Genomic DNA, 72,089 nt, shown 5'->3' with positions numbered 1-72,089 from the left:
CTTACCCTTGGGTGTTGCGCTAAGAGCACAACACCTACAGTAGCGTCTGGGATAGAGGAGAGCCAGGACAGCTGCCACGAGGAACTTCCCGGATTGACATCAGTCTCACCGGTAATGGAACAGTGGAAAAAGTAAAAAGATGTTCCTCAATGAAGGCGCTAGTCCATCGGTGCATATGATAATTTTATTTAGACATATAGGGCAACGCGTTTCGACCCCGGACAGGGGTCTTCATCAGGCATCTGATGAAGACCCCTGTCCGGGGTCGAAACGCGTTGCTCTATATGTCTAAATAAAATTATCATATGCACCGATGGACTAATGCCTTCATTGAGGAACATCTTTTTCCTTTTTTCAATATTATCTCCCCTGTCACATTATTCCCGCCCCCTGTCACATTATCCCCACCCACTGTCAATTATCCCCCCCCCTTGTCACTTCTCTTCCCTATCACATTATCCCCCCCCCGGCACATTATTCACCCTCCTGTCACATCCCCCCCTGTCACATCCCCCCCGTCCTGTCACATTCTCCCCCCTGTAGGTAGCTTTTTGTACTGCAGCATTGCACTGGGTTTCCCGGGCGGTTTTCAAATCTCCCACCGGATCTGGGAAACCGAGTTTGTTTGCAGCCGAAAAAGACCTTTCCCATTAGCCAATCACTGGCTTGACACATGACACAGCTGCGGCCAGTGATTGGCTGAAAAGGGAAAGGTCCTACTACTTGTATAGTAAAGAGGAGACACCGGACAGCACAGAGATGAAAGGCATCTGCAGGGACCAGGAGTATGAGAGCAGAAGTTTTTTTTTTTTTTTTCTCTCTGCGCTCTTTTACTTAGCTCAGTGTTTTTCTATCAGGGTGCTTCCAGCTGTTGTGAAACTACTACTACCAGCATGCCCGGGCAGCCTTTGTTGTAGTTTTGCAACAACTGGAGGCACCCTGGTTGGGAAACACTGACTTTTAGTATTTAAATTTGTTTTTACCTGCTCTGGCCGGCCCCCGCCCATAGCAGCACACGTGAGCCCGCCCGAGCAGATAATGGCAAGTTTTCCTGGGGGGGGCATATCGCTATATCGCAAAAATCGATTGCTTTTGCGATATATCGTACACCCCTAATAGGTACTATCCCATACTGTCCTATATTGTTTATGTGTTTTATGGTATGAAATGCCAGTGGCAATATATTGTTTGCACCACCCTGGTGCTAATACTGTGTGCTAATAGTGTGTAGCCCCTTTACTTTTGAAACATGTATTACTGGAAATATAATTTTTTTCACAGTCAAGCATTACTCACCTTCCCTATCCCCCGGCGCTGCTGTTACAACGTTTCTCCCTTCTGGTCTTCACTTCCTTATCCCATCTTCAGGCTTCATGGAGTAAAGGTTGAGTTCTGTTGAGGTTTATCTCCTGTTATATTCTGCTGCGCCATTCCTCTGCGGGACAGTTATTACCAGACATTATTGCCTTGCAAAGGGTTTACCACCTATTCCTGTTCTGACATGTTACAGCACAACACCTTTATAGGCGTAATGCAGGCCATGTCTTGACTGTTCAGAGCTGTTTGGGTGGCAAAACAGTTTTACAGTCTGACTTTGGTGAAACTAATCGTCCTTGTCTATACAATATATTCACTTACATTAAATGTGTTCCTAAAATGTTATTATTCTGATCAAATATACCGTATATACTCGAGTATAAGCCAACCTGAATTTAAGCCGAGGCCCCTAATTTCACCCCAAAAACCCAGGAAAAGTTATTGACTCGACTATAAGCCTAGGGTGGGAAATACATCATCCCCCCTGTCATCATCCAGACCCCCGTCATTAACACCCTCATCATCATCACCCTGTCATCATCCCCGCCTTCATCATCACTGCCTATCATCATCACCGCCTGTCATCTTCCCCCCCTTCATCATCACCGCCTATCATCCCACTCCCCCTGTCATCATCCCCCCCTTCATCATCACTGCCTGTCATCATCCCCCTGTCATCATCCCACACCCCCCCTTCATCATCACCACCTGTCATCATCCCCCTGTCATCATCCCACACACCCCTTCATCATCACCACCTGTCATCATCCCACCCCACCCCACTTCATCATCACCGCCTGTCAATGTCACAGTGGTCTTCAAACTGCGGACCTCCAGATGTTTCAAAACTACAACTCCCAGCATGCCGGGACAGCCAATGGCTGTCCGGGCATGCTGGGAGTTGTAGTTTTGCAACATCTGGAGGTCCGCAGGTTGAAGACCAATGAACAGGCGGAGAGTTCACTCGAGTATAGGCCGAGGGGGGTGTTTTTCAGCACGAAAAATCGTGCGGAAAAACTCGGCTTATACTCGAGTATATACGGTAGCTCTTGCATGTGTAATTTATATGTAAGAAACACAATAAAGTTTACAAAAGATTCTAATAAGATAAATATGGCTGCTCACTAGTCTGGCTCTGTGTATAGTACGAAACAAGTATCTTAAGATTCTTGAAAATCTTAGAAATGCATTGTTAATGGCAGCCACATGCAATAACAGTCGTGATAAGCAAGCAATATGCATAATAAAAACCTGAAAAAACCGAGAGGTAGAATATTAGTGATGATAAACACTGACAATCTAGTAAAGGTTGGAAGTAATGGCCTCATTCCTTATGCAGAGAATAATCTATGGTGGAGGTAAGGTGATATTTTATGGAAACGAGCATTGTTTTCCTCATTAGAAATGCCGCTCCTATATAATGAGCACTAGTAAGCTGTCATCTTCTGGCTGAAGCTTTATCATCAATGATCTTCTCCTGTCATCTCCAGTGAGACAATCCATTGTAAAAGAAAGTGCTTTGTCTTGTTTAAGTAGATTTAATGAAATGAATAAATTGGTATTCCATGTTTTTTATTTACGGAGGAATATTTGACTATCTGACTGCAGAAATTCAGGTGTGATGCTGACCAGCTGGCCATACAACTCAGAGAAAAGGTGGCTATTTTACATTGCTTCTCTGCCAAAAACCTTTTTCCTATTTGTGATGTTCAATTGAGTTCTATTGAGGCCCCATGCAGCTTGTCTTGTTACTTAGAAGATGAAAGGGGGAAATAGGCAGCTGTCAGATACTGTTTGTGCTGCTGATATTCTGGGGAATTGACTGTTTATTGTCAGTTCACATGGAATGTCAACTCTTCAACATATTTATTATACTTTCTTATATTTATCCCCTTAAAGAGGTACTTCACCCCTAGACATCTTATCCCCTATCCAAAGGATAGGGGATAAGATGTCTGATCGCGGGGGTCCCGCCTCTGGGAACCCCCGCATTCTACCATGCGGCACCCACCTGTAACGGCTACCGGAGCCACTGGAGGCCCTCAGACTAAGACCATCCCTACCACGGGAACGTAAGATCGTGACGTCACAACTCCGCCCCTGTGTGATGTCACACCCCGCCACCTCAATGCAAGTCTATGGGAGGGGGTGTGACAGCTACTGGTACCATTTTTGCATTGATTGGACTTTTTGATAATTTTTTCATTATATAAAAAGTGACCAAAAATAAGCTATTTTGGACTTTGGAATTTTTTGTGTGCGTACGCCATTGATTTAATTAACAATATATTTTTATAGTTCGGACATTTCCGCACATGGCTATGCCACATATGTTTATTTTTTATTTACACATTTTTTTTTTTTATTAGGGGAAAAGGGGGTGATTCTTACTTTTATTATTCAAGAGGTTAAATAGTCTTTATTAACTTTTTTTCACACTTTTTTTGCAGTGTTATAGCCACCTCTAGTGGCTATAGCACTACACATACCGATCTTATACACAGATCAGAGCCCCATGCACTAACATGGAGATGATCAGTGTTATCAGCGGTTGATTGCTCAAGCCTGGATCTCAGGCTTGGAGCAATCAATCACCGATCGGATGCAATGGAGGCAGGTAAGGCACCCTCAGCTCGCGTTCTAGCTGATCGGGACATTGCGATTTCACCGTGATGGTCCCGATCAGCCCAACTGAGTTGCCAGGAAGCGATCAACTTTGAACGCCACGTATAAAGGGTTAATAGCATGTGGCACAACGATCGGTCCCAGCTTTTAGCCACTGGGACTGACCCCCTATGATTCCCGCATTATATAACGGGACCGTACGCAGGGCGTACAGGTTCGCCCTGTATCCTTAAAGGGGTATTCCAGGAAAAACGTTTTTTTTATATATAAACTGGCTCCAACAGATTTGTAAATGAATACAACAAAGAACAAAGAGACTGCACTCACCAGGGGCAACGTAGCTTTAATCAAGCATACCAGGTAACAAGCGGGTGGAAGGAGGGAGGCGGGGAGCGTACACCAGGACAGACTGTTTCCCGCCAGCAACGGCGCTTCTTCAAGCTGGTATACCTGACCATGTCACTACCGACACCTAATAAAAGCGTCATGGGGGCGGGGCCAGGGCAAGGTGTCATAGCATCCTGCACAGTTGATAGGGGAAATAACAAAAACAAATGCACATGGCAAGGGAACTAAGGAGAAAAGCATAAATAAACATCAAAAACCAAGTGTTACATAATCACAGAGCTTAAGATAAGGAAAAAGTACAATTTCATCAATAGAATCATAGAAATGGGGCTACCTCCAGACGATCGTTAAGTCCGAGGACGCCGGTAGCCTCAAGTCGCACAATCCAATAGGCTTCTCTCCGTAAGAGGGCGGCGTGTTTATCACCACCCCCAGGCGGGGTATCGACTCGCTCAATGCCGGCAAACTTGAGTACTCCGGGATCGCTGGCGTTGACTTCTCTTACGTGATCGATGAGTCGAGGGGCCCCTGTACCTGTTCTGATGGATCTTAAATGTGCCTCAAGTCGCACAATCCAATAGGCTTCTCTCCGTAAGAGGGCGGCGTGTTTATCGATGCCCCCAGGCGGGGTATCGACTCGCTCAATGCCGGCAAATTTGAGGACTCCGGGATCGCTGGCGTGGACTTCTCTTACGTGATAGATGAGTCGAGGGGCCCCTGTACCTGTTCTGATGGATCACAAATGTGCCTCAAGTCGCACAATCCAATAGGCTTCTCTCCGTAAGAGGGCGGCGTGTTTATCGATGCCCCCAGGCGGGGTATCGACTCGCTCAATGCCGGCAAACTTGAGGACTCCGGGATCGCTGGCGTGGACTTCTCTTACGTGATAGATGAGTCGAGGGGCCCCTGTACCTGTTCTGATGGAACACAAATGTTCACGAAAACGAACATGGAGGGGCCGGATCGTCTTTCCAACGAAAAAGAAGCCACAGGGGCATAAAACAACGTAGACAACATAAGGGGTACGGCAAGTAATGAAATCAGTAACAAAGTGACGATGACCTCCTAATTGCATAGATTTAGAGGCTAGGTTTTGGGCACAAAAAGAACATGACCTACATGGGAAGCTTGCTAGCCAATTACCATCGGTTCCTGGCGTGTCAAGGTTAATAGTGAAGAGGAGAAATTCAGAGAACAAGCCTCAGAACTTAAAGTTAGACTGAAAGATCGCGGTTATCCCGATAAAATCATAGATGAGGCTTTTGCCAAAGCCTCTTCTATTCCCAGGTCTAACTTACTCTGACCCAAATCCAGACTTGATATTAAACCTAAACGTTTTGTTTTTTCTGTTACCAATAGCAACATGAATCGCCTTGTTGCCAGTACCATCCGAAAACACTGGTATATCCTGGAGTCTGATCCGGATCAGAAGAATGTCACCAGCAATGCCCCCCTAGTTACTTACAGGAAGAATCGACGCTAGGCGACATCCTCAGAAAGCCGACCTCGTTATCCAAAGACACGCCAGGAACGGATGGTAACTGGCTAGCAAGTAGCCTCCCCATTGGGAATTTCCCATGTAGGTCATTTTCTTTTTGTGCCCAAAACCTAGCCTCTAAATCTATGCAATTAGGAGGTCATCGTCACTTTGTTACTGATTTCATTACTTGCCGTACCCCTTATGTTGTCTACGTTGTTTTATGCCCCTGTGGCTTCTTTTTCATTGGAAAGACGATCCGGCCCCTCCATGTTCGTTTTCGTGAACATTTGTGTTCCATCAGAACAGGTACAGGGGCCCCTCGACTCATCTATCACGTAAGAGAAGTCCACGCCAGCGATCCCGGAGTCCTCAAGTTTGCCGGCATTGAGCGAGTCGATACCCCGCCTGGGGGCATCGATAAACACGCCGCCCTCTTACGGAGAGAAGCCTATTGGATTGTGCGACTTGAGGCACATTTGTGATCCATCAGAACAGGTACAGGGGCCCCTCGACTCATCTATCACGTAAGAGAAGTCCACGCCAGCGATCCCGGAGTCCTCAAGTTTGCCGGCATTGAGCGAGTCGATCCCCCGCCTGGGGGCGGCGATAAACACGCCGCCCTCTTACGGAGAGAAACCTATTGGATTGTGCGACTTGAGGCTACCGGCATCCTCGGACTGAACGATCGTCTGGAGGTGGCCCCATTTCTATGATTTTATTGATGAAATTGTACTTTTTCCTTATCTTAAGCTCTGTGATTCTGTAAGACTTGGTTTTTGATGTTTATTGATGCTTTTCTCCTTAGTTCCCTTGCCATGTGCATTTGTTTTTGTTATTTCCCTTATCACCTGTGCAGGATGCTATGACACCTTGCCCTGGCCCGCCCCCCATGACACCTTTATTAGGTGCCGGTAGTGACGTGGCCGGCTATACCAGCATGAAGAAGCGTCGTTGCTGGCGTGAAACAGTCTGTCCTGGTGTACGCCCCCCGCCTCCCTCCTTCCACCCGCTTGTTACCTGGTATGCTGGATTAAAGCTACGTTGCCCCTGGTGAGTGCAGTCTCACACGTGCACTCCACTATAGCTTTGTAATACCGACGCTGTAGCCCTAATCTTGCTGTTGCCGGGCCGTCCTTCCTCTTTTGCTGCAGATTTGTAAATGACTTCTATTAAACAATCTTAATCCTTTCAATAATTATCAGCTGCTGAAGTTGAGTTGTTGTTTTCTGTCTGGCAACAGTGCTCTCTGCTGACATCTCTGCTTGTCTCGGGAACTGCACAGAGTAGAAGAGGTTTGCTATGGGGATTTGCTTCTAAACTGGGCGTTTCCCGAGACATGTGTCATCAGAGAGCACTTAGTCAGAAAAGAACAACTCAACTTCAGCAGCTCATAAGTACTGAGAAGATTAAGATTTTTTTAATAGAAGTCATTTACAAATCGATGAACAGATAGAGCAATGGAAAAGAAAAAGTAAGGGGAGCACTCACGAAGACCCGGTCTCAGTTGCGGTGCAAAGTATTCTATATTCAGGTGCGGGTAAAACCAAGCTGGACGCCAGGGACGCCGGTGTAACAGGTAAGCTTTCACGCCACTGACTGGGCGCTTCTTCAGACCACACCTCTTCCGACACCTGACTCAGGTATATACACCTCTATGATCATGTGACGGGAGAGGGTGTTAACATAGATACCGTATTTATCGGGGTATACCACGCACCGGCCTATAACACGCACCCTCATTTTAAGAAGGATATTTGGGTAAAAAAAGTTTTTTACCCAAATATCCATGGTAAAATTAGGGTGCGTGTGTGCGCATGTATACCCCGATACAGCCCCAGGAAAGGCAGGGGGAGAGAGGCCGTCGCTGCCCGCTTCTCTCCCCCTGCCTTTCCTGGGGTCTAGAGCGCTGCTGTCGGCCCTTCTCACCCCCTGGCTATCGGCGCCGCTGCCCGTTCTGTCCCCCTGGCGCCGATAGCCAGGGGTAGAGAAGCGGCGCCGATAGCCAGGGGGAGAGAAGGGGCAGCGGCACCGATTGCCGGTGCCGCTGCCCCGTTGCCTCCCCCCATCCCCGGTGGCATAATTACCTGTGTCGGGTCCGCGCTGCTGCAGGCCTCTGGCGTGCGTCCCCTGCTTTGTTTCTATGCACGGCGCGGCGCACTGACGTCATGCGCCGCGCCGTTCAGCACATAGCAACGACGCCGGGGACGCACGCCGGAGGGCTGCAGCAGCGCGGACCCGACTCAGGTAATTATGCCACCTGGGATGGGGGGAGGCAACGGGGCAGCGGCGCCGGCAATGGGTGCCGCTGCCCCTTCTCTCCCCCTGGCTGTCGGCGCCATACCGATAGTCAGGGGGACAGAACGGGCAGCGGCGCCGATAGCCAGGGGGTGAGAAGGGCCGACAGGAAGCGGGCAGCGACGGCCTCTCTCCCCCTGCCTTTCCTGGGGGTGTATCGGCGTATAACACGCACACAGACTTTAGGCTAAAAATTTTAGCCTAAAAAGGTGCGTGTTATATGCCGATAAATACGGTAGTTAAAAATAACACCGGTACACAAACATACTAAAAACAATACAAAAACCACTGTACAAAATGTTAAATGAACACGCTCATATCTAGCCTGTCATTTAGACTAAGGCTACCTTGGGCATCGGTCCTTAAAATCCAACGTCCCTCTTTTTGAAGGACGAGCCTCTTGATGTCCGCTCCAGCTGCAGGATAAACTCTTTCAATGCCAAAGAATTTCATGGCCGTGATATCACTGTTGTGGTAATCACGCATATGTGCAATCAGTCGGGGCGATCCTTTGCCCGTCCTGATTGAGTTGGCATGTTCTCTAAAACGTACATTGATTGCGCGAGTAGTGCACCCAATGTAGAATCTATTGCAACAGGGACATTCTACATGCTCCCAGAAATCCACAAATCTGGAAACCCTGGCAGACCAATAATAACAGGTATGGACACACTAACTGAACAGATATCTGGTTTGGTAGAAAAACACACTAAAACCCTTTGTTACACGCACCAGCAACTTCATACAGGACACCAATGACTTTCTTAACAAACTGAGCCAGATTATGAACTTGCCTTCCAACTCCATATTGGTAACAATGGATGTAGAATCTCTGTATAGTAACATCCCACACAGAGATGGAATTGAGGCCTGCTCACTGTTCCTCTCCTCCCAGACCCACAACCAGAAATACAGCCCTCAGATCATCACCAAACTTATAGAATTCATTCTCACACACAACTACTTCAGCTTCAACAGTGAAATATACCTACAGATGATGGGAACTGCTATGGATGGCACCACAATATGCCAATCTGTTCATGGCTGACCTTGAAGAGTGATTCCTGAATACCCAAATTCACAAACCCTACAGATACTACAGATACATTGATGATATTTTCATTGTTTGGACTGAAGGATGAGGATAAACTCAAACAATTTCATGATGCCTTCAACACATTTAATCCATCCATCAAACTCAAAATGGACTTCTCTACAGAAAGTGTAAACTTTCTGGACACCACTGTAACTATAAACAAGGACACAATACAGACATCTGTATACAGAAAACCCACAGACCGATCCAGCTATCTACACAATTCAAGTTCCCATCCGTCCCACACCAAGAAAGGCATCATATACAGCCAAGCCATCAGGTACCACCGCATCTGCTCCAACCCTGATGACAGAGACACACATCTACAAACGCTAGCTGAGAAATGTAAACAAAAAGGTTACAAACCAAGGACCATCCATAAGAAAATCCACTCTGCTCTTCAAACACCACGTGAACACCTGCTGCAATACAGAGAGAAACAAACCTCATCACGCATACCACTGGTAACCACATAATATCCCACCCTTGAGGGAATACGCAAAATCATCAAGGACCTGCAGCCAATACTAGCAGAAGATGAGGTGTTAAAGCAAATCTTTCCTGAATCACCCATCTTGGCCTTCAGACAACCACCCAACTTAAAGGAGTAGTCCAGTGGTGATTCAGTGGTGAGCAACTTATCCCCTATCCTAAGGATAGGGGATAAGTTGCAGATCGCGGGGGGTCCGACCACTGGGGCCCCCCGAGATCTCTTGTATGGAGCCCCGACAGCCGGCGGGAAGGGGGCGTGTCGACCTCCGCACGAGGCGGCGGCCGACACGCCCCCTCAATACAACTCTATGGCAGAGCCGAAGCGCTGCCTTCGGCAATCTCCGGCTCTGCCATAGAGATGTATTGAGGGGGCGTGTCGGCCGCCGCCTCGTGCGGGGGTCGACACCCGCTATCTCGGCGGAGAGCCGGGGCCCCGTACAGAGAGATCGCAGGGGGCCCCAGCGATCGGTTCCCCCGCGATCTCAAACTTATCCCCTATCCTTAGGATAGGGGATAAGTTTTTCACCACTGGACTACCCCTTTAAAACAAAAGCTGGTCAATAGGAAACTACCCACAGACACATCAGATACAGACAATGGGACCAAACCCTGTGCCAAACCGCGCTGTAAACTCTGTCAACACATCTGCACAAATTCTGAGGCCTCCCACAACAACAAGACATACAACATCAAGGGACAATACTCCTGCACCACAGAGAATGTAGTCTACATGATACAATGCACCAAGTGTGACCTGGGATGTTACATTGGTGAGACCGGTCAGCCACTCAATAAAAGGATGAACCTCCACAGATCGTCCATCAGCAACCATAGAGAAAAGAACTATTGCACCCCAGTTGGACACAATTTCACCCAAAACAGGTCACTCCCTACTGGACCTCAAAATCAAGATCCTGAAAGGAAACTTCAAGAACACCCAGGAAAGAAAGTTCTTTATGACTCCAAGAACAGAGGACTTAATGTGGATTTAAGCTTCTTATCCCATTATCAAAATTTCCTATAACCTTTGCTAAACAGTCTTTCCCCCTCCCTGCTATAACACCATTACACCCCTGCTCCCTCTCCCCTGTCTAGTCTTATCTTCAGTCTATGGTTCTGTAGTAAAATTGTCCTTTCTCCTCTGTCCAGCGTAATCACCATTCTCACCTCTGCTCTCCAGCCCCCCCCCCCCTCCTCATCCTTATCTGTAGTCTATCGTCCTATAGCTATACAATTTATGGCTCAACTTAATGTCCATTCTCCAAATATGTTGTTTTAACCCCTGCATATTTTGTGAGATAGAATGTGTGTTTTCCCCTTCTGAGCTCAGAAATGCTTATGACTTGATAAAGGGAGGAATCCCGAAAGCTTGTCTGTACATAATCTTGTTAGTCCAATAAAAAATGGTATTACAAGATACTGCAACTACCGATGATTTTGCTTTATATATATATATATATATATATATATATATATATATATGTATATGAGAACGTTCCCAGAAAGATCAATAATCATTTGCCTGATGTCATTGAACATTTACTGCTAGTTAGAACAACGGTCTGTATGAACTAAAATGCATATGGCAATGAGATGACTGTTCATCAGACTATTATTTGTTCAATGGTTGCGCCTACTATTTATTTAATCTGTATGGCCACCTTAAAGGGGTACTCCGGCCCTAAGACTAGTGTCGCTCGCGAATATTCGCAATGCGAATTATATTTGCGAATATCACATATTCGCGAATATTCGCGAATATAGCACTATATATTCGTAATTACGAATATTATTTATTTTTTTTTGTTTGTTTTTCACAGTACACATCACAGTGATCATCCCTTTCTGCTTCCAGCTTGTGTGGTGTAAAGAAGGCTCTAATACTACTGTGTGAGACCGGTGTGCGAATTTTCACGCATGCGAAAATGTGCATATGCTAATTTTCACATATGCGAATTTTCACTTGTGCGCATTTTCGCTTATGTTAATTTTTTCTTACGTTAATTTTTGTATATGCTAATTTTCGCATATGGTAATTTTCGCATGCGCGAATGTTCGCATATGTGAAAATAAAACGAGAATATTATGAATAGGCGAATATTTGAAGATATGACGAATATTCGTCCATATATTCGCGAATATTCGCGAATTCGAATATGGCCTATGCCGCTCAACACTACCTAAGACCTCTTATCCCCTAAGACATCTTATCCCCTATCCGGAGTATCTTATCCCCTATCTGGAGTATCGTGACGTCACAACTTTGTCCCTGTGTGACATCACACCCCTCCCCCTTAATGCAAGTCTATGGGAGGGAGCTTGATGGCCATCACGCCCCCTCCCATAGACTTGCATTGAGGGGGCGGGACATGACGTCACATGGGGTGGGGTCCGGCCCGTGATTGTAACGCTTCAAACTTGGAGCCTCCAGCGCTGTGTGGAGCTCACACAGGTGGGTGTTGTATGAGAGATTGCGCGGGTCCCCAGTGGTGTGACCCCCCTCAAACAGACATCTTTTCCCCTATCCTTTGGATAGGGGATAAGATGTCTTAGGGCCCGGGTACCCCTTTAAGCTTTTATTGAAGTTTTAAAAGACTATCAAAAAGGTAACAATGCACAATGTAGTTGCAAAGAAAAATAGGACAAGTAAATCTGGAATAAGCTTACACTCTAAATAAAATAAAATTAAAATAAAACCTTGCACTCTCGTATCCCTGCTGTATGCCACCCGTATGTAATTCATTTCAATGAGCCGGCCGGAGTGAAACGCTGACTCCGGTTGGTTCATTTTTGCCCTGTATGTGGTTTTCCCACCGGACCTAAAATCGTAGTCGACCACAGTTTGAGGTGTGGCGGAAATCCACATACGGGGCAAAAATGAGCAGAACGGAGTCAGCGTTTCGCTCCGGCCGGCTCATTGAAATGAATTACACATGGGCAGCATACGGCAGGGATACGGGAGCGCAATGTTTTAGCTCCCGCCAGCCGTATGCAGTCCCGTATTGGTAAAAACGTGATGTGAACCCAGCCTTAGAAAGATTCAAGGGGTACTAGTTTGCATTGTTAGCTGTTTATGTTCTGTAATGTTCCACCAATGTAATGAATATGCTAATATTCTTTGTAATTTTGAAAACCTTTAAGTATACCCCTCATTATAACACACTTCCAAATCTTAAATCTTCATGTGTAAACCTATCATTTTCTTTCTATGCTAATAGAAGTTGCATCTTGGATTATTTTGGATGAATTTATTAGTTTTATGTGGTAATTGCGCGGTGCTAGACTTGTTTACTGACTTTTATCAGACTTAAAAGACCATATTCTGTTAATACAGTCTCCTTGATTATAGCTTTATTGCCTTGTATATAATGATGTCTAATGAATATACAGTGTTGGAGCAAAGCAACTGTGTTTATATGCTCAGTAGCAAAGACTAGAATATAATAGTTAATTCGGCTTTTTGTGAAATGTTTACTCTAATAAGAAAACAAGTCTGCAAAAGTATTTTACTTCAGTAAAGCAACAGATGGCACAACTCACATAAGGGGTCCAGCCAACAAGTTGTGGATGTTGTTTTTATTTGTACTGCCTTCTCCTTCATATAGGCTTCTGAGGGGTTGGCTGGATTGTGCCATTCTTAGACAGTGCTTACACTTCATATGTACCCTACGATTTGTATACATCAGCATACCAGCAGAACAGTATACCAGTGTACACTATGGAATCACAAAAATGTCCCACTAGGCGTGAATCCCACGCTATATCAATACAACAAAACAACATGCACAACAGCGCCCCGGAAGAAGCCAGGTGTTGGCGAAACGTTGGGTAGCAGCGACTCATATCCTCTCTGGTCCACTTGGTAATATTACTTCCTTAATCAGTATAGAATTGGATGTCTCTCATTTAGCCCTTATGGGGGTATCTTTCTTAGGACCGCACTTGCGGCAATACACCTATGTATTGTTTTCCAATATGTTCACTTTCTATCTGTTACAATATATGTGGATATGAGTCTCCATTTACATCATGACAGGGGGGAGACATGCAGGGGGTGTGCTTAAGAACAGAGGCTACGGCTACCATTTCACACTAGTTGTGCTTCATCGGGCCTCTCCAAGGAGAGGCCCGATGTAGTACAACTAGTGTGAAACGGTACCAATAGCCTCCGTTCTTCCACACACCCCTTACATGTCTCCCCCTGTCATGATGTAAATACGACTGACAAATAAAGAAGAAGTCATGAAGATTTGGTGAGGCACCATCTCTTTATTCCTCTAGATTGTTTGATTTAAAAAGGCCTTTAAAACAGTTTCTGAATAAAATTAAAATAACTTTTTTTTGTAGCTCATACATCCCCTTTAATATCCTAATGAAATAGATCATCGATGCAGACAGTCTATTATTCTGCTCCATGATAAAGCACATAGTAAATTCATACCTTTGTTTAGTATGCATAAACTGATGGTTGTAAGAGTTTGGATTCGATATACTTTACTCACCTTCAAAAAAAATATATACGATACAAAAAAGGTGTGAATCATTTCCCGCCACGGTAAAACATCAGTACTCTTTATTGTGTTTTACACAGCTAAACATCTAACAATACATAAATATTCTCCGTCTTATCCTAGAAGGAATTGCCGTTTTAATCTCAGACAGAGGTTCTTACAAGACACAAACTACAGCTGCATTTTCTTTTCAGACATTAGAAATACCATTTAACTTCAACTGTTTCAATTACATATTCCTATCATGTCATATTTCTATTTTACTACAATAAATGGAAAGAAAGGTTTATCTTTAGCAATTTCTTTTCATGGGGACAGGTGCACAACTGTTAAAATCTTCTATGTTCAATGGGTAAAATATACCCATAGACCCACCTGTGCGCCGGCGAAAAGTGCCGAAAATTAACTGCTTGAGACAGGTATTTCTGCCTTGATTTGTGGCTCAGATATGGAAAGGAAGGGATATGGGACACATGCTCTGCACCGCGCTAAGATTTTCTATCTAGTTAAATCATTTATATTATTCTTCCAGGGCAGTTAGAAAATGTATTCCTTCTTTTGCATCTGTCAGTTACGTATGTACCAGATGGCAAAAAGTCTACCTCACACTAATGTGGTGAAACTGTGTGCTATACATGCACATCATCAAAATTGGATTTTTCCAAAGGGCTACATTTTTTTTAAAAGATTATCTTATACCCATGCAACAGGAAAATAATGTAGCATTGCTGTAGCCCTGAAGATGCCCAGGGAATGAAGCATTCCTGTGTGCCTCGCAGAACTGGGATCATTTGCATGTATTCAATAATGCAGTTTTTTTACCCTGAAATGCTTATTTTAACCACAGAAATATTAGCACGACATTAGACTTGGCTGTAAACACTTTCCATGGTCATTTATTCTGGACACGTCAGCACTTTTAAGAGCATTTAAAGGGGTTATGAAACTTTCTTTTATCAAATGAGATAATGAATATGGTATGGAATTGAAACAAAGCAGAAAAGAAAGTTTCATTTCCTATTAGTAAATGTGAAAGAACATTCAGCTACACCATTTTTTTGTAACTTTTTTTTATTAAACATGTCAAAGGTACAAACAGTGCAAAGTCATGCCATATGTCATAATCAAAGCAGAAATAAAGAATTAAATAGCCACATCGTATATATCAATTACACAATTTTGAATTGTATAGTTAATAAATGTAAACTGTCAGTAGAATATTTTTGATTTTGGTTATTTTGATGTATGTTTATAGTTCAGGGGATCAGGTGGCCATCTTTTTACTGTACCTGGGACATATACAGAAGAATCTTTAAGGGATCCTGTCACCGATTTTATGCTTTTTTTATTTTTATTTTTTTTACTTTTTAGAACCAGATACTATAGCCTTTTTATTTTTTTAAATCTATTTGTTATTTTTTATACATTATTATGGACAGCCATGTTGCCTGAGATTCTGCAGGGGTCAGTGTGCAGGGATGGAAAGATGGAGAGCTGTAACTGCTATCTATTGTTCATGGCAAATCCTGTGTCTATATCTTGGTGTGACCTTTTGTGTTTTGATGGGATGGATAACTACCTTTTACTTTAAGAATCTGGAAATGTCAAAGTTTGTGACACCAGAAGTAGGGGTGTGTATGTATATAATAGTGAATGATGTGGGTTGTAGTATCACGGGGCATGAGTGGTGCAACCCTGTGTGCTGATGTCTTACATACACCCCCCAGGAAATGACACAGGGCGTGGATGGAGGTTGTGGGCAGCAGGGGGCATGTGAACTGTGCAAGGTTCCCTTCCATCACTTAAAGGAGAACTCCGGTGACAATTAACTTATCCCCTATCCTGTGGATAGGTGATAAGTAGCGTGGTAGATGGTAGACAGCACAGGCTCCATTCATTTCCATGGGAGCGCCAATGATGCCCGAGTGCTGTACTGTCAGATATAAAACTTTTTATATATTGTACATCTTGGCAAAACAATATTTTTTCTAGTATAATTCTTTAAACAATTTTCACATTTTATTAAAGAAAACTGCCTTTGAAAATATTACCACTAGGGGTCCACATACCTCCTGGGAAACTGATGAATCCAACGACAGCATGAGCATGTCCAAGGGTAACGGACACGAGATGGCTGATTGACAAGGCTGCAGGAGGAACACAGCCTGCAGCAACACTGCTGCAACACAGAGTTTTACCAAACAAGTGCCTCCAGCTGTGGCAAAACTACAACTCCAAGCATTCCTGCACAGTCAAAGGATGCCTGGGCATGCTAGGAGTTGTAATTTTGCCAAAGCTGTAGGCCCACAGCTGAAGGCAACACTGCTGTAAAAAAGAGTTGTCCAAACACTGTACCTCCACCCATTCCAAAAACTACAAGTCCCAGCATTATAGGACTGCCTACAGGATGACACACATGAATGACATAGGAAGATCAAAGTTATACACTCACCAAATTGTCTTAGGTAGAGTACAGGCAATCTCCAACAATCATTGTGTGTGTGTGTGTGTGTGTGTGTGTGTGTGTGTATACAGCATAAATCCAGAGAGGCAAGGGTTACAGAGCAGGGCTGCCAGGCTTGTACATGATCAGAATTATTATACATTTTTTTTTTTTTGGTGGGATCTGACAGATACACTTTAAAAAGAAATACATATTTGTGAGGCCCTGACTATGTGTGCTCTTCCTACAGACCTGACTAAGGGTGCGTTCACACGGAGTAAATGAAGAGTAATTCACGCTGAAAAATTTTCTGGCGGAATTTTTTATTTTTTTTTTGCGCGAAATTCGCTCGCACGTGCAATTGCCCGCGGACATGGGGAGAAAGAGGTGAAGAGTTTTTCAGCCATTTCCGTGCAAATTGCGCGCAAATTGCACGCGAATTGCACGCAAATTCCGCGCAAAAACGATGTCCGGCACAATTTTTTTTTACCATTGACTTTAATTGATTTCTGCTAGCAGATTCCGCTTGAAGAACATGCTCTTCCTTCAGGCGGAACGGAATTCAGCGTCGGAATTCTGCTAGCAGAATTTACGCAGTGTGAACAGGCCAGCAGAAATAACATTAAAGTCAATGGGCAGAGGAGATGTGCATTAATTTGGAGCGAAGGATTCAAGAGGAATTACTCGAGTAAATCCTCTTGAATTACTCTGTGTGAACGCACCCTTAGTCAGTAACAGACTCATGTCTGGGGATATCATTTCTGAATGCGCTTAAAGAAGGTTGTTTCTTAGATAACCCTAGAAAACGTAAAGGAGATCTCCGGCAAAAATGTACTTATCCCCTTCTCTACAGGACAGGGGATTGGACGCTTATTGTGGGGGTTTGACCTCCACCAGTTGATTTGAAAACATTTTTTTTTCCTCCAGGGGACCCATTCAAATTGCAAAAAAAGAAAAAATAAGGAAAAAACTATTAAGTAGGATGTATAAGTAGGATGTATAGATGAAAGGAACTCATTTTTTATTTGTAGTCAGAAAGAAAAGGTGAACATGAATCAATGTTGTAATAGTCCACTACTTTAATGCATTTGCTTCATTTTGTTATGTTGGGGTGATGCATTTGTTACATTTAGATCTCTCAGTGCCATGCATTCATTCTTAACAATAAAACACATTACTCTTAGGGGAAGTGTCCTTGGAAAGCTACAGAAATAGAGAGCAAGTAAGGAATGGCTGTGCTATGAGGCATTATATAGGTTGGTAGCTTGTATATTAGTGTTACATTCATAATCGCTGACATGGGTGTTGCGATGTATTGCAATGTGACTATTTTTTTAAGCTAGGCTACATCTATAAATCCATTTAGAATCTCTCTTAAATCATAGACATTTTCATTGTAATTTCATTTGGACAAATGCAGCAGAACCTAGACTGAAAGAAAACCTCAAGGCTGAAAGCCAAAGGGAAGTCTATTAAGCATTTTGATTTCGCAAGGTTTATTGATGACAATGATCACCACATTGTTATATTTGCATCTACCTCTTATGCCAATACCACATGGTGCCCAATGTGTCTGTAGAATCTACCAACACCCCTATCTAACAACAACAGTTTTTACAGTTGATTTAAAGATTGTGAGAATAAATAGATCACTGAATAAGTATTATTTGCTTAATTGAAAAATACAAATACAGTATACAAAGAAGTAAACCTGTATAAAGGAACATTTTATCTGAGGAGTCCTGCTGGCTGTTTTCCAACACTCAGAATCAAGAGCAGTTTCAGGTCAGGACTAGAGATGAGCGAATTTACAGTAAATTCGATTTGTCACAAACTTCTCGGCTCGGCAGTTGATGGCTTATCCTGCATAAATGAGTTCAGCTTTCAGGTGCTCCAGTGGGCTGGAAAAGGTGGATACAGTCCTAGGAAAGAGTCTCCTACGACTGTATCCACCTTTTCCAGCCAATGGGAGCACCTGAAAGCTGAACTAATTTATGCAGGATAAGTCATCAACTGCCGAGCCGAGAAGTTTGTGACGAATCAAATTTACTGTAAATTCGCTCATCTCTAGTCAGGACACAGAGGGGCAAAGGTTTATGCAGTAATATCAGGAAGTATTACTTTACTGAGAGAGTAGTGGATGCATGGAATAGCCTTCCTGCAGAAGTGGTTGCTGCAAATACAGTGAAGGAGTTTAAACATTCATGGGATAGGCATAAGGTTATCCTTCATAAAAGATAAAGATAGGCATAAGTCTATGCTTCATAAAATATAGGGATTGACATAAGGCTATCCTTCATATAACATATGCAATTTTTACATATCTAAGGATTCTATAACTGTACTATGCACACATGAGTTCAAGCCCTAGTCTGTTTAAGTTATATTTGTAAAATATTTTGCCCCCTTATATCCCTAATGTATGAGATATAAGACTCTAGTAACTCAGTTCCTACAGTGTTGCTTACTGCTGATAACAACCTAGGTCTCATGCCAAAATATCTAAGGTCATGTTCTGAACCATCAAATATAGTGAAATTAAAGTGAATCCAGCACACAGGAACCAAAGGGAAGAACCAAATCCAAAATTAACTATTGCTTACACAGAGGGTCCTTATAAGAAAATGCTCTCATATTAGTGCCATTCTTTTTAAAGGGGTTATCCAGGAATAGAAAAACTGAGCTAATTTCTTTCAAAAACGTTCCCTGACTGTCTCCAGGTTGGGTGTATTATTATAACTTGGCTCCATTCACTTCAATGTAACTGAGCTGCAGAACAACACCCAACTGGAGACAGACATGGAACTGTTTTTGAAATAATATATAAGGAAAAAAAGGGGGGGTACCAAATGCCTCTAGACTAATACCATAAAATGGTACATGATGATGGAATTACAGAAAAAAGAAATAAATCGGACTGTGCTTCACTTTAAATGATGTACAAATTTAATATAAAAAATATTACAAATGAGACATAAAATAAATAATGCAAATCTAATACATAAATGCCTCCTACCACAGGGCCCTTGTGGGGAGGTATGATATTTGAATACAAAGCATATATTAAAAATTTTAAAATATAGCATGTGAATTACGTTCTACCGCTATCCCAATATATTGCAAACCGACATAGTGTACTTTTGTGCGGTACACTCCGTTCTCATGTGATTTAGAACAGTTCACAAAGTGATATAGTTACCAACTCCTAAGGGTAGTTTTGGCTGGACGTCCGAGAGATGGATATGTGAGGGCTGTGTCCAGCGCTAGCGTGCGCATACGGTGACGGGCCCGGATGCCACAGGCCAAAAAAGGTCACCGGTCACGGAGTAATTGCAGGCTCGATGGCAGATGTAGTGGAGGCTGTGTCCAGCGCTGGCATGCACTTGCGGTGACGGGCCCGGTTGCCGCAGGCCGAAGAGAAGTCACCGGTCACGGAGTGGCTCCGGAGGTGGAGATGTACTCGGAGATAGATGGATCTTGCTCCGGAAACAAGGAAAGGAAAGCCTCGTGGAAGATCTCTCGGCGTCTGGTGGAATGGCGGATGAATTACAGCCAGGTGTAAAATCAGCAGATGATGGAGTTGTGTCGGAGGTAAGTGATGGCGGTTTGTGGATTGCGGTGGTCATGCGGTAAATATTTCTTTCTCTAGACGCGTTTCAGGGTACTTTATATATGACCCTTTCCTCAGTAGAGATATCTTTAACAGTGAAGCTCAAAGTCCTTTTATACATGTTACCTGTCTAATTGTTACAGGTGTGTTTCTGTTTAGATCTTCCGCAAATAGCGAAATGGAACGGGAAACATGGGGTTGTTTCATCTTGATAAAGCAGTGTTCACATTTAGAATCAGTATGTATGCGTTCTTATTTAAATATAGTATTATATATATTGTAAACATTGGAATGGTACATATAGCACACAGTAAGATATACAGATAGAGTGTATAATACTGAGATAGAGATATTGACAAAAATAAAAATAAATAAAAATAATAATAATAAATATAAAAATAAAAAATAAATAAATAAATAAATAAAAATATAGTAGAATAATAATAAGGATGATAATAATATAAAAAATAAAATATAGAAGTAGAAATAAATGAAAATGAAAATAGGATTAGAAATAAAATAGAAAAATACAAAAAATAAAAAAGGGGGATAATAAATAAAAGGATGTAAAATAGATATAAAATAGGTGCATAAGTAAAATAAAATGCTATAGATTTACATGAAAATAATTAGTGTACAGGAAGGTTGAAGGATGGCCAGTCACGCAGAACGAAGATAGAGTGGGTCCGACCCCTCCATGGGGGCCCCCAAGTAGAAAAGGGGGGCCTCCATGGGGAGAGCGGGACACACTCTACAGAAATCCAAAAAGTTAAAAATTCGAGTTCAGGCCATTCGGCTCTAGAGAATTAAATTCATAAATCTTCTGACTTTCAGCCTTAGACATTTTAACAATAAAGCTGCCTCCTCTCCAATCTTTCTTAATAGTTTGTAAGCCTGTGTAGAAGAAGGTAGTAATTTCTTTATTATGAAATTTTGCAAAATGGGCTGATAAAGGGTGTTTTAGGTTTCCATTTTTTATGTTTGTTAAGTGTTCAGCAATTCTAGTCTTTAATGGTCTTTTTGTTCTCCCAATGTATTGTTTCATACATCCACACTGTATCAAATATAGTACTCCACTTGTATGGCACGAAATGTGTTCTTTAATGATCCATTTAAAGTCAGTAGTACATGATGAAATTTCTGTCGTTTTTTTAGGGCCCTTCACTTTCATACAGTTGGGGCATATTCCACATCTAAAAAAGCCTTTTGTGTTTAGCCACGTCTCAGACATATTATGAATTTTTATGGGTGGTTTTATACTTGGTGCAATCGTTATCCCCAAATTGGGGGCCTTTTTATATACAATGGGGGCTCGGTCTGGCAGCAATCCTCCTATATCCTTATCTTGTTTAACCATATACCAGTGCTTATTGATGATTTGTTCAATTTTTTTATATTCATAATTATAAGGTAAAATTAATTTAATTGAATGTTCAGTGGATATAGTGTCATTATCTTTTGGTGTAAAAAATGTGGTTCTATCTAGAAGTTTAACATGATTAAGGGACTGGGTTAAAAGTGTGTCCGGATAATTTTTGTCTTTGAAAAGAGAAGTCATATCTTCTGCTTCTTCCAAAAAAGTATTGTTCGATGTACAGTTACGTTTTAAACGGCGAAACTGTCCTTTAGGGATATTTGTAAGCCAACTAGACAGGTGGCAACTTGTATAGTCGATATAACTGTTTTTCGTAGTAGGTTTCTTATAAGTATTGCAATTTAATCTAGTTTTATCCGGACTCACTTTGATCTCTAAGTCAAGAAAGGTGGTAGATTGTGTGCTAATGTGTGAGGTAAAGTTGAGAAAGTGACTATTAGTGTTTAAATTATTAATAAATAATTCTAAATCTGTGATGGACCCATCCCAAATTAAAATAATATCATCGATATAACGTCTCCAGAGCACCAGATTTGCGCCAAGGTGGGGGGTGATGGTATCCTCTTCCCAAGATGCCATAAACAAATTAGCATAACTTGGCGCAAATCTAGTGCCCATCGCGGTACCGATTAACTGTAAAAAATAATCACCATTAAAGTAGAAATAATTGTGCAGAATACAGTGCCCAATTATTAAATATCTGTAAAAAAGCTTTAGAGGAAGATATCCTCAATGATAACGAATATAAATTCATCTTGAGCACTCATGAGAGACTTCCTGTTTTTTACTGTCTACCCAAGACACATAAGAGCTTAATTAGCCCTCCGGGTAGACCTATCATATCTGGGATTGGGTCTATGACTTCAAACCTGTCCCAATATGTAGACAAATTTTTACAAGATATAGTACAAAGTACCAAATCTTATATTAAAGATACCACCCAAATTGTCAAAATTATTGAATCATTTAACTGGTCTGATAATCATATTTTAGCCACTCTGGATGTATCATCTCTCTATACAAATATACGTCACAATTTAGGTCTGGCAGCAACTCAGAAATTTTTACTCAAACACAATCACAAACCCCCACAGATTGAATTTATCCTCACAGCTATTAATTTCATTCTTACTCACAATTATTTCTACTTTAATGGTGATTATTTTTTACAGTTAATCGGTACCGCGATGGGCACTAGATTTGCGCCAAGTTATGCTAATTTGTTTATGGCATCTTGGGAAGAGGATACCATCACCCCCCACCTTGGCGCAAATCTGGTGCTCTGGAGACGTTATATCGATGATATTATTTTAATTTGGGATGGGTCCATCACAGATTTAGAATTATTTATTAATAATTTAAACACTAATAGTCACTTTCTCAACTTTACCTCACACATTAGCACACAATCTACCACCTTTCTTGACTTAGAGATCAAAGTGAGTCCGGATAAAACTAGATTAAATTGCAATACTTATAAGAAACCTACTACGAAAAACAGTTATATCGACTATACAAGTTGCCACCTGTCTAGTTGGCTTACAAATATCCCTAAAGGACAGTTTCGCCGTTTAAAACGTAACTGTACATCGAACAATACTTTTTTGGAAGAAGCAGAAGATATGACTTCTCTTTTCAAAGACAAAAATTATCCGGACACACTTTTAACCCAGTCCCTTAATCATGTTAAACTTCTAGATAGAACCACATTTTTTACACCAAAAGATAATGACACTATATCCACTGAACATTCAATTAAATTAATTTTACCTTATAATTATGAATATAAAAAAATTGAACAAATCATCAATAAGCACTGGTATATGGTTAAACAAGATAAGGATATAGGAGGATTGCTGCCAGACCGAGCCCCCATTGTATATAAAAAGGCCCCCAATTTGGGGATAACGATTGCACCAAGTATAAAACCACCCATAAAAATTCATAATATGTCTGAGACGTGGCTAAACACAAAAGGCTTTTTTAGATGTGGAATATGCCCCAACTGTATGAAAGTGAAGGGCCCTAAAAAAACGACAGAAATTTCATCATGTACTACTGACTTTAAATGGATCATTAAAGAACACATTTCGTGCCATACAAGTGGAGTACTATATTTGATACAGTGTGGATGTATGAAACAATACATTGGGAGAACAAAAAGACCATTAAAGACTAGAATTGCTGAACACTTAACAAACATAAAAAATGGAAACCTAAAACACCCTTTATCAGCCCATTTTGCAAAATTTCATAATAAAGAAATTACTACCTTCTTCTACACAGGCTTACAAACTATTAAGAAAGATTGGAGAGGAGGCAGCTTTATTGTTAAAATGTCTAAGGCTGAAAGTCAGAAGATTTATGAATTTAATTCTCTAGAGCCGAATGGCCTGAACTCGAATTTTTAACTTTTTGGATTTCTGTAGAGTGTGTCCCGCTCTCTCCATGGAGGCCCCCCTTTTCTACTTGGGGGCCCCCATGGAGGGGTCGGACCCACTCTATCTTCGTTCTGCGTGACTGGCCATCCTTCAACCTTCCTGTACACTAATTATTTTCATGTAAATCTATAGCATTTTATTTTACTTATGCACCTATTTTATATCTATTTTACATCCTTTTATTTATTACCCCCCTTTTTTATTTTTTGTATTTTTGTATTTTATTTCTAATCTTATTTTCATTTTCATTTATTTCTACTTCTATATTTTATTTTTTATATTATTATCATCCTTATTATTATTCTATTATATTTTTATTTATTTATTTATTTATTTATTTTTTATTTTTATATTTATTATTATTATTTTTATTTATTTTTATTTTTGTCAATATCTCTATCTCAGTATTATACACTCTATCTGTACATCTTACTGTGTGCTATATGTACCATTCCAATGTTTACAATATATATAATACTATATTTAAATAAGAACGCATACATACTGATTCTAAATGTGAACACTGCTTTATCAAGATGACACAACCCCATGTTTCCCGTTCCATTCCGCTATTTGCGGAAGATCTAAACAGAAACACACCTGTAACAATTAGACAGGTAACATGTATAAAAGGACTTTGAGCTTCACTGTTAAAGATATCTCTACTGAGGAAAGGGTCATATATAAAGTACCCTGAAACGCGTCTAGAGAAAGAAATATTTACCGCATGACCACCGCAATCCACAAACCGCCATCACTTACCTCCGACACAACTCCATCATCTGCTGATTTTACACCTGGCTGTAATTCATCCGCCATTCCACCAGACGCCGAGAGATCTTCCACGAGGCTTTCCTTTCCTTGTTTCCGGAGCAAGATCCATCTATCTCCGAGTACATCTCCACCTCCGGAGCCACTCCGTGACCGGTGACTTCTCTTCGGCCTGCGGCAACCGGGCCCGTCACCGCAAGCGCATGCCAGCGCTGGACACAGCCTCCACTACATCTGCCATCGAGCCTGCAATTACTCCGTGACCGGTGACCTTTTTTGGCCTGTGGCATCCGGGCCCGTCACCGTATGCGCACGCTAGCGCTGGACACAGCCCTCACATATCCATCTCTCGGACGTCCAGCCAAAACTACCCTTAGGAGTTGGTAACTATATCACTTTGTGAACTGTTCTAAATCACATGAGAACGGAGTGTACCGCACAAAAGTACACTATGTCGGTTTGCAATATATTGGGATAGCGGTAGAACGTAATTCACATGCTATATTTTAAAATTTTTAATATATGCTTTGTATTCAAATATCATACCTCCCCACAAGGGCCCTGTGGTAGGAGGCATTTATGTATTAGATTTGCATTATTTATTTTATGTCTCATTTGTAATATTTTTTTATATTAAATTTGTACATCATTTAAAGTGAAGCACAGTCCGATTTATTTCTTTTTTCTGTAATTCCATCATCATGTACCATTTTATGGTATTAGTCTAGAGGCATTTGGTACCCCCCCTTTTTTTCCTTAATTTATATTGTGAGCTGCACATACCCCAATTTTTTTTGTTTTTGAAATAAATTAGCTCTGTTCCTGGATTGCCCCTTTAATACCTCACCACTTTAGACTTTATTAGACATTGTGCAAGGTTTACTTTTTCTTTATCTAAATACCATGGCCAAAGCTTGTTGGCATACACCCTGGCGCCCAGAAACCAGGACACATGTCCCACCAATTTCTCTACACCCACGTGAGGAGCTCTAAGAAACTGTATATTGTACAGGTCATATTCCCAGTAGGATTTTTTGCAGTATGATCATTTAATCATGAGCGATCTAATTCATCTCTTTGTGGCAAACAGCTGTAAAACTGTATCAATCTGTAGTAAATAAAAGACATATTGGAAAAAAGTGGCATTGATGTAGCTGAAGATTGCAAATATAGCATATCTGGATGGTCAAAAGAATTGGACATTTCTACATAAAATGTAAATATCAGGATTTTGGGTAAAAAAAATGTATACCCCTGGCCAGATGACTGATGTAGAAAGAAGAAGGCTAAAGAGTACCTATCATAACCTAAACTTTCCCTAATCCCCCCCCCCCCCCCCAGCTGTCCCTGACACTCTCTGACCCTGTCCCTGTTTTTCTTTATGCTTAAAACAACCTATAAATACAATTTTTTCTCTGAGCTCTGCTGCTCATGATGCCGGCCGTCTGTGAGAAAGAAAGGGGGTGTGACCCGGCAGGCATGACATCACATGAAGCCTGACTGGCCTAGCTTCCACCCTTCCTCCTTCCTCTCGGGAGCACACATAGAGACTCAGCAGATGGCAGCTCTGAATCTCCTCCTATCTGTTATGAAATGCACATGCCATTCAGAGATGAGAAGAACAGAGGACAGAGCTGCCGTGCCCTGCAGCAACAAATCAAGAAACGTAATATATAACGTGACATGTAAACGCGATATGTAAATTAGGTGCGCTCCGCGCGCACAAGCACTGCGCTCGCTCTCTGCCTGTTTCATAGTGGTCCGAACGTGCTATACCCAGTAGGGAGACAACTAGTGGCCAGGATTTCAAAGGTGAATAAATGTGTTATAACTACATTTTTTTTAAAGCAAATATATTAGAAAGATTTTTATTTTTTAGTTAGCTATAAGATATCAAAAGTATACTTTAATGAGAGTGCCCATTTAAAGGAAAGCCTCACTTTTGAACACTTTTTCATTGTATTGCTTCAGAGCATCTCCAATAATAATGTTTTATGTTCTCAGCCCTTATTCAGACCTATGTGTTAGCATCATGGCAGACTACATGTGATTCTGTAGTTACATTGCAATAAATCCAACCCCTGCGAAATTCATATAAGTAAGTAAGTAGTGGCAAGATGGAAGCTTGGAAGACATCATATTCGGACTAAAGAGCGATAGGTACTATTCTGTTACCGTGGAGGCACATAGGTCTGCATGCGATCTACAGTCACAAAATAATATACATAGCTTTAATGGGAAATTTGGAAATACACAGACTGTAGGAGTCAATAATGAGCTATACTCTTTTAAAGTTATATTCATAAAATGAAGCACAAAGATTTCTTAGACTCAAATTAAATTTGCATATGCGTGAATGTAATGATTAGTATTGTAAGTAACCACTTCCATATATTGAGCGAAAAGATAGGTTTATTGGGGCAAACTGTACATTTGAAAGGAGGCTCTAGTAGGGTGCATTCACATCACGATTTTTGTCCTATGGTTCCCGTATACAATTTTGTATATGAACACCGTATGCTGCCATACTGGAATCCATATACATTGACTTTCCATACAAAACCATACATACCAAGATGCATCCGGTTGTGTACAGTTTTGTTCTTGAACTTTTTTTTCCCGGACAGCAAACCGTAGTCTACTACCGTTTTGTGTCCTGTTTCAAAACAGTTTATGCACCGTTTTTGTTAAAGGGGTACTCCAGTGAAAATCTTTTTTCTTTTAAATCAACTGGTGGCAGAAAGTTAAACATATTTGTAAATTACTTCTATTAAAAAATCTTAATCTTTCCTGTACTTATTAGCTGTTGAATACTACAGATGAAATTCTTTTCTTTTTGGAATGCTCTCTGATGACATCACGAGCACAGTTCTCTCTGCTGACATTCTTATAATAATAATAATGCTTTATTTATTGTTGTCCTTAGTGGGATTTGAACCCAAGTCACCAGCACTGCAAGGCAGCAGTGCTAACCACTGAGCCACCATGCTGCCTTTAGCATACATCTGCTATACATCTGCTATACATCTGCTATGCATCTGCTATGCATGGTTGCTAAAATGGACAGAGATGTCAGCAGAGAGCACTGTGCTCGTGATGTCATCAGTGTTCCAAAAAAAAGGAATTTTCTCTGTAGCATTCAGCAGCTAATAAGTACTGGAAGGATTAATATTTTTTAATAGAAGTAATTTACAAATATGTTTAACTTTCTGCCACCAGTTGATTTAAAAGAAAAAAGTAAATGCAAACCGTATGCAAACCGTATGTGTCAGCCGTGGCATAAGTTTTTTCGTATTTGGTTTTGTTTTGCACATGCTCAGTAGAAGTGTTGACCCTTCTGAAAAGTAATAGAACTTGCTACTTCCATTGGAATTTCAACAAAACGATAGAATCTTTATTGAAATTTATTTTTTCATAAAAAAACATATACTTTTTTTTTTACAAAAACTGATGCAACCGGACATCAAAATTCAAACCGCATATGTTTTAAAACCGTATACAGTTTAAATAAAGAGCAAGAGTTTGCATACTGTTTTGTCAATTTTTGAAGCATACGTTTTCCTAAAAAAAAACTGATTTAAAACTGTATGGCAAAATCGTGATGTGAATTCACCCGTACCCCGTTGGACATGGAGACATACAGGTTCCATATGGCATCCTGCTGCACATTAACCTACACATTTTGCAGTGGGGCCTCTGGATCTAACACTCTTTTAGGTTCCTAATGCTGTCCGCCCAAGCAGGATATGTAATGGGCGCCATAACACCAGATTTCCTTCTGCTAGGTGTCTGGAAATGGTCTGGGTGTGTGCCAGGGATGTGTTATGAAGGTATCACTTGTGTTTGCATGGTGGACAATCTAGTGGATAACTGTGTGAGCTGCTCAAGCTTGTAGGTAGAACCAACAAACCTCTCTACTGGGGGGTCTGCCAGGGCAGTAGGGAGCCTGTCTTGCATGTAAGTTCCTTCACATAACCACTTTTCCCAGGACCCCCTGACAGCTTGGTAAGAACAGCTTAGATATGGGCAGTTCAATAAAACAAACATTGTGCATCTCTAAGTTCAGTGATGTGCCCCCTCTCAAAGTCTGTCAACAGGGCATAATGTCTTTAAATGGGTTAAGAGGCATGTCTAGCAGTCAACATACTCTCCCCAAGAGGTATACTACACTACAAAATAACCTCTGAGAGGGCAGCATGTTTATGCTCTCTTGTAGCATAAATCTAATGTCTAAGTCAGAGAATACTTGTAAAAACAATGATCCCTCAACTTACAATGGCCTCAGGTTTCAATATTTTCAGCATATAATGGATCATTGTGACTTGTAACCATATTCATAATACAATGCTACAGACAGTCCAGATCTGTGAAACATGTCAATGGCTGGAAGAACTGACCAATCGGAATGGCATTCACTGGAAAAACACCCATATTACACAAGTGAGTTTTTCTCCATTTTAATTTTTTCTGACACTGTACATACTGTACAGGACCCTGTCCTCTACATAGACAGTAATTTACAGCTTCAAGCAGCTCTTTCTTACTTTTATATGTAAGGACTTGCTTTATGTGTATTCATTGTCTACTTATTTGTTTTTTTAATGCTCACTCTTTTCTATTTGTGGATGACATTTTGGGGGCTTCAGAACCAATTACCAGGTTCCAATAGAGTTATGGTCTAAACATACCATGGCTTTAACATACAATGGTCATCCTGGAACCAAAGAGCAAAAAAAAAAAAAGTGAGGCCACCTCCTCGTGGTGGATGGGGGGACAAGTTTTGATTAAAAAGTACGCTAAGAGCCTCCATTTTTTACCAAGAGTGCTGCTGCAACCATCTTTTTTGTATACTTTATATTTGCCACAGTAGCATGCACCCGTGTATTAGGTAGTTGTGCTGGCTATTTGGCTATTTTTCCTTTTTTTTTCTTCTTCCTTTTCTTTGCAAGTTAGGGTGAGTGGCACTCTCTTTAGCCGTGCACCCCTCCCTGTTCACAGGAAATTTTTTAAATTAATAGTGGATCCAGCATGTCACCCAGTCAGAGGCTGTATGCCCAGCAGAGATATATATCGATGTAAATATATGTATATATCTGCAAAGATTTATAAGGTGAATAACAATATAATACAAAATATTTGTATCCGCTAGACAAGAGTGATATTAATTCTGTTTGTTTTTTGTTGGTATGCTACCTGTTTATTAATTTAAGAATAACACACTTTTTAAGCTTGATTTTAGTGAGGATTTTCTACAGAGTAACAAACATAACATGGAAGAAGGCAGATATGCGGAATACACATCAGCAAATAAACTCTAAATACTAATTGCCAATCCAAATAAGAACAGGAGGTAATACACTTGTTTGCATGTAGTCACCATTAAGTAATGCATTCATGCCTTAGGGTAAATTTACACACAACAGATTTGTTACATATTTTTTAAGAATGAAAATCACTTCTATTAATATGAAAGAGATTTTCTTGTGTATATAAAACAATAAAAATAAAAAAAATAACTAATTTTTGATGAATGGAGCAATTACTAATCTCTCTGTAACAAATATGCTGCATGCTTGTAAGACCTTGTACTTCTTTTTTTTCAAATGGAACATTGACCAACTCCAAAGGGGTATCACAAAGCAGTGTCTAAACTGATGTATTAGCAGATGTCTTAAAATAAAGTATCCTTAACATTAATTTTTTATTGATGCTCTAATTGTAACAAGACCTACTAAGCACATTTTATAGCTATTTACGGGAAAGATGCTAAATCAGAGAATAATCTGTCTGTAATAAGCGGTTAGAGCGATCCAGACAATTAAATCCCATGACTTTAACATGAGCAGCAATATAATATGTCTTCTTTTAGAGACTTACTGACTTGAAGATGCGCCTTAGGAATAAGTACACAACTAAGATACGCTTAGAACAAGGTGTTTGTGTCAAGTATCTTTTAAGTCTGAAAAGTAATTACTCTTCTGTACTTATGAACAACCTCAATTGATTTATTTGTATCCTAAGACAATGGATTTCATGAGACCTTGGCAGTAAAGAGGAATCACAGCTTGAAGCTCTAGCAGGTGAACTCAATGATAAAGATTGTATTTTCTTTTTCAAGCTATAGGCTGCAGGAGTTTAAGAGCTCAACAGAGCCACCTGGTGGTCAGATGTAAGTGTTGCTATGTAAGTTTATAATAAGTTTGCTGTGTATGTTGTATGATTCCTGTGTTGCAGTCCTCTTAGCCTTTTATGTCATAAACATCTGACCTACTGGTAAAGTTAAAGAGCGTTAGGGCCCATTCACACTACAAAATATCCGCTTAGAGAAATTTCAGGCTGAGATTCCATGTCCGGTTCGGACTGATCAGACAAGCGCAATCTCCATTTAAGGCAATACATTTCTGAGTGAATTGCGCCGAAAGAATGAACAAGTTGATTCTTTTGGTGGAGTCGAGAAGTATTAAGTCTATAAGGCTGTATTTGGGCGAGGGGCACCAGGATTTTCTGCCCCCTGCACTTCTAGATGGGGCATTAAGGAGTTGTGGGTAGGGGCGGTGGTATATAACGCCACTGCACTTACTGGCAGGGCGTACATGACGTTTTGTGGATGTGTGCTGTGTTATGTCCATTACTTCCGGGTCTCTAGTTAGTGATTTCTCAATGCTCTATGCTGCTGCTGATCGTGTCTGCGCTCCGTTTGGTCAAGGCGGCGAGGAGGTGGCTGCTCTTAGATAGGTAGCAGTTTTCTTTCTTTCCCCAGTTTGCTGGCCGCTTCTTGTTCGGATCCCAGCCTGCTTACCCGTTTGTCCAGTCCCGGCGCGCGCGGCCCCGCTCCCTAGGGCGCGCGCACGCCGGCTCTCTGCGATTTAAAGGGCCAGTGCGCCGCTGATTGGCGCCTGGTCAAAATTAGTTACTTCACCTGTGCACTGGTCTATATTACCTCACTTCCCCTTCCCTGTATTGCCGGATCTTGTTGCCATTGTGCTAGTGAAAGCGTTCCTTGTATGTCCCAAGCCAGTGTTCCAGACCTCCTGCCGTTGCCCCTGACTATGATCCTTGCTGCCTGCCCTGACCTTCTGCTACGTCCTACCTTGCTCTTGCCTAATCCCTTGTACCGCGCCTATCTCAGCCGTCAGTCGGGGTTGAGACGCTATCGGGTGGAACGACCTGGGGGTTACCTGCCTCAGCAAGTCCATCCCGCTTTACGGCGGGCTCTGGTGAATACCAGTAACCCTTTAGACTCCGTTCCCCTGGTACGGCCCACGTCATCAGCCCACTGACACAGAGGATCCACCACCAGTATCCACTCAGTACCCAGATCCTGACAGTAGATCCGGCCATGGATCCCGCTGAGGTCCCGCTGCCAGTTGTCGCTGACCTTACCACGGTGGTCGCCCAGCAGTCGCAACAGATAGCGCAACAAGGACATCAGCTGTCTCAACTGACCGCCATGCTACAGCAACTTCTGCCACAGCTACAGCAACCATCTTCTCCTGCACTTCCTCCGCAGCGAATGGCCGCTTCCAGCCTCCGCTTGTCCCTGCCGGACAAATTTGATGGGGACTCTAAACAATGCCGTGGTTTTCTCTCGCAATGTTCCCTGCATTTGGAGATGATGTCGGACCAATTTCCCACTGAACGGTCAAAGGTGGCTTTCGTGGTTAGTCTCCTGTCTGGGAAGGCCTTGTCATGGGCCACACCACTCTGGGACCGCAATGATCCTGTCACTGCCACTGTTCAGTCCTTCTTCGCTGAGGTTCGTAGTGTCTTCGACGAACCAGCCCGAGCCTCTTCTGCCGAAACTGCCCTGTTGAACCTTGTCCAAGGAAATTCTTCTGTGGGCGAATACGCCATCCAATTTCGTACCCTCGCCTCTGAATTATCTTGGAACAATGAGGCACTCTGCGCGACCTTCAAAAAAGGCCTATCCAGTAACATCAAGGATGTGCTGGCCGCACGAGAAATTCCTGCCAACCTGCATGAACTTATCCATTTGGCTACCCGCATTGACATGCGTTTTTCCGAAAGACGCCAGGAGCTCGGGCAGGATATGGACTTTGTTCACACCAGGCGACTTCTCTCCCCGGGTCCTCTCTTCTCAGGTCCACTGCAATCTGTTCCTGTGCCTTCTGCCGTGGAGGCTATGCAAGTAGACCGGTCTCGCCTGACCCTACAAGAGAGGACATGCCGCCGCAATGAGAACCTATGCCTGTACTATGCCAGTACCGAACACTTCCTGAAGGATTGTTCTAGGTGAGACAGCTCTAGGTGTGAACTCTGCTTCTCCACATCTTACTGTGCCTGTGCGGATTTCTTCTGCTAACTCCTCCTTCTCAGCTGTGGCCTTCTTGGATTCAGGCTCTGCAGGAAATTTTATTTTGGCTTCTTTCGTTAACAGGTTTAACATCCCAGTGACCAGTCTCGTCAGACCTCTCTATATCGCTTCAGTTAATGGAGAAAAATTGGACTGTACTGTGCGTTACCGCACAGAACCCCTGTTAATGTGCATTGGACCACATCACGAAAAAATTGAATTTCTGGTCCTCTCTAACTGCACTTCTGAAATTTTCCTCTGCTTGCCTTGGCTCCAACGCCATTCTCCTACCCTTGACTGAACCACCCGGGAAATCAAGAGCTGGGGTTCTTCTTGCCACAAAAAATGCCTCACGTCTGCTCCCAGCCCCGTCAGTCAAACCCCTGTGGCTCCCCCTCTACCAGGTCTCTCCAAGGCCTATCAGGACTATGCCGATGTTTTTTGCCAAAAACAAGCAGAGAATTTGCCTCCTCACAGGCCTTCTGACTGCCCTATTAATCTCCTTCCCGGCACTACTCCACCCCGGGGCAGGATCTATCCTCTGTCTGCTCCTGAGACTCAAGCCATGTCGGACTACATCCAAGAAAATTTAAATAGGGGATTCATCCGCAAGTCTTCATCCCCTGCCGGAGCGGGGTTCTTCTTTGTCTCCAAAAAAGACGGTTCCTTACGGCCGTGCATCGATTACCGCGGTTTAAATATGATCACTAGAAAAAAACGCTATCCCCTGCCTCTTATCTCGGAACTTTTTGACCGTCTACGTGGCGCTAAAATCTTCACCAAATTGGATTTAAGAGGCGCATATAATCTCATCCGCATCAGGAAAGGGAAGGGAAGACCGCATTTAATACCAGAGTCGGACATTTTGAATATCTGGTTATGCCCTTTGGGCTTTGCAATGCCCCCGCTGTCTTCAAAGACTTCATGAATGAAATATTTCGGGATTTGTTATATACCTGTGTTGTGGTTTACCTGGACGACATTTTGATTTTTTTCTTCTAGCCTCAAAGAACACCGCCGCCATGTCCGCCTAGTGCTCCAGAGACTCCGTGACAATCAATTATATGCCAAGATGGAGAAATGTCTCTTTGAATGCCAATATCTTCCCTTTCTAGGTTATTTAGTCTCTGGCCAGGACTTCAAATGGACCCAGACAAACTGTCAGCCGTTTATATAGTTGTTTTTGCCAGGCCGTGGAGAGACTGTGACAAGACAAAAGAAAAGTCTGCCAAGGAGCCGAGAGACAGTTCAGAGGAACTGTTCGGGAATCACCCTGACCCGCTTGTGCCAAGAGCCATTGAAGTTGTTGCTAGGGGCAACAAACTTACCGCCAAGGGATTGCCGGTCCGACGGGAGTGTTTAGCAAGAGTCTCCAGAGTTGCCAACGTGGTGGGAGAGGAAGAGTGCCAGGTGTCGGTAGCACCTGTTGTTGATGATAATAACGAGGCACAAGTGGCCGCAACCCCGAAAAAGGGGGAGACTTCATCTAGAGATGGAGAAGAGCTGGGTCGAGTGTCTGACAGAGGACCAGAGGATGTCTCAAGGTCTAACAGCGAGAGTGATGAGACCGCTGTCAGTAAAAGGTCTCAGAAAAGACGAGCTGGCCTTGTAAAAAAAATTGGAGCAGATCCAGAATCTGGAAGAATCCCTGCAGATGGTTTCTGTGAAGTTGACGGAGAAAGAAAAAGAAGTACATCGCTTGACAGAGGAGAGGGACACATCGCTTGCTGACTTTAAAAAAGAGCAAGAAGCGAGGCTTCAGCTGGAAAAAGTCATGGAGCACCACAGAAGTAAGTTTGGGGCTCTGCAGGATGAACTGTCCCTCCCCCGAGGTCTTGTGACCAGCAAGGAGAGTGAAGTGGAGAGTCTGGCCAAGCGGATGTCATTCCAGGAAGAAGAAGTGAGTCTTCTACATGTTGCATATCAGGCTCTGTGGAGTGATCACAAGGCTAGACTAGTAGCCATGGAAAAAATTGAAAAAGAAAAGAATGAAATGAAGATGGAAGTTGATGCTCTTGCCAGCAATCTGGAGAGTGTCTCTGAAGCTAAGAGACAACTTGAGGAGGAAATCAAGGCGAAGAATGCCCTTGCACATGCTCTTCAATCTGCTCGTCATGACAATGACTTGCTCCGTGAGCAGTATGAGGAGGCCCTGGAAGAAGTTGAGACCCTGAAACTTGAAAACAAGAACTTGCAACAGGTGATCACAGATCTATCTGAACAGATTGGTGAGAGTGGAAAATTTATCAATGAGTTTGAGAAGACCAAGAAACAGTTGCTGGACAGTGAGAGGATGATCTCTGCAAAGCTCAAGAGTGAGCAGCTGAAATATATAAAGCTGGAAGATGACATGAAGATCTTAAAAGAGAGCCTGGAAGCGCAGAACAAAATGCGCAGAAGGTCCCACGTAGCTGCCTTGGTTTTGCTGGGAGCGCAACTCTACGAGCAAGTGGCTGTGCTGGCGGACAATGAACAGTTGAGGAAACAATTGCTGTCTTCGGAAGATACTATCAGGGACTTGACAGAGTTACTTGACAGTGAGAGGAGGAAGTCCGCTAAGTTCCAGTGTAAGCAGCGAAAATGTGAGAAAAAGGAAGAGGACCAGGAAGTTCTAAAAGAGAGCAGAGACCAAGCTATGGTGGAATTTGCTCAAGAAAGGCTTCTGGGGCAGAAGTTATGGGATACAGGGATGCTTTCTCTGAATCCCGGTAAAAAGTCCTCTAATGCTAAGATTGAGATGAAGCCCTGTAAGAAGTCCCCTGAAGCTAGGACTGAGCTGAAACCTGGTGGGAAATCTTCTGAAGTGGAGACTAAGGAGAAGTCAGGTGGGAAATCCTCTGAACCCGAGCAGACCAAAAATTCTGAAGGTAATGCTGAGGCAGAGAACTCTTCTGAAGCAGAAGCTAAACCAGAGTCAACCTCAAAAGCTGTGAGTAAAAAAAATGGCACACCTGAAGCTACAGGTGAAGAGGAGAGTAAGCCTGAAGAAGCTGCAGAGAAGAGCCAAACAGTAGTAGAAGCTGATTCTACACAAGAATCTGAAGGAGCCAAAGACTCTGAAGCCAAACCTGAGGAAGCTGGTGCCCCTGAAGAGAAAGCTGGAAGGGATGAGGTGAAACCATGTGAAAAATCCAGTAAAGTCAAAACTGTGGTGAAACCAGGTGGGAAGTCCTCTAAAGTTGAAACTGAGATGGACCTGTGTCGGAGGTCCTCTGAAGCTACAGAGAACAAGACAGTGGTTGGTGAAACCACTGAGGCCGAAAGATTCTCTGAAGCAGAGGCAAAGGTCTGGCAAGCCAGAAGAAGACAAAGGTTAGAAGCATCGGTCCTCTCGGTCCTTAATTTCAAGAACCCTGCCCACACCAGGGTGAAGAACCTGGTACTGGAGAGGTGTGACGGAGAGACTTGCAATTGGTGGCTGGTAAAAGTCCGGAAGAAAGAAGTCAAGGACTTCAGAGACTGTGGGACAAAAGTTGTCCAAGAGAAAGGAAAGGCAGATGGTTTCTGCCTTTCAAATACATGTGTTCCTTCCCGGTGGTCTGAGCAAAGGGGGGGGGGATATGTGACAAGGTGGCAAGGAAAGGGTGTATTTCCTTGCTCACCCATAAGAATCTCACCTGCTTCTTAAGTAATGAAGCAGCAGGGAAGGGAGGTGTATATAAGATTGAGATTCAGTCTGATCTGTGCTCTCCCTGGGAAACAGCATGTTGCTGTAGGGGGAGTCACTCGGACCCTGTTGAGGAAGCACACAGCTGGAATCTGTGAGTGGTCCAAGAAGTGGTGTGAACTGTGAGTAACAGGTTGCAGGAGTCACATGTTTAACTGTGCTCGCAAGTTAGTAGTCAGGGCATGCTGATATGTGTAGTCAGTGACCAGACGGTCTAGGAGTTTATTTTGTTCCTGCGTTATGTTTGTTTTTCCCCTGCAACCTGTCTAAATAAAGCTGGCAAGGTTCCAAGCTTGCATGAATAACTGTTGTCTGCGGGTTTATTGAGTGGAAACGTGTCCCGTGGCAGTGTCCAGGACGATCCCGGAGCTATCCCCAAGGAGGAATCCTTACTATATATATATATATATATATATATATATATATATATATATATATATATAAAATTGTTCATGGCAGTCATGTCATGCGTATGTTCTGAGCATGTGTTTCATACACTCATTCATAGTATGCATTCTGTGCATATATTTGTAGCATTCATGTCAGACTCAAGTTAGTGGGTTCTTACAGTATAATGCATACGTGTTTGGCATTTAGGATGTGTTAATGGTTTGTACATAGTAGTTGTGTTTCACGTTTCTAGCATTTCATCACGTAATGTTCGTAGCACATTCTTAGTTGTTACATTACACACAAATTCTTAGCATTATTCATGCATATGTTCTTACTCTGTAGTCTGTGTGTACGTTCATGGTAACTATCGTACATTCATAACAATCTGTCGCACTTACATTCATGACATTGATTGCAGGTGTATGGGTTTTAACATTTATCCTTTGGTTATGCTTACATTCATAGCTGTCTACACAATCGTAGCATTGTACTGTACTTGAAAAAAAATAGTGTTATAAAAGTGTGGTTCCACATGGTGCATCTGTTCCCATAAGCATTCACATCATGCCCACGTCACTTCAAATCTTTACCATGATTATTCTAAATAGAGTTGGATTACACGATATATTAGAGCTTTGGAAAATGCATATGTTGCGACAGTTTTCTCTGTTCATACGTCATGAACTAGGTATACACCTAGACAGAGGTTAATGTTGTACTAGGCATACACTGCTATACACTTGCATCATCTATATGTTGCCATACAGTTATATTTAGTATTTTTCCACAATATGGTTTGAGAACGTACCATGCATATGGTACGATGGAGTAATTTAGATTTATACCAGGCACGCTATTATAGAGTTTATAACATGCATTAGTTATTACAGAATTGCACGAGGTTTACATTACATAGCGTTAGGCAATGCATCGGTAACTTTCATTTATTACTGAACGTACTCTGCATCAAATTAGTACATTCATACGCAAGATAGCTTTATTTCATCTTTGCGTCACATAGCATTGATATAATGCTTAAACTACTGCAGACAACACATCACGCATACGTTAGTTTATCTCGCATACATTACAGTTTATATTATGTGCAAAGTCACTACGCTGTCATACCGGCCATCCGTTTCTGCAGCTGATAGGTCACACATAAGTTACTATGTAGCTGTACCACATTTTTAGTCACTAAGTCAGCAGAACTGTCGTATGCTAGCATTTGTATCTTGACATCTTATACTCAGCCTTTACCTTTAAACCTTTTGTCTAAGGGCATGTACTAAGTCTTCAGAGCGATAACATCACAACACATACGCGGTTGTATACCCTTCATAGCTGTCACATCGGCAGGGGGATGCACTGCGCAGTTGTTATTACTGACATGTCTTCAGAGCAACAACATCATAACACATAGGTGGTTGTACACCCTTCATACCTTCCACGTCTGCAGGAGAAAACACTGCATAGTTATTGTTAATGACACGCTTTCAGAGCAATAACTTCATGACACACAGGTGGTTGCAAAAAGAACAATGGTTACGCAAGACCTGTCATGTCTATGGGCACGATGGTTATGCAAGACCGGGCACAAGTATAGGCCCGATGGTACGCAAGACCTGTCTAGTCTACAGGCAAGATGGTTCACGTAAAGAACTGTTACGTCTACAGGTATGATGGTTATGCTAAGACTTGTCATGTCTACAGGCATGATGGCGATGAAGGGATTGGTCACTCGCAGGAACGCCACTCCTGAGACCAGTTTTGTGTCGGAAACTGGGAAACTGGGCAGTTTTAAGGTATGGCTTAGTCTTAAGGTAAGGTGCTTATTCAAGAGTAGTTTGATTTATAGGCGTTATGGTGCCACAAGGTTAATATCACCAAAGGTCTGTCGTGTAGTGGTTGTTGTGTGTCATTGTGCTAACAGTTTATTTTTGCCACTTTCTAGCAGGGACTTGAATAGTTTCATAGTATGCCTGACAGGTATCTATTGGTTTCACTTTTGCCATGATGCCATAGGCAAGTGTGTAAAAAAGGCATATCTCAGCCAGTATGTCAGTCTGATCCTGTTTCAGTGCCGACTCGTTTATTTCCGAGTGGGCGTGACTGCCACAGCTTTTCGGTACTAGGCATTGATTACTATGACAGCTAGTTTTGCAGATTCTATATTTTCTGTTTCAAGTTAGAGTCTAACCTGTGTTAGGGTTATGGTATTGCTTCATGATTATAAATTCTGTTATTTTCCCTACTAGATTGACTTTTTGCCCGCTAAAGGTGTGCCCTCTGTCGTGGTTATGGGCACAAATCTGACCGCTTTGTTAAGTTTAATGTCTTTCATACAGGTATGTATATATCGTTGTAATCACGAGCATGAGTTTGAATCCCCAAGAACAAGTATTAAGCCTATAAGGTTGTATTTGTGCAAGGGGCGTGAGTATTTTCTCCCTTCTGCACTTTTAGTCGGGGAGTTAATGAGTTGTGGGTAGGGGCAGGGGTATGTAACGCCCCCTGCACGTACTAGTGAGGCATACATGACATTTTGCTCTGCACGGCCTGGGCACCCATCATCAATCTGTGTCACAACGCAGCAGCGTCCTCTTGTGTCCCTGGTGATGGGGAGAACTTAGTGCTAAACTATAGATTGGAGCGCCTCACTAGTGCACCTAGAAGGGGGCAGAGCAGCAGGAACAGCAGCACCATAATGTTCCCCTCCCTATACAGCAGAAACCACCGGGACGGGTCCCCTCCCCATATCATAATACCACACAGACCTTAGTCCCTTACACCCCGACCTACAATCTGCCTGGCTGGGCTAATTGTCAGTAAGAAGGCCACCCAAATCTCCCGGGCTTCCCCTGCAGGAAAAGAGGCCGCACTTATGCAGGTCTCATAGCAGCTCCTGGTAGGTGACATCACCTTAAGGGGCAGGGCCTAAGCGTGAAAGGGGCAGAGCCTGTATAGTGCTGAAGTATACAGGAGGGAGTGGTAAGTGGCTGCTGTGGGGGGTGTTAACGTGTAATGGAGAGTAATAATATTTACATGGGACTTCATGTTTGTGAGGGCTGAAGGGAGGGAGTCGTGTCATTTACATGGGACTGTATGTAACTGGTAGCATAGTAATATTATTTACATGGGACTGTATGCTAAAGGGGATGAAAGGGAGAGGGTTATGTTATTTACATGGAACTGTATGTGGGTGGTAGGGTTGTGATGTAATTTACATGGGACAGTTTGCTAAAGGGGCAAAAGGGAGAGGGTTATGTTTTTTTTTTTTACATGGGACTGTATGTAGGTGGCAGGGAAATTATCTTATTTAAATGGGACTATATGTATTATGTTATTATGTAAATTATGTTATTTAAATACATGGGACTGTATGTTGTAAGAGTGACGGAAGGGAATCATTTCATTTACATGGGAATGTATGTAGGTGGTAGGGGAGTGATGTTGATGTTGGAGGGGTCTGAAGAGAAGTAGTCATGTTATTTACATTGGACTAAATGTTCGGTTGAAGAGGTATTTACATGGTACTGCATGTTGGAGAGGACTGTTGCCATACCCTTGTTGAAGTACCGTGACAATAGGTGGTATTGGCCAGGGCGCAGTACAGTGCATAGTGAAAGTATTCGGCCCCCTTGAACTTTTCGACCTTTTGCCACATTTCAGGCTTCAAACATAAAGATATAAAACTAATTTTTTGTGAAGAATCAACAACAATTGGGACACAATCATGAAGTGGAACAAGATTTATTGGATATTTCTAACTTTGTTAACAAATAAAAAACAGAAAAATTGGGTGTGCAAAATTATTCAGCCCCTTTACTTTCAGTGCAGCAAACTCTCTCCAGAAGTTCAGTGAGGATCTCTGAATGATCCAATGTTGACCTAAATGACTAATTATGATAAATAGAATCCACCTGAGTGTAATCAAGTCTCCGTATCAATGCACCTGCACTCTCATAGTCTCAGAGGTCCATTTAAAGCGCAGAGAGCATCATGAAGAACAAGGAACACACCAGGCAGGTGTGTGGTGTTGTGGAGAAGTTTAAAGCCAGATTTGGATACAAAAAGATTTCCCAAGCTTTAAAAATCCCAAGGAGCACTGTGCAAAGGATAATATTGAAATGGAAGGAGTATCAGACCACTGCAAATCTACGAAGACCTGGCCGTCCCCCTAAACTTTCAGCTCACACAAGGAGAAGACTGATCAGAGATGCAGCCAAGAGGCCCATGATAACTCTGTATGAACTGCAGAGATCTAAAGCTGAGGTGGGGGACTCTGTCAATAGGACAACAATCAGTCGTATACTGCACAAATCTGGCCTTTATGGAAGATTGGCAAGAAGAAAGCCATTTCTTAAAGATATCCATAAAAAGTGTTGTTTAAAGTTTGCCACAAGCCACCTGGGAGACACACCAAACATGTGGAAGAAGGTGCTCTGGTCAGATGAAATCAAAATCAAACTTTTTGGCAACAATGCAAAACGTTTTGTTTGGTGTAAAAGCAACACAGCTCATCACCCTGAATACACCATCCCCACTGTCAAACATGGTCGTGGCAGCATCATGGTTTGGGCCTGCTTTTCTTTAGCAGGGTCAGGGAAGATGGCTAAAATTGATGGGAAGATGGATGGAGCCAAATCCAGGACCATTCTGGAAGAAAACATGATGGAGTCTGCAAAAGACCTGAGACGGGGACGGAGATTTGTCTTCCAACAAGACAATGATCCAAAACTTAAAGCAAAATCTACAATGGAAAGGTTCACAAATAAACATATCCAGGTGTTAGAATGGCCAAGTCAAAGTTCAGACCTGAATCCAATCGAGAATCTGTGGAAAGAGCTGTAAACTGCTGTTCACAAACGCTCTTCATCCAACCTCACTGAGCTCCAGCTGATTTGCAAGCAGAAGGCTGGCGCTAGAAAGTATTAACTTAAGGGGGCTGAATAAATTTGCATGCCCAATTTTTCAGTTTTTATTTGTTAAAAAAGTTTGAAATATCCAATAAATTTCGTTCCACTTCATGATTGTGTCCCACTTGTTGATTCTTCACAAAAAATTACAGTTTTATATCTTTATGTTTGAAGCCTGAAATGTGGCAAAAGGTCGAAAAGTTCAAGGGGGCCGAATACTTTCACTATGCACTGTAAATGGAGTTTGGCCGATTTCATATGGATGTGTAATCATACGTCTTTTTTCACAGCAGGAACGCCATCCTCATAGCAGAACTGGCTCTTGTGGTATGGCCCCAGGAAGGAAAGATGCTGTTATCTTGTTTCTGTGGAACTGGCAGCAGCTGAGAGGAGGAATGAGAGGCTGAAAGGCTAAGGCGGCCATCTGAGCAGAGACCAGGGGCAAGTACAAGGTGATGAGTGTCTGTAGGCCTCTGATAACACAGAGGGTGCTATGTGAGGAGTGGATTTATGGCTGAAATCCTCCCTGGGGCAGATTTGTACTATGGCTAGATGTTGATAAGTGAATTAGGCTCAGGAGGATCCTTAGAGTCTTCTCCCTGTTTGTGGGGCACTAATGCGCAGGTAGTGACCGAACTACACAAGGGGGTGAGGTTCACAGCATTTCGTATCCCCCACCTGCTACCAAACGTATGTATGGAGGGTAACCTACGGCTTCTGGGGTCACATCTTGCTTTCTGCTTTACCCACATTAAACTGCAGAGAAGTCATGGTGGCGCACTATGTAGACACCACACTTTTTTTTTTTTTTTTAAACAATGTTTTGCAACCTGTGGCACTCCAGCTGTTACGAAACTACAACTTCCATCATGCCCTGGCAGCCTGGTGGATCCTCCAATACAGTGTTCCCTACCATCTGGTCTGCAGCTGCTGCAATACTTCAACTCCCATCATGCCCTGACAGCTGAATCTGTGGTTCTCCAGCTATTTCCAAACTACAACTCCCTGCATGCGGAGTTGCAGTTTCAGAACAGCCAGAAAGGCACAGGTTGTAAAGCACAGCTAAGGAGTGATGTCATGTCCCCTTACATGCTTTAATTGTAGGTACACATGGGGAGACTCTACAGACGTGTGTCCTTGAACTGTAAAACTATAGGCAGAGTATAGTAGCCTCTGTTCAGCATTAACCTCCATTATAAAAAATGCCAGAGAGTGGACTCCCTGATCTGTAAATTTTAGTCTGTGGTTGAAGCTGAGCCTATGTTGTCCATAATTGGTGTGCTTAGGCGTGGATAGGGGAATTGATGGAATTCTTGGGTGAGATTTCTTCCCAGGACTTGTTACCTGTAGAGTGCCCCCTCTGCCTGGTGAGAACTGGACCAGACCTGCTCACAAGCATGTCTGTGAGGAGTGTACCAGTCCAGTCTTGCTGGTAAACACACCTAGGACAGGAGACAAATCGCCTGTGTACTGCACCACTACCAGTCTAGATGACAAGTTAAAGTTGTCATTAATAGAGTGCAATGGGAGGGGCTTTTATTCTGGAAAATGTAGGTTCAGCTTTGAGTCTCTTTGTTGGTAATGTGCATGGCTGTCTTGTATTTTGAAACATTAAGGGTCTATTCACACGGCAGAATTTCCGCGCATCCGCACCAGTTCCAATTCCGCATTCATTTGGGTGGTTTCTGGCTTGTACGGTTTTGTGCAGATTTTGTGCGGAATTGGTGTGGAATCTGTGCGGAATCTGCATGCGGAAATTCAGAAGTGTGAATGGGAGTGCAGAATCCCATTGAAGTCTATTGGGCTGTAATGTATTGAGGCCAAAATCGGCCTATATCTTTGCACTGTTGTGGTGCATTTGCAAGGCCGCATGTAATATAGCATTTTTGGCAGCCAATGGGCGAAGTCAAGAGGGTTTCAAAAATCTTTGTACCAGCCCTGCCTATGGAAGGAGTAGAGCATTGTCTTGACCCAGGCCATTCTCTCTTTAGGAGGAAGCTAGTCCAAGCCAGGTAAAGGGACTAAGAAGGACAGGCAAGTTAAAGGGGTACTCCGGTGAAAAACTTTTTTTTTTTATCGACTGGTGTCAGAAAGTTAAACAGATTTGTAAATTACTTCTATTAAAAAATCTTTACCCTTCCAGATCTTATTAGCAGCTGTATGCTACAGAGGAAATTCTTTTGTTTTTGAATTTCTTTTTTGTCTTGTCCACAGTGCTCTCTGCTGACACCTGATGCCCGTATCAGGAACTGACCAGAGCATGAGAAAATCCCCATAGCAAACCTATGCTGCTCTGGACAGTTCCTGACACAGACAAAGGTGTCAGCAGAGAGCACTGTGGACAAGACAATAAAGAAATTCAAAAAGGATAACATTTCCTTTGTAGCATACAGCTGCTAATAAGTACTGAAAGGATTAAGATTTTTAAATAGAAGTAATTTACAAATCTGTTTAACTTTCTGACAACAATTTATTAAAAAAAAAAAAGTTTTTCACTGGAGTACCCCTTTAACTTGCCTGTCCTTCTTAGTCCCTTTACCTGGCTTGGAGTTTTCCAATGGGGTACCCCTTTAAGTCTTTGAGGGTAAGATGTACAAGGACCTCGGACCACATAGCTCTGGCATAAGGGTATATTCACATGGCAGAATTTCCGTACATCAGCACCAATTTTGCTTCCACATTCATTTGAGTGGTTTCTGGCTTGTGAGGATTTTGTGCAGATTTTGTGCGAAATCCACATGCGGAAATTCAGAAGTGTAAATAGGAGTGCAGAATCCCATAGAAGTCTATTGGGCTTAAATGTGAGGCAGAATTCACATGTGGAATCTGTGCGGAATTCTGCATGTGGAAATTTTGTGGTGTGAATAGACCCTTAAAGCGTACCTGACAGACCCCCCCCCCCTCAAAAAAAAAAAAAAAAAATATTATGTGTTGCTCAGTACCTTATCCTGATATCATGTACATCTATTTTTGTGTCTACAACCTATATTTCTGTCAGACATACCTTTATTTACTTGCCATCATTACTCAGTGAGGTTTCTGTCCATGCAGGGGCATGGGGTGTGTCCCTCTCTTCTCCTCATCATGATGACTCCTTCCCTCACTCTGCTCTGACTCATAGAGGGGCAGGAGCAAGCACAGCAGCTCTGGATCTGCATGCAGCCTTGTCAATCACTCATGGTATCCATGACGTGTCGATGACCACTGAACACTGCAGGACTGGTATGTGTCCCAGGAGGCAGGGGGACCCCTAGTGGCCACTTTTTTGACGGCCTCTTTCAGTATGAAATGCTGACAATTTTCTTATGAAAGCAATTGCAAAACATAATGTTTTTGCATGCTTTATAACATATCAAACCTTATTGTATCTGACAGTGCCTATTTAAGTCTTTACGTTCTGGCCTGGCCTAGCAAAAGTCCCAGGTTACACTCTATGGGGGAGATTTATCAATATGTGTTTGTGTGCAACCATTTCATAATCCCTTTTTGTTTTTGCTGTGTTTTTGGCTTAGGTGCGCCAAATTTATCAAAATGGCGCACATACTGTGATAAATTTTGCACAAATGAAAAATCACCTCAGAATTTAGGATGTCAAGGAAGAAGTGGTATGAATTTGTGTTTTTTTTTTTACGTTTGCGCATTGTTTTTGCATTATTTTTGTTAAATGGGTATTCCAGGAAAAAACTTTTTTTTATATATCAACTGGCTCCAGAACGTTAAACAGATTTGTAAATTACTTCTATTAAAAAAATCTTAATCCTTTCAGTACTTATGATCTGATGACACGTGTCTCGGGAGCTGTCCAGAGTAGAAGCAAATTCCCATAGGAACTGCACAGAGCAGAATAGGTTTGCTATGGGAATTTGCTTCTACTCTTGACAGCTCCCAAGACATGTGTCATCAGAGAGCACTTAGACAGAAAAGAACAACTCAACTTCAGCAGCTGATAATTATTGGAAGGATTAAGATTTTTTAATAGAAGTAATTTACAAATGTGTTTAACTTTCTGGAGCCAATTGATCTAAAAAAATTTTTTTTTTCCTTGAATACCCCTTTAAGATGCAGTTAATAAATCTCATCCTTTGTATAGTCAAGAATGAAACACTGACTTTCACAGTCACTTTTGCCAAAGTTGTATATTTTCAAAAACAAACTGCGCTATAATTTTGCACCAAATTATAGCCAAAAAAATGTCAGGAAGGCAATGATATATCTCCCCCTATGTGTTGCTTGCATGTTGCACAATATCTGTACCCCGCAGCTGTGAATTGCAGTACAAAAATAATTGATTTCAAGACAAGAAACTTATGAGCCAAGCATCTCCCTGCATTTTAAATAAACTGATTCTTGACAAGCTTGAGAGAAAACCAGCTGCAGTAATAGAATCAAAAGTGTATTCACAAGTAAACCTGATCCAACCTCAAGCATGCTTGTAATTATGTTGAAGACTATACTTCCATTTTCAAGTGGACGAGTAAAAGAATTGTGACCATTGTTGCAAAGTACCCTCCTGTGTCAGCTGATTTATGAGCCATAGGATAATTTTTACCTAGAAAACTGAATTCACAAGTAAATACTCTTGCATTTTTCTTTTTCCCCATACTTTTATAAAATCATATCAATAATTTGTTAGCTCTTTATTTTCCACTCTAAGGCTATGTTTACATGGCAGGAAATTTGCATAATGTTTATCTGGAAAACACGGATGGACATTCTGCAAATTTGCATGTTCTGCTGGTCCTAGGGCCATTCGGTTATGCGCTGTCTTCATTGATGCCAATGCATTTTTAAGTGGAATCCACAAAAACAATAAAAATGTTAAATGTTTCTGTGGATGCCGAAATTGGGAAGTTTTCTCCATGGAAATTCTGCCGTGTGAACGGTGAAATCAATGGGACTGGCTGCAGCTGAATTTTCGAGCAGAATTTGGCAGAATTCTGATCGGAAATTCATCCATGTGAACATAGCCTAAATCTACCCCGTCCAAAATATAAAAACAGGAAATGACAGCAACCACTGCTCATTGGGTCTTCATATACTTTTGGAGTTTTCTAGTGTTCTATTTTATCAATGTATTTCTTTATAATTCCGAAAACTCAAAGAACAAACTCTATACAGGTCATAATCTTTTCCAATTCCAGATCCAGGTTAAAGGACATCTGCAGCAAAAGACAACTTATTCCCTATCCACAGGATAGGGGATAAGTGTCTGATCGCGGGGGGTCTGACCGCTGGGACCCCCTGCGATCTCCTGCACGGGGCCATGGCTCTGCCGCGGTTCTCCCGTGAAGGAGGCATGCTGGTTGCAGCGTGACATTGCGGCCGACACGGCTCCTCCCATAGAGCTGTATCGGGAAGGGGTGTGGAGGGGGCATACCGTCGACCTCAGAGCGCTTTAGCTGCTCACATAGAGCGGCAATGCGAGGGCCCTGTTCAGAAGATCACAGGGCCCTCGCGATCAGACACTTATCCCTTATCCTGTGGATAGGGGATAAGTTGTCTTTTGCTGCAGATGTACTTTAAATTCTTATGCATATTTGTTGCAGAAATTTCTACAACACAAAATGTAGAAAATAGAAAATTGTTCTATTCATCTAATGGGGTGGTTTTGGCAGCAAGAACATGAAATTTTGCAAACCCCATTAAGATAAATGGGACAGTCACAGAAATTTCTGCTACAAATCCAATGCCTGAATGTAACTTAATATTTTAATATACAGAGGAAAAAATCAGCTCTAACTATAAAAGAGCTAAACAGAAATTTTAAACGCTTGAGGAAAGAGAACAACTATTACATTTATTGTCTTTTATGTTTACTTTTTCTGAGATATTCTGCTTCTAGGGAGTGGAAAGGAAGGAGATTTCTAAGACAAGCTGCTTTGTGGAGAGAACTTCCAACCAAGTAGAAACAGTGGATGGCAACCCAAATTTCTCTTTTTCTCCCAACTCCCTGAGAGCAGAATATAATTCTAGAACATCTACAGTTCTCACACAAGAAACACGTACAGAGTTATTTGACCCTTAAGGTCGCAGGGTGTACATGTTTGCACTGCGCCCGCTCTCCTTCTATCTCAAACTACAATTAGATCAAATATCACTAGCAGGCCAAATCAATTACCATTTACAAGAAGTCTGTTTGGACAGACACAAGAGACCATTTTCCTAGTGATACTGGGAGAGTAGTGTGGTAACCACCGGTGTATGATGGGACCACGGGTGTTGCAGTGAGAGTGGTGGGATCAGATGTTATTAACCCCGGGGGTCGGATGGTATTAACCCCTATGCCTGTGTGGTTTTTGAGTTCCGGAAGACCACATGCCCGTATTCTCCGCTATCCCACAGGCTAGTAGTGAATAAAGAGTCCACAACCAGTTATGGGTAAATGGAGGCTTTACTGAGTAGAAGACCTAGAGGACCTCGCAGCTTGCTGGACCAATACTTGTAATAAACTTGACTTTGACTTGTAATTAGACTTGACTTGATTATGTGCAGGACTTGACTATTTGTAGTGACAGCAGACATAGACTTGTAGACTTACTGGAGAGACTTGTAGCTTTTGGGGTACTCCAGATGCTGATCACTTGTCTCTAAGGCCTCTGGTGCTTGCTGCCTCAGCAAAGACTTGTTCTCAGATTAGATGGTAAGATCCAAGAGAGAGAATTGCAAATTTCCACCCCTTTTTATAGTGAGGGGCCGGACTAAAGCCCATTGTTCAAGCTGTAGGTCATAGGTTAAGATGGTACTCTCTGGGAGTACATGTTACAACAAATCATGTAACTGCATAACATAATATGTGACATGCTTGCTCACAGGTCCTAGAGACCTCCACAGGTCCTTTATACTATCTAGACATAGGGATCCTGTCTAAGCATTAAAGGAACATACACCACATTTATTAAACCAACAGGTGAACAACAGGGGGAGACCCTGCAGGGGAGCCCCCAGGTCACTGAGGGACTCAACCTGACAGGGCCTACAGGTAGTATAAGACCATGTACCTGTACTTGGACAGTACAGTAGAAATCATAGTAATGTAAAACGTAACCTCTTTAGCTCCGGGCACTGTTATCAAACTTTTTTTTTATATATTATTCCTTACATTATTTGAAACATATTCCTAATATACACTGCTCAAAAAAAATAAAGGGAACACATAAGCAACACAATGTAACTCCACGTCAATCCAACTTCTGTAAAATCACACTGTCCACTCAGGAAGCAACACTAATTGACTGCTAAAGCAAGAACCCCTGCTCGAGGAACCCCTGTTCTACTACCTTCCTGGAAGGTAGGCTGCCACGAAGCAGGTGGTCTACCCCGGGCAAGTTTGGGTCCAGGCTTTCGACTTCTGCAACTATGCTGACTGCCAACCATGCTAACACCTTGCTGGCTCCGCTGCTGCCTCAAGGGCAACCTGCAACCCTCTTCTCCTGATGATGATGAAGCCCCTTCTGCGCCTGGCTCCCAAGTGTGATCGGCTTCATCATCATCGAGTTGTGTCTGCACGTCACTGATGTCCTCTTTAGGTTCCTCAACAGTGTCTGCTTCTGGAGCCTGAATGCTCACAACACCACTCTCTTCATCACTACTTGCCCGACTAGAGGAGGAAACGGCGGATGTCTCCACTTCTTGGCTGGGCAGTAGCTGCTGACTGTGCTCTAGATTGTCCTCACTAAATAGTGGAGCCGAACCCACAGCATAAGATACTTCTGTGGAGGAGGGAACAGCATGGGACAGAGGCAATGGGAGGACAGGGACTGCTCCCGGGCCATGCCAACTGAGGGTTGTGTCTGAGGAACCCACCCACTGTTGGTGTCAGATGTCACTTGTGATGAAATGGATGACCGCGTTAACCAACTGATGACAGCAGATGGGTTGCTGGTCGAGACACGACCGCTAGCTGATGCCGGGAGCTCAGGCTTCTCTTTGCGACTCCTGCTGCCACTCGCCCCTAGTCTGCTTCAACCTTTGCCTGATGAATTTAGGCCTCTGCCACTCCTCTGTGCATGTCCTGGCACTTCTGTGCCTGACATACTTAGTGTGTATATGAGGGGAGTACAATACGCTCCACTACGCTTAAGACAGTATTTGTCTACAACACCAGCAGGTGTGTACTTTTGGTTGGCCTTTTACAGTATCTAGGCCCTTAACCCCTTAGGGACTCAGCCTATTTTCACCTTAATCCCTTAAGGACCAATAATTTTTCTGTTTTTTCACTTTTGTTTTTTCCTCCTTACCTTTTAAAAATCACAACCCTTTCAATTTTGCACCAAAAAATCCATATGAGGGCTTATTTTTGTGCCACCAATTCTAATTTGTAATGACATCAGTCATTTTACCCAAAAATCTACGACAAAACGGGAAACAAAATCATTATGCAACAAAATTGAAGAAAAAACACAATTTTGTAAATTTTGGGAGCTTGCGTTGATTCAGTTTTTTTGGTAAAAATGACACGTTATCTTTATTCTGTAGGTCCATATGATTAAAATTATATTCTACTTATATAGGTTTGATTTTGTCGTACTTTTGGAAAAAAATCATAACTACATGCACGAAAATTAATACATTTAAAATTATCCTCTTCTGACCCCTATAACTTTAAAAACATTTCTGCATATGGGTGGCATGAGGGCTAATTTTTTTGCGCAGTGATCTGAAGTTTTAATTGGTACCATTTTTGTTTTGATCTGACTTTTTGATCGCTTTTTATTCCATTTTTTATGATAAAAAAAGAGACCAAAAATATGCTATTCTGGACTTTGGAATTTTTTTGCATGTACGCCATTGTTTAATTAACAATATATTTTTATAGTTCGGACATTTACGCACGCGGAGATACCACATATGTTTATTTTTTATTATGTTAATATATTTTTTATATGGAATTTGGGAAAAGGGGGGGGTGATTTAAACTTTTAATAAGGAAGGGGTTAATGTGTGTGTTTTTAAACTTTTTTTTACATTTTTAGTCCCCTTATGGGACTTTTAGGAGGAATCATTTGATTCCTCATACAGATCAATGTGGTTCCATAGAACCACATTGATCTGTAAGTTCTGCGCTCGATTGATAAAGCCTTGTCCAGCCAGGCTTTATCATTCAGAGCGCAGGAGCCGGCACAGGAGCAGAGGTAAACCCTCAGGCTACCTCAGCAGTGGATCGGCGCCCCCCCCCTCCCCCCGCGCGATGGCGCTGCGGGGGGGCCATCCACCCCACTAGACCACCAGGGATGGGATAAAGGCACCTTTAGACGCCTCTGTCAGCTTTGACAGCGGCAATCTAAAGGATTAACAGCCGGCCACGGGAATCGCCACATGTTGGCTATTAACGCCAGCCCCCAGCTACAGGATCAGCTGGGGGCCGGCCGGTATGACGCAGGCTCGAGTCGGGAGCCCACGTCATACCCCATTTAGAGCACATGGAAGAGCATAGACGTCCATGGTCATTAACAGGTTAAGGACTCAGCAAATTTTTGTTTTTGCATTTTCGTTCTTTCCTTCTTCCCTTCTTAAAATCATAACGCTTAAAATTTTGCACCTACAGACCCATATAAAAGTTTTTTTTTGCCTTACCAATTGTACTTTGTAATGACATCACTTATTTTATAATATAACCAGCAGCAAAACAAAAAAGTAAAAAAAAAATTGTGGGGTGAAATAAAAAAATAAACGCCATTTTGTAACTTTTGAGGGCTTCCGTTTCTACACAGTGCACTTTCTGGTAAAAATGACACCTTATCTTTATTCTGTAGGTCCATGCAATTACAAAAACACCCAATTTATGTAGGTTTTATTTTATTTTAATACTTAAAAAAATTATAAACTACATGGTTATGCTAACTTAATATTTTAATAGTTCGGACATTTACGCAGGCGGAGGTACCACATGATTATTTTTATTCTTTATTACATTATTTTATTTAAAAAAATTAGATAAGGGGGGTGATTTAAACTTTTAATAGGGAAGGGGTTAATGAACTTTTATTTTAAAAAAATTACACTGTTCTGATTGCATACACTGATCAGTGTCATGCCATTGAAAAGCACTGATCAGTGTAACAGACTATCTGCTGCTCTAGCCTGCTGCGAACGGACAACGGAGAGGAAGATTAGGACCCTCCCGTCGTCCGGTAAGCTGATCGTGACATGGAGATTTTGTCGCGATAGTCCCGATCAGCTCCGCTGAGCTGCCGGGATTCTTTAACTTTCCGTCTAAAGGGTTAATGCCAGGCATTGGCCCGATTGGCCATGCCCACCATTAACCGTGGGTCCTTGCTGCCCGTAGCAACTAGGACCCACCGGGTTTAAGCCGTTCTCCACTGGTGAGAACGTTTTAAACCCATTAAACTGGACAGGTACACCCTGAGTCCTTAAGGATCGGGGATGCAGGGCATATGCATACACCCTGCATCCGCAAGAGGTTAAGACTTTAACAGGAATAAAATGTTACACTACTTAGTTTTACGTATGTGGTATGCACTTATGAGGGGAGGACAATGCGCTCCAGTACGCTGCAAACAGTATTTGTCTACAACACCAGAAGGTGTGTACTTTTGGCTGGCCTTTCACAGTATCTAGGCCCTTAAGACTTTAACAGGAACAAAATGGTACAGCACTTAGATGTACATATGTGGTATGCACTTATGTGGGGAGGACAATGCACTCCAGTACGCTTAAAAAAAATGGTACACCACTTAGATGTAAGCACAGATTACTCTTAATAGAGGACAATATGCTTTTAGTACTCTGCTCACCCTAACTGGCTGGCTACTATTAGCTTTTCAGTTGTTGTACACACAAGTGCTGTAGCACACAGTCGCTGTGTACTACACCCAAAATTGCACTTTTTCTCTCAATCTCACTCCCTTCCCTATCAGTGCTTCTAGGCTGGATTTGGGATTGAGGTGAATTGCTGCTGTAAAAAAAACTTTTCTGTGCAACACACTGCTCTCTGCCCCTCTCTGCAATAGAACAATGATGTGACTGGGAGGTGAATTGCTGCTGTAAAAATGCTTTTCTGTTCAACACACACTGCTGTCTGTCCCTCTCTCTCTCTCTGTGTGTAATAGAATGCTGCTGTGACTGGCTGCAAGATGGCTGCCGATTATATAGGGCTGTGACATCTCAGGGGCTGCTGATAGGCTGCATGTTGCATGTGATTCAGGCTCATTCTGCCAACCCTTGTTCCCGCCTTCCCAGGATTCCTTGCCCCATGTCCTCACATTTTAGATGCCCGGCTCGTGGAGCCTGGACCGCAATAAATGGAGTTTAATGAAGCAATTCACATTTTTCCAGAAATTCCTAACGAATTCATATTCATCAGATTCGATTCGCTCATCCCTAGACATTATGTATTGTCCTACTATATGATGAGTATTAGTAAAATGCTGTTATAAGGCACCATGGTGTTCTGTAGTGATCTATTTTTATTACTCTTTAATGATACTAAGCCATGAACTTTATTGATTAAGACTCACAGATGGAAGTCTAGAGAATGTGAAGTTGCATAGTCCTGAATAGTGTTGAGCGGCATAGGCCATATTCGAATTTGCGACATTTCGCGAATACATGGATTAATATTCGCCATATATTCACAAAATTCGCATATTTGCAATAATCACGGCCTTTTTTACTATGCGCCATAAAATTTGCATATGCATTCGCCATAAAATTCGCATGCACATGTGCAATATCGCGTGATAAAAAGAGCTAAAAGAAAGGACGGATCAATAGACAAGAAAGTTCGCATATGCGAATTTTCGGGAACCCACAAGTCTGACACAGTAACTAGTATTGGAGCCTTGTTTACACAACAAGCTGGAAGCAGAGAGGGATGATCACTGTGATGTGCACTGTTAAAAAAAAAAAAGCGAATATTCGTAATTGCGAATATATAGCGCTATATTCGCAAATTCGCGAATATGCAATGTTAGCAATAAATATTTGCATTGCGAATATTCGCGCCCTAACACTATTCCTAAAATCCATTATAGAATTCTTGTAGGATTTTTTGCAAAGCTTTACAAATCTGATCAATATTTCTGCTACCTGAATTATGGCCATGAATATATTCCAGATCTATGCAGTTGTCACACTCATCCAGGCTTCACAAAGGTGCATCCTGTTCGCTACAGGATGGGCTAGTTAAATATAACACAACAAAATAATTTAAAAAAAAACATATGGAATGAGAATAGGTCATCATTCAAAAGAAACAGGCAAAAGAGGAAAACAAAAGAAAAAGACCAAAAGAGGGACAAAGTGATATAAACAAACAGTCCAGAAGGGAAAGGGTATAGATACTAAACAATGTCCTTTATAGGAAAGAAGGTCAAAAGTCACAATGCCTCAGGCCAAGGTGAACAAAGACTTGTGCTGGACTATAACCATGTCATAATAAACCAACTGCTATCAGGGTTCAGTGAGCCACAACGTGTCATAATTTGAAGATATAAAACAAAGTAGTTAAATCTGGAAGCCCCCAAGGCAGCTCGTGGGGTAGAAGTGAACAGTTGTTTGTTCACTGGACATATTTTGGAAAGCCTAAAAGCAAAGTTAAATCAATATAAAAATCTATCAGGTTTCTTGCCCAGAAGAAATCTCAAACATGTTGACAAAATTGTTAAGTAGAAAGATCTAGAATTCATGGCAGAAGCATAGCTAGAGGGAGTTGGTCAAGGGGGGGGGGGGGGGGCATTGGACTAGGGAGGGACCATAGTACCATGTTGGAGGAAACAAGACTGGCCATATTAATTTAATATGTGGAGAGAAAAGTGACTATTATTGTGTGGTGGCACAAAATAAGAACAAACTTAAGTGGGGGGCACAAATGGGGCCTAAGTAGAGTGTGCAGGCACAAACAGGTGGCTTTACTGCTGTGTGGGGCATAGAGAGGGTGTAACTACTGCGAGGGGCACTTTTACTGCTTGTGGTACTATGGCACACATGCTTTTTTATTAAACTACTAAACATGCTGCCAGGGTATGTTGGGAATTGTAGTTTTACGAGTGGATAACCACTGATAAAGGCCCGGTCAGTGAAACTGAATTGATCAAAAGCTGTTTTATTAAGCCTGCTTTTTACTTTCAGAACACACAGCAGATTAAAAAGTAAAACATACCATAAAAAAATGGCCTCCCAGGGGCAAACACAGGATATTTGAAGGGGGTTCAAACTCGGTGAACAGTGTCAGCAGCAACGATCTATCCGTTTCCTCCTCATATCTAATAAGATGTGTAGGCTGAGAAGGAGCTCTCTCACACAATTTTCCAACATATAAAACATTGCCATGGACTGGTGTTTTCCAACCAGTATGCTTTTAGTTGTTGCATGACTTCAATTCCCAGCATGCCTTTGGCAATCCGGGCATCCTGGGAGTTGTAGTCTTGTAACAGCTGGAGGCATACTGGTTGGAAAACATTGCCCTGGACTGATGACAGAGAGAATACATAACAATCATAGATGATCTGTTACCAAACAGCACAAAGCAAAAGAAACAAATGATATACCCACCAATGTTCCTCCATAGTGTCCATATAGTGACAGATATCAGTCCTACAGAGGTTCTGAGGAGACTTGTCTGTGCAGATACATCTTGTGACTTACAGGAGGTGTCTTCTCTGATTTCCTTTTTCTTTTGCATTCCACACATACAGCCATGACGGCATCCTTTAGAATCCACTAGGCAAAGTCCTAAGATCACAATTTTTCCAGCACCTTTCTCCCTTCTACACGAGCTACACACCTACAGTCCCTCAAATGTTAAAGGGGTACTCCACTGGAAAACATTTTTTTATTTTTTTTAAACTGGTGCCAGAAAGTTAAACAGATTTGTAAATTAGTACTATTTAAAAATCCTAACCCTTCGAGTACTTTTCAGCTGCTATATGGTTCACAGGAAGTTCTTATCTTTTTCGAATTTCCTTTCTGTCTGACCACAGTGCTCTCTGCTGACACCTCTGTCCATTATAGGTACTGTCCGGAGCAGGAGCAACCCATAGATGCTGCACCCAATGCTCTAAACGAGCGGCGGGACCCCTGCACTCAGATATCTTATCCCCTATCCTTTGGATAGGGGATAAGATGTCTAGGGGCGGAGTACCCCTAAGCTATGTGTGCTTTCCAACTGTTTTATCTGGATATATATTTGGGCACATGACAGTGTGACTCTCATTTACAGACACCTAACCAAGCGGACAGAACATAAAAGAATGCTCCCTTGCCACACCATGTATAGAAGCCGCAGGCTGAATGTTCTTTCTCAGATGTTGCGTTTATTGTGATCTAAGGAGTCTGTCTCTATGATAATGTAGTATAACCTCCTGACATGCCAATGCTTTTCACTGCTTTTCCACCCAAACATTATGAGCAAGCAGAAATGCATTTTTCTCGCAGATATCTTTATATATTAAGGAAATCTTATGACTTGAGGGTAAGATGTTTATAAGCCGGAAGCTTGGAATAGATTTCGATTTTCTTTTTTTCCATTGCAGCTAAAACATTTTTTCTATATGGCATAGTCTCCGGGAGCCTGTGGAGAAGACAGCTGCAAGACAACTGCTGCCTCACCAGAGAGGCTGATAGACCCAAGGCCATAAGGAAGCTAATGTGTGGGTTGGTGCTTCTGCTCCTCAGAGCGTGCATTAATGCAATACTAGGCAGCTGCATATTGCAAGAGCAACAAAACGATTTGGATAAATGGAGTTTGGTGATTGGCTGATACACAATAAAACCTGCATAAATATTGTATAAATATTAAATCAACATATCATATTCTGAGGGAAAAGATTTTGCCTTTCTGGGTGTTTACATGTTGCTTGCTTGTAATTACTCTGTGTAACTTTAATTTCCCTTGCCAAGAACCTCTTTCTTTTCGGTTAGGGCAGCTTGATGTTTTTGTACGTTCCAGTCATAACACTGACTTATCTGCATTCTTTACTTTACTGTTCTTTGCAGATCACTGATAGCTGTATTCTCACTTTTAGGGATTTTATTTGTTAGGGAAGTCTACTGAAACAATTAAATGTATCTGCATTGGTATGGAAATGAGTGAGCATGTTTTATGCCTCTTGATCATGAAGAATAATACATCCCTGGACATAGAGAGAAACATAAAGAAGTCACCTATTTTCGTACCAAGTTTTTGAACTCTGGATATTAGAGCTTTCCTGGTATTTATTTCCATACATCTCCTTTTCATGATCCTTGGGCTCGTTTGTTAGTGGAGCCATTCCTGTAGTCGCAACATGCTGACCATTTTCAACGTCCGATTGGCATCCCTGTGACATAATTGTGAAGTATTGGTCAGTTGCCATGGTAGTTAGTTCTAAAGGCCTCTGGGATTGCTTCAAGGGGTACTCTGGATAGCAAAAATTATTCAGATTTTGTGACTGGCATGACTGGCATGAAGTGAAGAACAACCTTCCATCCAATAGGACGGTGCATAGGGTAGCAGTGAATGGTGCCAGAAACAAGTCAGGGGAGACTATGTAACTACATTTCACACCATGTGGAGTAGTTTATTATTTTTTTAGTTCTCCGGATAACCCCTTGAAGGTACGCATGGCTATGACACAGGAGTTCACAACAGGACATATGTATTTCAGTTAACTGTACAAGGAATCAAGTGATTACACAATGTTCCCTATGGGATACAATTTATATATATATATATATATATATATATATATATATACCGTATTTATCGGCGTATAACACGCACTTTTTAGGCTAAAAATTTTAGCCTAAAGTGTATGTGCGTGTTATACGCCGATACCGCCCCAGGAAAGGCAGGGGGAGAGAGGCCGTCGCTGCCCGCTTCTCTCCCCCTGCCTTCCCTGGGGTCTAGAGCCCTGCTGCCGGCCCTTCTCACCCCCTGGCTATCGGCGCCGCTGCCCGTTCTGTCCCCCTGACTATCGGTACCGGCGCCGATAGCCAGGGGGAGAGAAGGGGCAGCGGCACCCATTGCCGGCGCCGCTGCCCCATTGCCTCCCCCCATCCCCGGTGGCATAATTACCTGAGTCGGGTCTGCGCTGCTGCAGGCCTCCGGCGTGCGTCCCCTTCGTCGTAGCTATGCGCTGCACGGCGCGGCGCATGACGTCAGTGCGCCGCGCCGTGCATAGCAACGACGCAGGGGACGCACGCCGGAGGCCTGCAGCAGCGCGGACCTGACTCAGGTAATTATGCCACCGGGGATGGGGGGAGGCAACGGGGCAGCAGCGCCGGCAATGGGTGCCGCTGCCCCTTCTCTCCCCCTGGCTGTCGGCGCCGCTTCTCTCCCCCTGGCTATCGGCGTCGGCAGTGGGGCGCCGGTACCGATAGTCAGGGGGACAGAACGGGCAGCGGCGCCGATAGTCAGGGGGAGAGAAGGGCCGGCAGCAGGGCTCTAGACCCCAGGAAAGGCAGGGGGAGAGAAGCGGGCAGCGACGGCCTCTCTCCCCCTGCCTTTCCTGGAGATGTATCGGGGTATACACGCGCACACACGCACCCTCATTTTACCATGGATATTTGGGTAAAAAACTTTTTTTACCCAAATATCCTTGGTAAAATGAGGGTGCGTGTTATAGGCCGGTGCGTGGTATACCCCGATAAATATGGTATATATATATATATATATATATATATATATAACCCCCCCCTCAAACAATAAAAATCATCCCCTTTACCATTTTCTAAATAGAAAAGTAAACTCCAGAATAATATTTCTCATTCCTCCAGGCCACATTTGTGTAGGCTATGTATATGTGGGCAATACATCAGAGGTTTTACAGAAAAAGGGGTGAAATGGTGACGTCCCTCATAGGACAAGTACCGCATAGTAGAGGGAACGTGTCTGATAGCCATCTATTCATGCATACTCAATAAATGGGTATATTAAGGGGTTGTCAAGGATTAGAAAGTTATGACTGCCTTATTTCAAAAAAAGTATTGTATCTGTCCATGGCTTGTGGGCCATTGTACACTGCTCAAAAAAATAAAGGGAACACTTAAACAACACAATGTGACTCCAAGTTGTTACACCTAGCGCTCCGGGTCCCCGCTCCTCCCCGGAGCGCTCACGGCGTCTCTCTCCCTGCAGCGCCCCGGTCGGTCCCGCTGACCGGGAGCGCTACACTGACATGGCCGTCGGGGATGCGATTCGCACAGCGGGACGCGCCCGCTCGCGAATCGCATCCCAAGTCACTTACCCGTCCCGGGCCCCTCCTGTCATGTGCTGGCGCGCGCGGCTCCGCTCTCTAGGGCGCGCGCGCGCCAGCTCTCTGAGACTTAAAGGGCCAGTGCACCAATGATTGGTGCCTGGCCCAATTATCTTAATTGGCTTCCACCTGCTCCCTGGCTATATCTGATCACTTCCCCTGCACTCCCTCGCCGGATATTGTTGCCTTGTGCCAGTGAAAGCGTTTAGTGTTGTCCAAAGCCTGTGTTACCTGAACTCCTGCTATCCATCTTGACTACGAACCTTGCCGCCTGCCCCGACCTTCTGCTACGTCTGACCTTGCCTCTGCCTAGTCCTTCTGTCCCACGCCTTCTCAGCAGTCAGCGAGGTTGAGCCGTTGCTAGTGGATACGACCTGGTTACTACTGCCGCAGCAAGACCATCCCGCTTTGCGGCGGGCTCTGGTGAACACCAGTAGCCTCTTAGAACCGGTCCACCAGCACGGTCCACGCCAATCCCTCGCTGACACAGAGGATCCACTACCTGTAAGCCGAATCGTGACAGTAGATCCGGCCATGGATCCCGCTGAGGTGCCGCTGCCAAGTCTCGCTGACCTTCCCACGGTGGTCGCTCAGCAATCGCAGCAGATTGCCCAACAAGGACAGCAGCTGTCGCAGTTGACCACCATGTTACAGCAACTTCTGCCTCTGCTACAGCAGCAACCATCTCCTCCGCCAGCTCCTGCAACCCCTCCGCAGCGAGTGGCCGCTCCTAGCCTCCGCTTGTCCCTGCCGGACAAATTTGATGGGGACTCTAGACTCTGCCGTGGATTTTTGTCTCAATGTTCCCTGCATATGGAGATGTTGTCGGACTTGTTTCCTACAGAACGGTCTAAGGTGGCGTTCGTAGTGAGCCTTCTTTCAGGAAAGGCCTTGTCTTGGGCCACAACGCTCTGGGACCGCAATGATCCTGCCACAGTCCAGTCCTTCTTCGCTGAAGTCCGGAGTGTCTTCGAGGAACCAGCCCGAGCTTCTTCTGCCGAGACTGCCCTGCTGAACCTGGTCCAGGGTAATTCTTCAGTGGGCGAGTACGCCATCCAATTTCATACTCTTGCTTCCGAATTATCATGGAATAATGAGGCTCTCTGCGCGACCTTTAAAAAAGGCCTATCCAGTAGCATCAAGGATGTGCTGGCCGCACGAGAGATTCCTGCCGACCTGCAAGAACTTATCCATTTGGCCACCCGCATTGACATGCGCTTTTCTGAGAGACATCAGGAGCTCCGCCAGGAAAAAGACTTAGATCTCTGGGCACCTCTCCCACAGCATCCTTTGCAGTCTACGCCTGGGCCTCCCGCCGAGGAGGCCATGCAAGTGGATCGGTCTCGCCTGACCCAGGAAGAGAGGAATCGCCGTAGGGAAGAAAATCTTTGTCTGTACTGTGCCAGTACCGAGCATTTCTTGGTGGATTGCCCTATTCGTCCTCCACGTCTGGGAAACGCACGCACGCACCCAGCTTACGTGGGTGTGGCGTCTCTTGGTTCAAAGTCTGCTTTTCCACGTCTCACGGTGCCCGTGCGGATTTCTCCTTCAGCCAACTCCTTCCTCTCAGCCGTGGCCTGCTTGGACTCTGGTGCCTCTGGGAATTTTATTTTGGAGTCTTTGGTGAATAAATTCTGCATCCCGGTGACCCGTCTCGTCAAGCCGCTCTACATTTCCGCGGTCAACGGAGTCAGATTGGATTGCACCGTGCGTTACCGCACAAAACCCCTCTTAATGTGCATTGGACCCCACCACGAAAGGATTGAGTTCTTCGTCCTTCCCAACTGTACCTCTGAGGTCCTCCTCGGTCTGCCATGGCTCCGGCTTCATTCTCCCACCCTTGACTGGACCACCGGGGAGATCAAGAACTGGGACTCTGCCTGCCACAAGAGATGCCTCTCCCCCCCTCCCAGTCCCGTCAGGCAAGCCTCAGTGCCTCCTCATGGCCCCCGTCCTTGTGTCACCCTGCCCCGTGCCAAGCTTCACCCTCTGCCCTCCCTCCCCATTCCCACTCCTGCTGTACTGCCTGCCTTTGAGGAAACCCTCCATTCACTCCCGGTGTCCTTGTCCCAGGTAAAGCAGTTGTCGGACAAAAAAAGGGGGAGACCTAAGGGGGGGGGGTACTGTTATGCCTAGCGCTCCGGGTCCCCGCTCCTCCCCGGAGCGCTCACGACGTCTCTCTCCCTGCAGCGCCCCGGTCGGTCCCGCTGACCGGGAGCGCTACACTGACATGGCCGTCGGGGATGCGATTCGCACAGCGGGACGCGCCTGCTCGCGAATCGCATCCCAAGTCACTTACCCGTCCCGGGCCCCTCCTGTCATGTGCTGGCGCGCGCGGCTCCGCTCTCTAGGGCGCGCGCGCGCCAGCTCTCTGAGACTTAAAGGGCCAGTGCACCAATGATTGGTGCCTGGCCCAATTAGCTTAATTGGCTTCCACCTGCTCCCTGGCTATATCTGATCACTTCCCCTGCACTCCCTCGCCGGATATTGTTGCCTTGTGCCAGTGAAAGCGTTTAGTGTTGTCCAAAGCCTGTGTTACCTGAACTCCTGCTATCCATCTTGACTACGAACCTTGCCGCCTGCCCCGACCTTCTGCTACGTCTGACCTTGCCTCTGCCTAGTCCTTCTGTCCCACGCCTTCTCAGCAGTCAGCGAGGTTGAGCCGTTGCTAGTGGATACGACCTGGTTGCTACTGCCGCAGCAAAACCATCCCGCTTTGCGGCGGGCTCTGGTGAACACCAGTAGCCTCTTAGAACCGGTCCACCAGCACGGTCCACGCCAATCCCTCGCTGACACAGAGGATCCACTACCTGTAAGCCGAATCGTGACACAAGTCAATCACACTTTTGTGAAATCACACTGTCCATTCCGGAAGCAACACTGATTGACAATCAATTTCACATGCTATTGTGCAAATGGAACAGACAACAGGTAGAAATTATAGGCAATTAGCAAGACACCCACAATAAAGGAGTGGTTCTGCAGGTGGTGACCACACACCACTTCTCAGTTCCTGTGCTTCCTGACCGATGTTTTGGTCACTTTTGAATGTTATGTGGTAGTGCTTTCACTCTAGTGGTAGCATGAGACGGAGTCTACAACCCATACAAGTGGCTCAGGTAGTGCAGCTCATCCATGATGGTACATCAATGTGAGCTGTGGCAAGAAGGTTTGCTGTGTCTGTCAGCATAGTGTCCAGAGCATGGAGGTTCTACCAGGAGACAGGCCTGTACATCAGGAGACGTGGAGGAGGCTGTAGGAGGGCAACAACCCAGCAGCAGGACCGCTACCTTGGACTTTGTGCAAGGAGGAGCACTGCCAGAGCCCTGCAAAATGACCTCTAGAAGGCTACAAATGCATGTGTCCACTGAGTCAGAAACAGACTCCATGAGGGTGGTATGAGGGCCTGACTTCCACAGGTGGGGGTTGTGCTTACAGCCCAACACTGTGCAGAATGTTTGGCATTTGCCAGAGAACACCAAGATTGGCAAATTCGCCACTGGCGCCCTGTGCTGTTCACAGATGAAAGCAGGTTCGAGAACGTTCTGCTGCCTGCAACATCCTCCAGCATGACCGGTTTGGCAGTGGGTCTGTAATGGTGTGGGGTGGCATTTCTTTGGGGCCCTCCATGTGCTTGCCAGAGGTAGCCTGACTGCCATTAGGTACCAATAGGAGATCCTCAGACCCCTTGTGAGACCAAATGCTGGTGCGGTTGTCCCTGGGTTCCTCCTAATGCAAGACATTGCTAGACCTCATGTGGCTGGAGTGTGTCAGCAGTTCCTACAAGAGGAAGGCATTGATGCTACAGACTGGCCCTCCTGTCCCCCAGATCTGAATCCGATTGAGCACATCAGGGATATCATGTCTTGCTCCATCCACCAACACCACGTTGCACCACAGACTGCCCAGGAGTTGTCATATGCTTTAGTTCAGGTCTGGGAGGACATCCCTCAGGAGACCATCTGCCACGTCATCAGGAGCACGCCCAGGTGTTGTAGGGAGGTCATATGGGCACATGGAGGCCACACACACTACTGAGCCTCATTTTGACTTGTTTTAAGGATATTACTTCAAAGTTCGATCAGCCTGTAGTGTGGTTTTCCACTTTGATTTTGAGTGTGGCTCCATATCCAGACCACCATGGGTTGATAAATTTGATTTCCATTGATCATTTTTGTATGATTTTGTTGTCAGCACATTCAACTATGTAAAGACGAAAGTATTTAATACGATTAGTTCATTCATTCAGATCTAGGATGTGTATCTTAGTGTTCCCTTAATTTTTTTTGAGCAGTGTAGACAAGCTCCATTTAATGCACAGAGAATAATTGCAATATCACACATGACCTGTGGTCAAGTATGGCACTGGTTTTGCAAAAGAACAGAAATTTTTTCAAATCTTTTACAACTTTTTGGGTGCAACATCCATTACCAAAAATGCGACGTTATGAACTGTTCTAAGTATCTAAAGATTTTGTTATTGTTCAATCTGGTTTCATCAGTACCATCATAAAACTTAGTTTTAGATTTTAATCCAGAATATTATTTCATGCCGTGCACTGTCATGTTTAATTAATTTCCTAATTTTGTTGAATATCTGTGTTGAAGCAATATTCCATAATATCAAACCCGCTGCTCACAGTCATGCCAGTTGGATCCATGACCCTTTAATATGCAGCTGCTTTCATATGAATATCTTGTTGGATTAATGAGAACCATTATACTTGTCCATTGTTCCAATTTGAATGGATTCCAGAGGTAGGTTTTAGCTATTTTAAACCAAAACTGTTAGAATGTAGTTTACCAAATTATTTGTTTGTGAGAAGCATATTCTGTTTGTTTTTTGTGGTGGCGGAGATAGATATTATGTAAAAATAGAATTTCTGTTCCTGAGTGGGTGTAGGAGGGATGGAAATGGGAATCTGTAATAACCTGACAACTGTGAATTGAATATTCAAGAACACTTTAAATTATAGAATTACAGAATTATAAGATGTCGCAACAAGAGATAAAGTGTGGATACAACCCCACAAACTGGCACAGCCGTGTACAAACCTCAAAAGTAACATTGTACAGAATAAGTCTTTTAATGGTGTCAAGTGAAGAAATAAACTTCTATTGCAGAACAAAGTGTCAAAGTGCTTAAATCTTAGCTCATAAATGTTAGATTAAATAAATAAATATGAGTAAAAAATAAACCACACTTACAATGGTATTTGATTATGTTTTATTCAAGTAAAAAGCTAAATGAAAAAATCACCCTCTTTCAAATGTAACTTTTATTTTCAATAGTCTAAAACACTTTATTACCTAGGTATTACAACAAATTCAAACTATAAGACTCTGTGTAGTCATACCCTATTTGCAAAAATACAATTTCACTGTAATTAATTATGCAAAGCATCTACATTATCACTTACCACTTCTGAACTGGATTGTTCCTGATCAGGTTAAAGGGGTATTCTGGCCCCTATACACCTTATCCCTTATCCAAAGCATAGGTGATAAAATGTCTGATCACAGGGGTCCCACCACTGAGACCTCTATGATTTCAGTGCAGCCCCAGGCATTCTGTGCCGGGTGCTGCCTCTGAGACTGAGATGGCCGCCACGCCCCCATCCTATAGATATGTATGGAGGTGGTGTGGCATGATGTCACAAGAGGGTGTGGCCATGATGTCACGTCTCGGTCTTAGAGGCAGCGCCTGTCACAGAATGCTGGGGGCTGCAACAATATCACGGGGGTCCCAGTGGCAGGACCCCTGTGATCAGACATCTTATCCCCTATACTTTGGATAGGAGATAAGATGTATAAGGCCGAAATACCCCTTTAAGGGTCAAAGCGTGCCTTGACTGGTCAAGCTGGTCATATCAAATTGCTTCATTCACCAATTTATTTTCACCTGTAGACAGGTAGTCATTGCAATATGAGGATAGAACACATCGGTATGGCAAGAAAAAAGGTTTATGACCCTTTATCAGATATGACCATGAAAGGCCTAACTTTTTTTTGCACAATGTTTTTGGCAAACAGACTAAATGCAAAACTGCATTTTTTTTTAAAGTAATTTCTTAAAAATTTAAGGGGTTGTGAAAACACTGCTGTGTTTTTCCAAAATCTCATGTCTGCAGTCATTGAGGTTAAAGGGGTTATCCAGTATAAGGGAATTTCACTATAACGCTGCTGATTTCTTTTTATGAAATGGCTATTTCTTGTTGGAGTTCCCTCCTTCCAACTACATGTCCCAGAATTCCTTGTTTGTAAGTGTGAGGTAACTTTACTCCCACACATCAGCCACCACACCCAGTGAAGCACAGGTGAGCTGCCCTCAATGCTTTGCTGTGGACACTAGACCAGTGTTTTCTGACCAGGTTGCCTCCAGCTATTGCAAAACTACAATTCATTGCAGAATGATCACCTTCCCACCCTGCAGTCACTCCACCCATTGAACCAGACAGACTCCTTTAAACACTTGACTAGTGATGTAATGTCTCGGGCCGCACTACAACCTGGGAAAACCTCAGATACACTTATTTTGTATGCTGTTAAAAATAAATATTGATGCAAAGATCACATAAGGATTGCGAGACCACCATCACAGGTACAGACACTATATTATAAACTACACTAACTTTACAGCCCTTGTAACATAGTCAAATAAAAAAAATCCTGGAATACTTCTTTAAACCTTCATTGTTCAGTTTGTCAACAATACATGAAAAAATTTCAGTGTATACAATCATAGCACCTTCAGTCCATTCATTGGTCTTTGCAACAAGTAGCCAATAAAGAAGGGCTATAATGTAATATGTTTTAAAGGTCATCATCATATGGCTTTCTAGAAGCATTGCCTAAGGCAAAATATCTACATTGCTTTCCAATTGCCTTGAACTGTCTAAAGATGCCATCTCACTGAAGAAAAGCTGACATGTAACTTTCATTTCTTTTAGTGCTTAGGATATTAATGAATGGCTTCAATTTATTATAAATTATTGACTATTAAACAAAAACATTTTACTTAATTACAGCATTAACTTTAAAGCAATTACATTCTATTAGCTCATTGCTTTTCACTGGGAAACAACTAAGTATTGTAATAGGAAACATTTGATAATATGTTCCACATGCACCAGTAGCACCCCTTTAAACTCAAGTGGGGAGATGTATCAAAACCTGTGCAGAGGAAGAGTGGCGCAGTTGCCCATAGCAACCAATCAAATTGCTTCTTTCATTTTCCACAGGCCTCTTTAGAGGCCTGTGGAAAATGAAAGAAGCAATGTGATTGGTTGCAATGGGCAACTGCACCACTCTTCCTCTGCACAGGTTTTGATAAATCTGCCTCAAGATGCCTACATGTATGTATATACATTGGCTTATAGTCCAATTAGTATATCTGCAAGAGAATCTGTGGCTGGCCCTTGAATTTCTGCCATGTATTTGTTGCAAAGGTATAGATAAAACTAATAAGAATATGCACAAGCTCCAATTTAACTCATTGAGTCTAACCCTTGATTGTTTCATGTGGAATGCAACACAGTAATATAGTTCATAAGGTTAAAAAAAGTTCAACCTATTATCTCCCTACTGAGTTGATCCAGAGAAAGCCAAAAAACCCTTATGAGGCTGATGCCAATTGGCCCATACTAGGGAAAAACTCCTTCCCGACTCCAAATATGGCATCAGAATACATTCCTGGATCAACGGTATGTCCCTTTAAACCTAGTATCCCTAAATTGTAATGTTATTAATCTCCAGAAATGCATCCAGACCCCTTTTGAATTCTTTTACCTCCTCCAGGAGAGAGTTCCACAGTCTCACTGCTCTTACAGTAAAGTACTCCCATCTGTGCTGGTGTAGAAACCTTCTTTCCTCTAAACGTAGAGGATTCCTCCTAGCTATGGATACAGTCCTGGGTATGAATAAACCATAGGATAGATCTCTGTACTTTCCTCTATTATATTTATACATAGTCATTATGTCTCCCCTAAGCCTTCTTTTTTTTCTAAACAAAATAACCCTAATTCTGATAATCTTTCTGGGTACTGTAGTCCTCCCATTCCCCGTATTACTCTGGTTGCCCGTCTTTGCACCCTCTCCAGCTCCACTATATCTTTCTTGTACACTGGTGCCCAGTACTGTACACAGTATTCTATGTGTGGTCTGACTAGTGATTTGTACAGCGGTAGAATTATTTCCTTGTCGTGGGCATCTATGCCCCTATTGATGCACCCCATGATTTTATTTGCCTTGGCAACAGCTGCCCGACACTGGTCACTACGGCTAAATTTACTGTTAACTAAGACTACCAAGTCCTTTTCCACATCAGTCATCCCAAGTGTGCTCCCATTTAATACATAATCCCAGCTCGGATTTTTCCTCCACATGTTCATTACCTTACATTTATCAGTGTTTAACCTCTTCTGCCACTTCCCAGCCCAAACCTCCAACCTATCCAGATCAATTTGTAACAGTGCACTGTCCTCTATTGTGTTAACCACTTTACAGAGCTTAGTATCATCTGCAAAGATCAACACTCTACTATACAATCCCACGACAAAGTTATTAATAAATATATTAAAAAGAATAGGACCCAAAATTGACCCTTGTGGTACCCCACTAGTAACAGTCACCCACTCAGAGTATGTACCATTATATCTACCCTCCTATTTCCTATGACTGAGACACTTACCCACTTACACATAGTCTCCCCCAAACAAAGCATTCTTATTTTATGTACCAATCTTTTCTGTAGCTCAGTATTAACCCCTGAGAAGTACTAAGTGCACAGCACCGTACATTTACGGCGCAACTTTCCTTGATTACCGCGTCTCTGGATGCGGTGATCGGAACGGGATGACTGCTGATATCTATCAGCAGCCATCCCGGCTTATTGCCCAGGGCGGTCCTGAGACACCCCCCCATGTCCGCGGTCAATTCAGACCGGTGATTTGCGGCTATTCCGGGTCAATCGGGTCTACGGTGACCCGGTGACCTGGAAAAAAAGGGTGAATGGGGCTGTCCGAGACAGCCCCATTCACCCTTACCCAGCAGGAGTAAGGTGGCATGGGTGCCGCCTCAGGTTCACGTGATTGATCGGTCGGAACGACCGACCAATCACGACCTTGCTGGGTGGCGATCGGGACGACGATGATGGCGGCTATAGTGGCCGGCGGGGGTCTCCTACCTAGCCCTAGTCTGGAAGGGGTCCCCTCAGGATCGGTGGCGGCGACAGGAGCAGCAGGATCGGTGGCAGCGGTCCCAGCGGCAGGATGCAGCAGGAGGTGAGGCCTGTTCACCTCCTGCTGTTGCTTAGCAACAACTCGCAGCATGTTTTGCAACAGCTGGAGTTCCAACTACAACTCCCAGCATGCCCTTTTTTAGTCTGTGCATGCTGGGGGTTGTAGTTATGCAACAGCTGGAGGCACATTTTTTCCTATGAAAAAGTGTGCATTCAGCTGTTGCATAACTACATGTCCCAACATGCACAGACTACCAAAGGGCATGCTGGGAGTTGTAGCAGTGTACAAAACTGTGAGAATACTCAGAAATATATCCGCACTCACCGCTCCATAAGCGACTGATGCTCCTCAAACCGGGGCTGACCGTAGATACGGGCTGCAGAGATGAGTGGCGCTCAGAGGCTTAGAGGCGGTGAGTAGTGTTGCTCGCGAATATTCGCAATTCGAATTTTATTCGCGAATATCGCATATTCGCAAAATCGCGAATATTCGCAAATATAGCGCTATATATTCGTAATTACGAATATTCGTATTATTTTTTTTTTTTTCACAGTACACATCACAGTGATCATCCCTCTCTGCTTCCAGCTTATGTGGTGTAAGAAGGCTCTAATACTACTGTGTGAGACTGGCGTGCAAATTTTCGCATATGCGAACATTTGCATATGATAATGTTCGCATATGCGAATTTTCACGTACGTTAATTTTGTATATGTAAATTTTCGTATATGTTAATTTTCGCACATGCGAATATTCGCATATGCGAAAATAAAGCGAGAACATTACGAATATGCGAATATTCGCGATTATGACGAATATTCGTCCATATATTCGCGAATATTCGCGAATTCGAAAATGGCCTATGCCGCTCAACACTAGCGGTGAGTGCGGATATATTTCTGAGTATTCTCACACTATTGTACATTGATTCGTATTTTCAATTACATCCTAGCACCACCGCTGACTCATTATAGGATAGAGGACTTATCTTAGCTACCGCAGCTCCACACCTGGTTACTTGTTAATGGCCGGACTGAGCAGTGCCGTCTCAGCATCCACTTTCTATCTGGTTGTAGCAGTGTGCCTCCAGCTGTTGCAAAAATACAACTCCCAGCATGCACTGAGAGATTGTACATGCTGGAAGTTCTAGTTTTGCAACAGCTGGAGGTACACTGGTTGCAAAACACTGGGGTAGTACAGTGGTGAAAAACGTATCCCCTATCCTAAGGATAGGGGATAAGTTTGAGATCGCGGGGGGTTCGACCGCTGGGGCCCCCTGTGATCTCTCTGAACGGGGGCCAGGCTCTCCGACCAGATAGCGGATGTCGACCACCGCACGAAGTAGAGGCCGACACCCGCCCTCAATACATCGCTATGGCAGAGCCGGAGATTGCCGAAGGCAAAACTAAATCTTTTCTCTGCAGAACTTGACGCCCAGATGGTATTGGCTCCTCAATTTGTTATCGGATTCTGATACTTTATATGAAAACAATAATTATTATAACCCTGCCAGACACTGTATCCTCTGAAAATAATACTGCCACACACACTACATACCCTGAATTTAATACTATGACACATTTTGCTGATCTGGTAACAAAAAAAACTATCATAACTCATAAAAGGAATAAAACAATAATAGAAATCCTGAAACATAAAAGTATTGTTCCTGATGCTAAACATGAATTGAATTGGTTGCAAGAACTACAAAAACCAGGGGACTATGCATGTGGGACTTGTAGGTTTTGTGACCTTAACCTAAAATGTGACACTATCTCCCTAGGTAGTTATAAAGTTTCAGTTAAACAAATGATAACTTGTAGAACTAAAATGATAGTGTATTGCCTGATCTGTCCCTGTGGAAAATATTATATTGGGAAGATGGTTCATCCGTTATTCCACACTTTACGGGAGCATATGAGATCTTTCACTACTGGTAAGGGAGCAGCTAGACTTGTGAGTCATATGCCAAATGAACACAGGGACAGGTTAGGTGAGATAAAATTTGCAGCTTTAGAAAAAGTAGAAAAAGCTAGTAGTGGAAAAGATTTACGCCATACCTTGTTATGCAAGGAATCCAGGTGGATCCTTAGATTGGAGGCCACAGGAATTCTAGGTCTGAATGACAAAGAAGAATATGGGGCCCTATTATGAGTAATAATGAAGATATGCCCTTGGTTCCTTTGCTTCCCTCTACTATTCTGTTCCACTTTTTTCATTTATTGTCTTGTGATATGTACACATTTTTTCCTTATTGAGAATTCTATATTGAGTATTAGTCATCTAGTCATTTTTTCTTCCCATTAGTTTCTTTATTTTTCTTTCTTTTTCTCTATTTTTCTGGCGGAATGATAACATTTATTACCTTATACATTCCTTTGCTATCAGGTCATATAATCCTTTGTTTTGGTGCATGAAATGTTCTTTCCTCTTTAAAGATATAGGTTAATATTTATCTTCCTTCTCATGAGTATAAGTAGCTTTATTTGTTTTTAACCCACTATTAGTTATTATAGTTTGTTCACGCACTTATAGTGTTAATACACACTTTAGGGTTGGTCTCAAACTGGTTACTTTCTGTTGCAGAAAGGGGTTAAATACTTAGAGCCTACGTGATGACGATCATATGGCCTGACGAAGCGCCAGTGGGCGTGTAACGGTCCGTGGCCGCGTCTGAGCTCTCCCCTGCCTCGTTCCATCTCTGCCCGTTCCCGTACTATGGACTAACCGGATCATCCGCCGTTGGCTACTACAACTGTACAGCTGGGTGAGTGACTCGCCTTTTCTATTTGTGGATCATATTTTAATATTGTGTTTAATAAAGTGTGTGTGTGTGTGTGTGTAAATTTTTTGGGTAGTACTACTACTCCTAGCATGAAACTGACTGTTCCATGATGGGAGCTGTAGTATCTGTACTGATAGACAGATCACAGCAGGTATCACTCATGACACCCGATGCGATCGTCCTAGTAGAAAGAGATGGAGTGGCTTTCTCCTGCGCTCGCATCTCTGCACTATACTTCGGCCGGCCAGTGATGTAAATAGAATTCACATAATTTATTCATATTTCCCACAGAGAGCTGTGATTGGCCAGATGCAGCCCGCATCTATACATTATACAGGACGATCACAGCGGATGTCAGGAGTGACACTCAGGCGATCTGTCTATTAGCACAGGTACTACTACTCCCATCATGGAACAGTTTATTCCATGCTGGGAGTAGTAGTCCTATCTAAAAAATTGAAAATAAAAAGAGAGAAAAAAAGTGAAACATACGCTTTATTAAACACATTATTAAAATATATTACTAATAAAAATTTGCCGAGAATTTATTCGGATTGAATAGATTATTTTTTTCAATTCGGTCAAATCGAAATTTTCTAAAATTCCCTCATCTCTAGTCCCTGGCCCTATCTCATATGAAGGATAGCTTAATGCCTATCTCATGCATGATTAAACTAGTAAATAGTTTACTTTTAATTTTGAAAACCGGCCACTAGGGGTCTCCCTCCTAGTGGCCGGCTGCAGGCTGATGTGACGTCACGCTGGAATTCGGA

This window comes from Hyla sarda, chromosome 7, assembly GCF_029499605.1.
Source record: "Hyla sarda isolate aHylSar1 chromosome 7, aHylSar1.hap1, whole genome shotgun sequence".
Classification (NCBI taxonomy): Eukaryota; Metazoa; Chordata; class Amphibia; order Anura; family Hylidae; genus Hyla; species Hyla sarda.
This window is presented reverse-complemented; position numbering follows the sequence as displayed.